The sequence below is a fragment of the Lycium barbarum genome, chromosome 4, assembly GCF_019175385.1.
Source record: "Lycium barbarum isolate Lr01 chromosome 4, ASM1917538v2, whole genome shotgun sequence".
Classification (NCBI taxonomy): Eukaryota; Viridiplantae; Streptophyta; class Magnoliopsida; order Solanales; family Solanaceae; genus Lycium; species Lycium barbarum.
The window spans coordinates 147,146,237-147,217,305 of record NC_083340.1 but is presented as its reverse complement, the minus strand read 5'-3'; the positions used below and the strand labels follow the sequence as shown (position 1 = coordinate 147,217,305).

The window sequence follows — 71,069 nt, the reverse complement described above, 5'->3', positions numbered from 1 at the left end:
TGGGGCTTTAAAAAGTAAACATACAAGAGGTAGTATTAATGTTAAACTTATGAAATGTAAACATGTTAGTCCTGGCTTAGAGTAGAATTTTAGTTATTTTTTGTACAACTTATTGTTGCTGTGTTCGTCCACTTGGACGTTTGTTATTAAAAAATAAAATAAAAATTGTCTTATTTTAATTATGTCCGCCTCTTTTTATATTTAGTAAGTTGACAATTCAAATATCCTATATGTCAAGTTTATAATCACAAGATTCAAAAGATATTTTATTATATTATACACATTTTTAATTTAGAACCACAAAATTTGAAAGTATATCTTTATTTCTTAAACTTCATGTCTAATCAAACGTAGACACTTAAATTGAGACAGAGGGAGTACATGCCAAATGAAGGAAATGTAAGGACAATTAAGACATTGCCAACTTGTGAGGACTTAAAAAGTAAAATACACAAAAGGTAGAATTAATGTTCAACTTCTGAATGTACACATGTTAGTCCCTGCTTAAAGTACAATTTCAGTTGCTTTTTGTACAACTTATTATTGTTGTGTTCGTCCACCTTAGGCGTTTATATATAAGAAGAAGAAAAATATAGAATAGAAAAATAAACATATATTTTTAGTAATGTGGCCAAGTAATATGGGATGAAGGGAATATTTCATTTTTATTAATTCTTAAAGAACATGAAAAGTCAAGTATAGTAATATGGCCAAGTAATATGAGACGAAAGGAGTACTTTATTTATTAATTCTTAAAGAACGTGAAAAGTCAAGTAATGTGGCCAAGTAATATGAGACGAAGGGAATACTTCATTTATTAATTCTTAAATAACGTGAAAAGTCAAAAGTGAATAAGTAAAAGTGCACGGAGGAAATAAATATGTGTCGGAAATTAAAATTGAAGTGCATACATGTATACATGAGAAAATAATAAATATTCAGTAAGAACGTGAAAAGTTAAAAGTGAACAAGTAAAAGTGCATGGAGGAAATAAATTTGTGTAGGAGAATTAAAATTGAACTACATACGTCTATACATAAGAAGAAAATAAATATTCAGCGAGAACGTGAAAAGTCAAAAGTGAACAAGTAAAAGTGCACGGAGGAAATAAATGTGTCGGAGAATTAAAATTGAAGTGCATACGTCTATACATGATTGGGGAATAAATATTAACTACTATGACATATGTCCACGTGGAATAAAAAAATAGTTGGGTAAAGTGTACAAGTTATATAGCTTATGGTCCAAGCATTCATTGCGTGTACAATTTGTAAAGCTAGCATTCATTGCGTGTACAATTTGTAAAGCTAGCATTCATTGCGTGTACGATTTGTAAAGCTTTTGGTACAAGTTGATGATGTTGTGTTGATCCTCCTTAGCCACTTATATATAATAGAAATAAATAAATAAATAAATAAATAAATATATATATATATATATTCAGAAAATTCTCAAATATGTTAAGAAACTATTGAAAGTGATTCATTTATGCCACTCATTTATCCGTCCTCGGGTAAAATTTAAATCTTCTTCTTAAACTATAATTCAATGTGTCTAAGCTATTTCTTTTCTTCTTTTTACTCTACTGATTTTTGGTGAATTTTTTATTTTTCATATGCATTTTTTCTTTTTAATATGTGTTTGAAGGCTTTTCCTAATTTAATCGGTGGAAGTTTAAGCACTAATGGAGTCTAGCATATTAGTTTATGGGGTTCCTTTTGTAATTTCACTTGTTTTCCTTGATTTTAAATTTGATGCTTTTTGTAGGTTTATCGGGAGTGATTCTCTGAGCCGGTCTAGATTTCCAACGCCTCGGGAAACTGGTCGAGATAGATGACAGCACCTTTTTCCCCTCTTCCTTACCGGTAGGGCAATCTTCTCTTATGCCCTTCACTCCCCGCCCGGAAATAGAGAACCAAGCTCCTTTCTGATCCATTCATTTTTGCAAGCAGGGAGGATCCAGAGCGTTGCCCCCTCCTATTCGAGGCCGGATGGCCGCGCCCCTGTATGTATTTGCTAAACTTGGATTACATTATTTTTAAAGATATATACTGAGGGTGCAAACATTTATCTCAGTATTCAATCAAGGTTTGTTAATAAGCTTACTTTTGTCTCGAGGAAGTGGAACCTTACTTTTGTGTCATGTTGACAGTTTTTTTAATTTGCCTCCATTCTCTTCATTTGTTTTAATTTGACTAAATTTTTTTCTCTTGTAATTTTCATAATATTTAATTTTGCTTCTCTGGTAATGTTCAGAACTCTTTATTTTCAACTCACTGAAGTGGCATCACATCTTGGTGCCCATTTAATTGTTTCTATTTTGGCCTTCTACAACTCGAGATGAGAATCCATTTGCTTTCGACCTGACTTTCTAAAATGGGACTCCGAGAAGGTGGAGTTCAGTAACCCAGTTCAGTAACCGAGGAGAGGTTGAGAAGAAGACTGAGAATGGAATGGTTTGAAAGTCGCTTTTCACCGTTCGGCCACTCTTCCTTTCCCGGGCCGAGGCCCCCCCCTCAATGGTTTGTAATTCGTTAAATGGGGGCGACGCCCTGAATCAATCAAAAAGCTTATTTTTTCCCGGTAATACATACCTTGTTTTTAGTTTGCCTCCATTCTCTTCATTTACAAACAAAAAAAAAAAAAGACTAAATTTGTTTCTCTTGTAATATTTATAATCTTTAAATTTGCTTCACTTGTCATATTCATAACTCTTTATTTTCAACTCACTGAAGTGGCATTACATCTTGGTGCCCATTTAATTGTTTCTATTTTGACTTTCTGCAACTCTTATGAGTTGAGGATATTCTGTGGTCCCCTCAATGGTTTGTAATTCATTAAATGGGGGCGATGCCCTTGAATCAATTAAAAAGCTTATTTTTTCCCAGTAATACATACCGTGTTTTTAGTTTGCCTCCATTCTCTTCATTAAAAAAAAATGACTAAATTTGTTTCTCTTGTAATATTTATAATCTTTAAATTTGCTTCACTTGTAATATTCATAACTCTTTAATTTCAACTCACTGAAGTGGCATTACATCTTGGTGTCCATTTAATTGTTTCTATTTTGACTTTCTGCAACTCTTATAAGTTGAGGATATTCTGTGGAGTAATATATGCGTATATCTATGCATTCCAGTAAAATCATTCAACTGTATGTATGATCTAAATTCTTTTGTTGCATATATATTACTTTGTCATTAGCTTTTGGTAATGAAATATTATCTGATTGTAAATTAGCTCATGTATTTTAGGACATCCCGAAGAGCGGAGAATTTCACTAGTTAGAACTAATACAACAACAACATATCTAGTGAAATCCACAAAGTAAGGTCTCGGAAGGATAGAATGTACGCAAACCTTACCCTACCTTGGGAGGTTAAGATGTTTCCGGTAGACCAAGGCACAAGTAAAATATGCAGATTTTACTCTACATATTTTACCAAAATGACTTTTGGATGGAGTTTTCACCTCAAGTGGAAAACAAGTTAAATATGTTAGTCTTTGAGACTCAGTTAAAATACATTCTTAGAAAATGAATGAGTCTTGTGGTTGCGTTTTGGTTTCTGTTTCTTGAAATGTAATTCAATATTTACATTATGAACCCAGACATCTAAAAGCTCAAGTAATTTTTCCAAGCGTCTGTAGTATATTAAACAAGAAATTGTATATAAGCATATGATACAGAGATCTCACTAAAACAAATTGAGGCAATTTCCACAAGTGAAACTCCTGAATAATGTCCGGAGTGTTCCTTATGAAATTTGAAACTCCACGATGGTGACTATTTTTCAAACAACAAGGCCGAAAAGAGGCCATACATACTTCAAAAAGAGTTTGAGGAAGTTTTGGTCCAAAAACTAGGCCGAAAATGGGAACTCCCGGATAATATCGGAATTGTCACTTACAAAATATGAACCTCAAAGACAATGACTATTTTTTTCAAAAACAAGGAGGAAAAGTGGCCATACATCCTTCAAAAAGAGTTTGAGGAAGTTATGGTCTCCAAAATCTAAACAATACTATCAGAAAAGTTACCGTACTGCAAATTTGCACACTTACCAGTTACCATAGACATAGATGTGCCTTACTGCTCTTTAGGCGTTGCATTTCTCCTTTACCTTATACAAATATAAGAGCATAACACAAAAACTAATGGCATGGCCATAGATCAGCATTTAGGAACCTGATTTACTTTGAGAAAAATAAGCAAACACAACCACAAAAGGACACGCATAAATACACATAATATCCTCCTGTATTACCAACTAGTCAACGTCTTAAATCCACGGTTTAAAGAAAAGAAACAAAATACGACAGAGAAACGTTTCAAGTTTTTCTCATAACTATCTCCCTTTTTCTATCTGAATAAAGAAATTATGCCTGATAGATACACATGCTGGACCGAAATCAGTTTTGCCATCCAGCATCTTTCGCCTCTAGTTTCCTCCTTCCCGAATCAATCTGTAGTCATAGGTTGAATGCAGCACCTGAAACGGGCCTTTCTGACAGTAGTCATGATTTCTGTCTCAGCCGCCTCAAGCATTCCGACCACCTGAGAGTAGGATGGCAAAATTAGCCCATGAAAATATGACTCGCCCAACCCGCCCAAGTTTGGACTGGTCATTGACCCGTTCATTTATTAGCTCAGCCTATTTCAGCCTATAAAAAAATTGGACTGATATGTAGCCCAAATCGACGCATGAAAAAATCTTGTCAAAATATTTTAAAGAAAACATTATTTTTATTTTGATATGTTATATATAGCCATAATAAAGTAAAAAAAAAGATTTATTAGGTACTAAAAAATTATTAAAGAACAAACAGAGAAATTAAAACTCAGTAAAAGTTGTTTGGTTTTTGTTTTGGTGGGGGGAGGGGGTGTTTAACCCAACTCATTTCAGCCCAAATAACTTATGGGTGGGTCAATAACCCGTCCATTTAATAACTCAATCCAACACGCCTATTTGACACCCCTACCTGAGAGAAAGTTGGCCTATTATCAGGCTCAGCATCCCAGCAGCGGATCATGATCTCAGATAAGACAGGCAAACACTCAATGGGGATCGTTGGACGGACACCTTTGTTGACAACAGCAAAAGCAGCCTGCACAGCAGTCATGTTCTGGAAAGGAAGCATCCCTGTTATAAGCTCCCATAGAACAATGCCAAAACTGTAAACATCAACTTTCTGGGTGTATGGACGGTGCTGGATCATCTCCCTACAAAAACAAAAACAAAAACAAAAAACGCGCTCAGGCAGTCCACAACAATACACAGATGCTAACAACTTTGAACAATAGCAAAAAAGAATGATAATGTTAAACAGGATAGGATCCGCAGAATGTTGAATAAATAGCATTTCAAAAGGAAACTTGAAATGTAACTTCATTTCTCAGGTTAATTAAAGTCAAAATTTCAGTATATTAGAATTGTACACAGTTTCAGAAACTGCTGCACATACAGAGCTACAAGCTTTACCAGATATTGAGATCCGATCCCCACCTTTCAGGCAAGATCATTCAATATCATTTTCTTTTTGGCAAGATTGTTCATTATCACATCAACTTTGGTCAAAAGCAAGCATATTCTTCCGTCTATATATCCAAGGTAAGCCATTCATCCATACTAGCCTATTACTATCATACAGAGAAGATTTATATTCACTACATCATCCACCATCGCGGGGATGTGGTGCTTCATGACTGCACCAGCTCACCAAAATTATCACCACTCACCAGGCCAACCTCCTAAATCCCGGACATTTCAACAATATTTCAGGCAGACATGAACATTATTCTTTGATTAGTGTCTAAAAGAAATGCCCTATTAGAAATAGATACTTCTCCGTTTGTCACAGTATCTCAAGAACCCTATTAGAAACAGAGACTTCTCCGTTTGTCACAGTATCTCAAGAAAACAAAAGCTTAATCTCCAACTTACTTAGCTCATAAAGAATGTACTTTCATCTCCAACATTGTGTAAGAAACAAAACCAAACGAAAACTGATGACGATACTTCTGTCCAGGACAAAAGAAATCAACAAATGCCAGTTCTATCATTCAGTAAATCTACCGTCAAAACTTGATAAAATAATCAATCTCCACCAGATGGAAAGGGATTTTATTCAACTCTATATCATGTTCTCACTTTCATCCTGAATTGATGATCTAATTCAAGGTTTAAATTCTAGCTGCCATAAATGCCTGAGAAACAAATAACTGAGCTTCCCAGGGCAGTATCCTAAAGACTCCAGGAAAATCATGATTAGCAATTCTTACATAAGACTACAGATACAGGAAAACTCCAACTATCAGGGAAAGAATACAATAAATGAATTGAAATAATTTTCTTTGTTGTCATTAATTTTGTACCTTATATGCCAGATTGTGCCACCCAAGGAGATCTTTCGACAGAAATCAATAAAACACAGATTTTTAACAGTTTAACAATCAGCCATGCAAATGCATGAATTAATACCACAATCAATCTATTCATACACGTGTAACGCATAAAATATATTCTTACGTACCTATGCGTGCTTCTAAAATTAATTTGGTGTTTCGTAATACATATGAACAGAGTTGGCAAATCAAGCCCATGTGGACACCCCCGCCCCCCAAAACAGATTTGATGCATTCATTTTTTCTATCATTTTCAGAGGAGATGAGTTCTAGGAGAAATCTAAAATTTTGCAATGTTTCAAATATACTTAGTATTTTTCTTTTATAACCGTGGTGTCCGGGCCAGCCATGTCAGTTCCTTCAAAAATGCACTACATTTGAAGGATCTGACGCGCACCCGCCGACATTTTTGAAGAGTCCGAGCAACATAGCCTAAGACCTCGTGGTTCTCAACTCACTTTATTGTCCACTAGGTCACACCTTTGGGTGCTTCAAATATACTTATTCTTCAGCAAATAAAGGTAAAATGTGATCCATATTATATGGTATGGACTCGTTTGTGGGTATGTATTTTATCATATGTATGAGAGTATCGGTATAGGTATGTGCGATTTTCTTTTTTGTTAATTTCTGTATTTTGAAGAGTCTGCAGGAAGTACGCTCGGCCATGGCACACCCACTCGACGAGTATGTACATGCAAAGGACCATTATAACATAGCATGTGATAACTCGATCAACTTTTAGTCAACTTGAAGCAATTAAATCGTCCAAAAAAATCAGGTAATGTCTCCCAACTCCCGAGTGGATTGCACAAAATCTAAGGCATTAAAAGCAGGGGCGGATTTATCTGGTAAATCATGGTGCACGTGAAACCATGGTCTCTCTGCAAAACTAGGTGTTTTATATACATATATTCTAGAATTGGTATAATATTAACTAATGACACCCATGCTCCAAGAATGTTGCATGGTGCACTTAGTTGATTGTTGAGTTATTTACCTAGAGGAATAGGGATCAATTCCCACTTAATACATTTTCCCTCCTTTTTTTTTTTTTTTTTTTTTAGTGGTGTACTCATGTTCTAGAAATCCTAGATCGGCCTCTAAATAAAAGTATGACGTCAGAAATACTAAGTCACAATAGGCAGGTTCTCCCCAACTTAACTAGTTGTACTAGTTAATCATTAAGGGTTTTCGTGCTCCTTTTGTTTCTAAAAGATCAACTTCAACTAAAATAAGGAATTCGTCACATCAAGTCTAGCAACACGTGTTGTAAGACTACATACCAAACAAGGCATTCTTATCATTCTTTTTACCGGGCATTGATTTCTTCATGAATCACATCTCTCCGGCATTGATATACAAAGTCGTCGTTTTAAGTAATGTGAAGTAAGGGATCATCGCTCGAAGCCATGCACTTCAGAGAAGTGTGCACTTTAAGCAATGACGCGCAAAGTGATCCTAACGAGTAAGGGTCTACTTTTTTGAATTTCGACTTTGAGGAGTTGAATTATCAATATTATTGTAAATTGGATGCAATAATTAGTTATTTTAATTGCATTGTTATAGTACTAAATCTTTATATGTTTGGCATTATTTACTTTTTGTAGCTTGTGCGCCTCACTCTCGCTTTTTGCTTCAAACTCCGTGGACCTTGTCGCTTTTTGCATTTCTCGCTTTTAAGAACACTACCTTCGATAATTGGACGTTTCGACAAATGACTCGGGCTCATGAGAAGATTACTTGTATATGTGTTTGGTACCTTTTTTTTTTTACTTTCCCATAACTTGTATGCTTCACTTCTAGTTTTTCACTTCAAACTCCATGGACCTTGTCGCTTTTTGCTTTTAAAAAGATTTTCTCCACAAAGAATACTCGGAGGTTTCAGCAAATGATTTAGAGTGATGATAAGATTGAGCCAAATATTCCACTTCTAACTTCTCGTAGAGATTGAGATGGTCATATGGATGGAACAAGTCTATGTAGCAACTCGACGAAGAATCCCCATAACCGTTGTAGAGTCTAGAAACATCACATTGTCGCTTTTGAAAAAGACGTCTCTATGTAAAAAATGATCGGAGGTTTCAACAAATGATTTAGGTTCATGAGAAGATTGAGCCAATTATTCCACTTCTACCTTTCCATAGATATTGAGAGAGTCTTTTAATAGAAAAAGTCTATGTAGAACCTCAGAGGAGAATCCACATTATCGTTGTAGAGGTTTGTTTCCGTAAGGCCCTCGTGGAGTTCCTTCCAAAAACATCTGCAGAAGAATAAACTTCTTTCCAACTTCGAGCTAGTGAAGATACTAAAAGAGGTATGGTTAGATGAATGAACCGCCGGGAGCTCGTATGAGCGTTGGTTTGACTGCCCTAACTATGGCGGAATATTTCCGAGATGTTAATGAGCAAGACGACACGTGAGTTATGGTGTAACCAATTTCTGTTTTTGAACACACAATTGACCTTACCCCAAAAAGTAACCCATTAATTGTTCGCTTAAATATTACGATTATAACAATCGCATAAATAAGTTGGGAGGCTCAAAAGTGTTGACCTCTGATTATATCCAAGAATAAACTTATTTACGTTTTTTTTTTTTTGGATAACCGAGAAATCCTCGAAGATCATGGGCGCTGGTTCGGAACTCGGTCGATAATGGGTTTGTCACTCTACCCTTCTCCACTTAAATACCAAGTATTTGCCTGCAGCAGGACGACGACAATTTTACCAAGTACTTGCAAAATATCCCTCCAACACAAGTATCAAGTAATTTCGCCCTCCCAGACTTAGGCAAATTGGAAGAAATCACCTAGCATTTTTGTGCCTCTTCAGGGACATATCTACATTGAATAAAAGGCGCTATTTCCAGTCTTCCATATCCACTCGTAATCTTTCAAAAGAAGCATTAAGCCAAGCATAATATCATCATTACCGAGTAAGATTCGATATACCTCCCATGCCGAAATTCCAGAACACTTGCAAAGAGGAATACATGTACTTGCTTATAACACATACTAAATTCCCAATCTCCTTTTTACTTTGCATCTTTTCAAATTATGAAGGAGAACAAGCCAATCTTGGAGAAAAGTCTATCACTCTTATTATCAAGAACACTACATTCCCTGTTGCTGCCTTATAAGATACTCGGGCGCGAAACTAAAGCATCCACCCATCTATTCATGGATTGGAGCACAAATCAATGCAAAAGAAGATGAGAGTAATCGATAGGCATCCATGATGCCTGCTTAAGGACCAAAATTTCCCCCATAATGAAGAAATTATCATCTTCATCCCGGAAAATGACTCCAAATAAATGGTAAAGCGCCTCAGTTGATAATAAGGCAGCACCAGCCACACCATTTTCCATGAACTTTAACAGTCCAAAGTGATTAATAAATTCTGCTTAATTCCTTCAAAGCAGACATCCTCCAACAGAGCAATGACTTCCACTTGCACAAACTTAAAATCTATCTGCTGCTTCCAGAGACACCAGTGTATTAACATGTCTTAAGCAATCCTTCTTTAACTGGTTCATTCCAGTGCTTTGAGAAAGTTGGCATGATCCAAGCAAACAGGAATACTGTTCGACTACATAAAACTTAAAACTTTCATTTGGCAACCAATTTCCACTCTAAGCGAGATATATGGCAGTAGACATTAAAGTTTCATCCCCTCTCCTTTTCAAGTTTGTCCAGCAGCAACGAACCTAAGTATGTTACTATGTGGAAGTATGTCATCCCATGAAGAGATAGATATCTAGTGACTCACACCTTCCCATTCTCTTTCTTACCCATACAACATTCCAAAAGAGCCCCACTGCTCTGAAGAAAGAGGTGATGCTAAAGATGACAATGGAAGGTCAACATCACAAAGGAGAGATAATATACTTCCCAAAGAGCTTTCATCTACCTATTCAATAAGAGCAGAATATTGGTTCATATCTCTCAGACATGTCCTGAAAGTGAACCCATTGAGGTAGTTAATGTACCTCTCAACCCTTTTCAGCTAGACTAACTAGAAGCAATTTTAGTTTTTTGATAATGGTAACCCAGCCAGCTTGCGTGCATCTCGATTATTTTACCGGTACTTGCTACCTCCCACCAGCACAAGTATTGGGTAACTACACCCACCAAGGTTCAGGCAGATGGAAAGAAATATTTCTGTCTCTGGTGTGATTTGACCCCTCGTCTCTAAGGTTTGCACCTACTTCATTCACAACTAGGACAGGCAATTGGATGTGACTAACTTGATCAAATTACAAGCCACAGACAAGAAGGAAAAGGAAAAAGGAGGGAAAGAAATTGAAAGAGAAAATTAAGTCGATCAAGTCTTTGACCTTGATTAACAGGCACATAACTAAGTAAAAAAGTTTGACTGGAAGAAACAATTTCTTCCTCTTAGCAACAGCACATATACAGTAGAAAATATAATCACAATCAATGAGGTCCGATCAAAAGGATATACACGTCTTGAACCCATCGACCTCCATGCTTTTAGCTTCAGTTCTAAATTAGGGATCCAGCATGCTACAATATTTCTAAAATATCATGCTGGAACGAAAATATCTATGTTTGCTATGATTTCTCCTTATTCTTTGGTGAATAATGGCTAGTCTCTGACATGCACAAATACAAAAATTAAAACTTTAAACGTAACCTACAAAGCTAAACATATCCCAGAAGATTACGTTAAAAAGCTTACTGATAAAAAGGAGAAGAAAAAAAAAAGAGTATGTCAAAAAGCTATGAGCTCTAGTATAGGGTTTTCAAGAACCCCAAAACTGGAATAAGACACCAGATTTAGCTAGGCTGCTAAAGAGTCTAGATGCTTACGGAGCCATCCAGCGGTAAGTTCCAGTTTCTGGTGTCATTCCTTCAGTCTGCACCTCAATACGAGCAACACCAAAGTCTGCAATTTTGATTGACTTGTCAGCAGCAATCAGTAGATTGTCGGATTTCAGATCACGGTGTATCAGATTCAGGCCATGAACATACTCCATCCCCCTTGCCACATCCAACGCCTGCTTAACTGCTAACTTCAATGGCACAGCTCGGTTGTGTCGTCTCGTTAGGAACTGACGCACTGAACCCCCTCTTGCATATTCAGTCACAATACACCACACCATGGGTTTACGACATGCACCAATAAATCGCACTATATTTGGATGCTTCAAATTTGCCAACATCGTGACCTCCTGCTGAAATTGCTGCTCCATCAAGTGAGCCCTCTCAAGATCATGTTCTGGCCTTTCTAGAAGCTTGATAGCAACATCTTCACCATTATAAGTTCCCTTATAGAGTTTTCCAAAAGCTCCTTGAGCAAAAGCTCGTCCCATGGTAAGCTTCCTCAAATCAATTGTCCACTCATCATAATTCTCAAGCCCAATGGTGGGAAATCGAGGATCAACCAAGGCTTGAGCAAGGGCATCATTGCTCAACCCATTAGAAACTCTCCCCCTGTTTACGCTAGCTGCAACAGAATAGTTGTTGTGGACGCGATTGATGCCCTGGTGGTCTAAAATACGGGTGTTAGAATTATTTGATCCAACACTGCTGTTATCCATTGACATTGCAACAGAACCTCCACCATTACTCATCTGCAAGCTACCATAACTCTCAATTGACATGTTTGACCCTTCACCAAGCTTATGGTAAAAATTTTGTGACAGGTTTTGATTTAGGTCTATAAGACCAACAAATTTTGGAGCCTCCAACATTTTTTCAGATAAAGCAGCTACACCACAAAAGCTTCAATCTGACTTATTTCTTCTGCATGAAGATTTCTAAAATCAAACTGCACCTCCACAGACCTGCAAAGCATGAAAAAGGAAAAGGTTAGTTCACCAAGACCCAATTCTTCTCAGTAGGCTCACAGGCAGTGGCGGAGCTAGTAAGAGCCAAGGGGGTTCGCCCCTTCGGCAAAAAATTACACCGGATATACAAGGTGAAAATTATTTTTTATGTATATATGGTAGACGTTGAACCCCTTTGGCTTCTTCGTTTGTCTGCTTCTTTATATTTTTTAACCCCCTTTGTTAAAATCCTGGCTCCGCCACTGCTCACAAGGACAAACACTTGTAAAACAGATAACCTTGTTTCCTCTCTGTATCAATCGACGTAGTATGATGAGAAGCATACAAGGAGAAAAATGTAAATTTGAAAAACTCCAATTTCAACTTTCATTCCTACATTTTTCTTCCAATTTCAACTTTCACCCCTACATTTTTCTTCCAATTATCTTCAACTCAAACTTCCTCAATCGAAAAAGTTCCAAACTTTAAACATAAACCATGAAGATAAACTTCTACCAACCTCCAAAATTACATAAAACATTTATTAAAAAAAAAAAAAAAAACTTGTCAAAAATAGAACTAATAAAATTCCAATTTCAACTTTCACCCTTACATTTTTCTTCCCGAAGCAGTGAAAAAAAATTCAAATTTTAACCATAAACCAGCAAGATTAACTCCAAAATTACAGTAACAAATAAAAAAGAAACTAAACCTGTCAAAATAAAACTCAATTGAAAACAAAAAAAAAAAATAAGAAAATAAATGATCAGAGGGCAAAATCAAGGATAAAAACGTAAATTTACCGCTACATCTTTATGTCCAAACACCCCTTAAATTTATTTAAAAAAAAAATTGTCAAAAATAGAACTAAGGAAAACCTCAATTGAAAACAAAATAAACACAAAACCAGGAAGATTAACTTTCAGCCAACTCCAAAATTACATTAACAAAAAACATTAATATAAATTAAAGAAGCTAAACTTGTCAAAATCAAAATAAGAACTAATCAATTTCAACTTTCACCCTTACATTTTTCTTAAAATAAACTTTCAGTGAACACAAAAAGAAGCTAAAAATTGTCAAAAATAGAACTAAGGAAAACCTCAATTTTGAAAACAGCAAAAACTCAAAAAAAAAAAAAAAAAAAAAAAAATAATAATAATAATATATCAGTAAATGAATGATCCAAGGGCAAAAATAACGAGAAAAACGTAAATTTACTTATTTGAGTGTTTAGCAAAAATAAAAAACAGCTTAAATTAAGTTAAAAAGTGTTTAAAATAAGCCAAAATCACAAAGTTGCTCAACCCCACTTTTTTTTTTTTGGCTTAAAAACCATTTTGGTTTGACCAACAACTTTACCCATTTTATCCCTTATAATTTCTATTAATTCCAATACTACCCTTACTTCTAAAAAACTCTTTAACACCTTTATCCAAACACGTAACTGCTTATTTATAAAATAACTTTCGGCACTTAAAAAATACTTTAAGCACTTTTGCTTAAAAGTCACTTTTTTTCAGTTAATCCAAACGGGCTCTTATTTTTTTGGCTTAAAAGCCATTTTGGTTTGACCAACAACATTACCCTTTTATCCCTCATATTTTCTGTTAATTTCAATACTACCCTTACTTCTAAAAACCCTTTAAACCCTTTTATCCAAATACGTAACTGCTTATTTATAAAAAAAACTTTCAGCACTTAAAAATCACTTTTTTTCAGCTACTCCAAACGGGATAGAACTAAGAAAAACCTTAATTAGAACATAAAAAACTTTAAAAAAATTAAGAAAAATTAATTATCAGAGGGCAAAATCAAGGAGAAAAACGTAAATTTACCTCTACATTTCTACTCCAAAATCACAGAGGAAAAAAAAAAAAGCTAAACTTGTCAAAAATAGAACTGAAAAAACTCCAATTGCAATTTTCACCCCTACATTTTTCTTCAAATTACAAAAATTTCAATTCCAAATCACAAAAATTACTAAAATTAATTATCAGAGGGCAAAATCAAGGAGAAAAACGTAAATTTACCTCTACATTTCTACTCCAAAATCACAGAGGAAAAAAAAAAAAAGCTAAACTTTTCAAAAATAGAACCAAAAAACTCCAATTGCAACTTTTTTTTTTGATTAGCGCTGGGTGTCCGAGTCTCTTTGAGCCCCGACTAATCCCGGGGGTGCACAGGCCCTCGGCAAGGAGTTTCCCGCAAGTGCACCACGGGTAATTCAGGGTTTCCCCAGTCCGATGGCCCTTAGAAATTGTTTGCACCCAGCCGGTTTCGAACTTGAGACCTATTGCAACTTTCACCCCTACATTTTTCTTCCAATTACAAAAATTTCAATTCCAAATCACAAAAATTACTAAAATTAATGATCAGAGGGCAAAATCAAGGAGAAAAACGTAAATTTACCGCTACATTTCTACTTTCATCGAATTCCAAAATTCCACAACAACAAAAAAAAAAATACACAAAAGCTAAACTTGTTTATAATAGAACTACTAATAAGAACCTGAATTGAATAAAAATTAAGGAAATGAATGATCAAAGAAGGTTAAAACAAAATGAAGGGATAAAAAGGTAAATTTACCAGGATCGATAGAAGCTCTCTTGACTTTACGATTATGATTTGCAAACACCGTAACTGCTAATTACCAATTAGAGAGATAAATATTTATACTTGGAGAGAAAAAAAACACACACACACACAGTTATGAATGAATTGTCTTAGCTATAGAGAGAGATAGTAGTAGTTTGTTTAGTCTTCTGTCTCTTTTTGTTTTTTTGTAATAAGGGAAGACCTATGGTGTAGTTACTCATATGTTAAAAGTTGATGTGAGCATAAGTTCATATGGGTCCCACTTTAATCAGGACCGTTTTCATATTTTAATAGGAGTTTGGCCATGAAAATTAAAAAAAAAAATCACTTTTTTTTTTTTTTTGAATTTTAGAGTTAGAGTTGTTTTTCACAATCAAAACAAGTACATGAAAAATAAAAAGTTGTATTTGAAATTTTCATGGCCAAACATTAATTTTTGAAAAAATGAAAAAAAATCCTGAACAAAATGAATAATTATTATGGCTAAACGGGTCCTTAGTATGTAAGTACTTGGGATGTCACGTCAAGTTAGCCAATTGAAAAAAAAAAATTGGAGATAAAAGAGGAAAATAAAAAGATGAAATTGGAAAAGTGCATTTAATATGGCGTGGAATTCTTCATTTTCTGAATTTTGAGTAAAAAAAATTGTTTTCTTCAAGGGAAGACCTGTTGTGTAGTCACTCGTACGTCAAGAATTATGTGAGCAGAAGTTTATGATGGGCCTACTTTAATCGAGTCTGTCCAATATTTGTTGTTTGGACTTCTTTTATGTATGGACAAAAAATCGCCTTTTTTGTGAGGACCCACAGAACTTCGGAACTGTGAACCCCCTGGACCTCGGTCCCATGACTGACTGCTAGTGGCCTCGGCCCTGCTGACTGGTCATGACATACTCAGGTATTGTATGGGCAGGTGCCAACAGACAATTCGATATACGCTGCAGCGGCTGGTATCGAACCCGTGACCTCCCCCTTTTGTTCTCCCAAAGGAGACGACTCTCACCAATTGAGCTATTTTGAGTAAGATTTTTTTTGTTTTGCATCAAGGAATGACCTATGATATAGTCACTCACATGGTGAGAATTCGATGAGTAGGTGTTTATGGTGGACCTATTTTAATCAGGACCATTGAATATTTGTTGTTTGGACTTCATTTACGTATGTGCTTGTTTGGGATGTAATGTCAAGTTGAGCCAATAGAAAAAGAGAAAATTAAAAAATAAAATTAGAAAAGTACATTTAATATGGTGTGGAATTCTTCATTTCTGAATTTTGAGTATAGTTAACTCTCTCGTTACCGAGCTAAAATTCATATGGAATGGAAAAATTATATTTCCTCCGTTTCATAATAAGTGACATTTTTCTAGTTGTTGCCTTTTCAAAAAAATTAGGTGTTAGTTTTATTTTAGGTACATCTCATTAAGAAAACTACTTACTCTTAAAAAGTAAACAATAAAAATAAAAAGTATTTTTACTAACTGTGTAGTTCTATTGAGATGTGAAAGAATCTTAAATGGTAATCTTGATAAAAGATAGTTCTAAGGTGTTCTCCTATGATTGATTATAAATCTTATTATTTATTAGCTTAGATAACATGAAACAGAATAAATGTGTTTGAGATCTTTCTTTAACTAAGTCCAGTTAATCAACCTTCTAGGCCATAAGTTGTCATACAATGCAAGTCAACATCATTTTAAGCATGAAAAGTTAATGATATTCATTAGCTTTATTAACATTACATTCAAATATGCACCAGAATTGCAAAACTCGAAAAAAAAAGGGTTTTCTAAATATTAGAAATATTTGTATTAAAAACATGTTGATTTATTGAGAGACTTTTTATCAAAAATCAATGACTTACGACCGGTAAAGTAGGGAGTGGAAGAGGGAAATTCACACTAAAAGTGTGATTTTGGGGTGTGAATGTATTTATTTGTAGATAAAGCTAGATGTAATGATTTTTTTCACTTTGGATTTAAGGAATATACTAACAAATATAAAGAAAGAACTAGAAAAGATGGTGGTTAGATGAATCAAACTTTTTTTTGTTTATGAACAAACACATGCTACTCGCTTTTTAGTTTTGTGACACATAATTTCCGCAAAATTTATAATACAAACATGACATTTTCTATTAATTGTGTTATATGTGTATTAACATGACTTAGATCAATATGTATCACTCTCCCCGTCCCAAAATATGTATTGGTTCAGCTCTTTTCACGCTCATTAGGAAAAATAAATACAAGATATCATTTACTAAGTTACACGTATTTATTAGACGTTGTTTGTGAATTAAGCGCAATTAAGAAGAAGTAAGTTCTTTAATATAAGAATATAATTGAAAACAATTACTAATTATTGTTTTGAATTCTTGATGCGATAATCTGTAGGAGGTAGTAGTACATATTGATCAAGTCATGTTAATATAAGCATGACATCATTAATTAATAGATAATCTCGTGTTTGTATTATAAATTTTGTTGAGATTATGTGTCACAAAAATAAAAAGAGATTAACATGTGTTTGTTGGAAAACAAAAAATGTTTGATTCATCTAACCATTATCTTGTCTAGTTCTCTGTTTGTATTTATTAGTATATCCCATAAATTTAAAGTGGAAAAAATCATTAAATCTAGCTTTATCTACAACTAAATACATTCACACATAAAATTCACATTTTTTTATTGTGAATTTTCCTTTTCCGTTCCCCACATGAGTTGCTGATACTTTAATATCATTAATAACTTTGTATACTAAAATGACATATTTTGGAATGAAGGAAATAGAATTGCAGAAGTTATATAATAGATTTAGTAACAAGGTTAAAAACGCTTGTCCAATATTATATATTTGAAAACTTTCACATTAAAAAGTATCTTAATTTGATTTTTTTTTTTAAAATAACATGCGCAATGACTTCTCAATCAAAAATTAATAAATTGTGACAGGCAAAGTAGGAATAGAAGAGGAAAAATTCATACTAAAAATATGATTTTGGGATGTGGATGTATTTATTTGTAGATAAACTTAGATTTAATGATTTTTCTTACCTTGGATTTAAGGAAAATACTAATAAATAAAAGAACGAATCAAACAAGGTAGTGGTTGAACGAGTCAAACATCTTTTATTTGTGAATAAACACATGTTACTTGTTTTGATTTTGTGACATATAATCTCAACAAGATTTACATTACAAACATGACATCATAAAATTAATGAACTTAAATGAGGAAACTAACGACATACAATCAAAATCTCTATAACAATCATCCATAACATTTCACTCTAAGAAACAAGTTTCTTTGAAATTGATTTTCTTATATAGAAGTTATATTATATTATATGTTTTTTGTATTCGTTAATTATAACAACCATTATTTAAAGAATGTTGTGATAAAAAAATATTGTTATAGAGAGGTTTGAGATCTTTATGAATAATGTAGGCATTTTTCACTATTATTTTTTCACAAATCTAAAAAACCAATATTAATTGTGGAATATATTATTTCACACTATGAGAAATGAAAGGAAAATGACATAATTAATTTACTTTATGTTGTAAATTGAATTAATGGAAGAGGAAATATCACACTAAAAATGTGATTTTGGGGTGTGAATGTATTTATTTGTAGATAAAGCTAGATTTAATGATTTCTTCCACTTTAGATTTAAGAAATATACTAATAACTACAAAGAAAGAACGAGACAAGATGGCGGTTAGATAAATCAAACTTTTTTTTTTTGGTTTACGAACAAGCACTCATTACTTGTCTTTTAATTTTGTGACACATGAGCTTAATATAAACATGACCTTTTATTAATTATGTCATATTTGTATTAACGTGACTTGATCAATTTGTACTAGAATTAGTAGTAAGGGTTTAAAACACTCGTCCAATATGGCATATGTGAAAATATTCATATTAAAAAAACATCTTAATTTGACGTAAGAGTTAATGTGGGGCCTATTTTAATCAAAATTGTTAACTGTCTACGTATATTTATCTGGGAAGTCACGTCAACTGAAGCTAATTGGAAGGGGGGAAAAGAGGAAAATAAAGAGATGAAATTGGAAAAGTGCATTTAATATGGCAGTCAATTTTTTTTTTTAAAATAAACATTATGTATTTAAAAATTGATAAAACGTTACAATTATCACTTTTTATAATTAAAGACACATTAGAAAAAAAAATTGTGATAAAAACACATACAAATGAATGAATGAATGTTTTAGCAATATAGAGCTCTCTCTATAGTTTTTAATCTTCGTCTTTCGTCTTTTTTTTTTCTTTTTCTTTTTTTTTTTTGTATTAAGGAAGACCTATGAGTTTAGTCACTTACACGTTAAAGTTCATGTGAGTAGCAATTTATGTGGGCCCACTTTAATCAAGACCGTTAGATATTTTATCCTACTTCGGATGTCACGTCAAGTTAGCCAATTGAAAAAAAAAATGGAGAAAAAAGAGGAAAATAAAAAGATGAAATTGGAAAAGTGCATTTAATATGGCGTGGAATTCTTCATTTTCTGAATTTTGAGTAAAAAAAATTGTTTTCATCAAGGGAAGACCTGTTGTGTAGTCACTCATATGTCAAGAATTATGTGAGCAGGAGTTTATAGTGGGCCTACTTTAATCAGGTCTATCGAATATTTGTTGTTTGGACTTTCTTTACGTATGTACTTGTTTGGGATGTCACCTTAAGTTGAGCCAATAGACAAAGAAAAAAGGAAAAAATAATTATAATAAAAGGGGGGGGGGGGAGGGGGGGGGGGGGGAGGGGGGTGAAGAGGAAAATAAAAAGATGAAATTGAAAAAATGCATTTAATATGGCGTGAATTTCTTTATTTTCTGAATTTTGAGTAAGAATTGTTTTTGTTTTACATCAAGGGATGACCTATGATATAGTCACTCACGTGTTGATAATTCTGTGAGTAGGAGTTAATGATGGACCTATTTTAATCAGGACCGTTGAATATTTGTTGTTTGGACTTCATTTACGTATGTACTTATTTGGGATGTCACGTCAAGTTGAGCCAATAGAAAAACAGAAAATTAAAAAATAAAATTAGAGAAGTACATTTAATATGGCGTGAAATTCTTCATTTCTGAATTTTGAGTATAGTTAACTCTCTTGTTACTGAACTAAAATTCATATGGAAAGGAAAAATAATATTTCCTCTGTTTTATAATAAGTGACATTTTTTCAGTTGTTGCCTTTTCAAAAAATTTAAGTGGTAGTTTTATTTTAGGTACATCTCATTAAGAAAATTACTTACTCTTAAAAAGTAAAAAATATTTTTACTAACTCAATCTTAAAAATGAATGTTTTAGCTATAGAGGAGCTCTCTCTATTGCTTTTAATCTTTGATATTAATAACGACCTATCGTGTAGTCACTCACACGTTAAATTCTATATGAGCAGGAGTTTTTGTGGGGCCTACTATAATCACGACCGTTTTGATATTTTATCTTTCAACAAGAATATAGGTAAGTACGTATTTGGGATGTCACGTCAAGTTGAGCCAATAGAAAAAAGAAAAAAAAGGAGGGGGAGAGTGATATGAGGGGGCGAGGAAAATGAAAAGATGAATTGGAAAAGTGCATTTAATATGGCGTGAATTTCTTCATTTTCTGAAATTTGAGTAATAATTGTTTCTTTTGGCATCAAGTGAAGACTTACCATGTAGTCACTCACGTTATAAGTGTTTTGTGAATAAGTGTTTATTTGGGATGTCACGTCAAGTGAAGCCAATTGAAAAAAATAAAAAAATAAATACTAATAAGAAAAGAGGAAAATAAAAAGATAAAGTTTGTTTTAATTTATTATTTAATTAGCGTAAATTGGTTTGTTTTGGTATATAAACACCGAACATGAATATTTCATCGTATCAATATTATCTAAGGACTTTAGAGATAGAACGAGCCAACATCCATTGATGTAAGATAACTATGTAGTTCTATTGAGATGTGAAAGAATCTTAAATGGTAATCTTGATAAAAGATAGTTGTAAGGTGTTCTCCTATGATTGATTATAAATCTTATTATTTATAAGCGTAGATAACATGAAACAGAATAAATGTGTCTGAGATCTTTCTTTATCTAAGTCCAGTTAATCAAAACCATCTTGGCAATAAGTTGTCATACAATACAAGTCAACATCATTTTAAGCGTGAAAAGTTAATGATATTCATTAGCTTTTATTAACATTACAATCAAATATGCACCAGAATTGCAAAATTCAAATTCAATTCAAAAAAAAAAAAAAACACTTTTCTAGTATTATATATTAGAAATATTTGTATTAAAAACATGTTGATTTATTGAGAGACTTTCTATCAAAAATCAATGACCGATGACCGGTAAAGTAGGGAATGGAAGAGGAAAATTCACACTAAAAGTGTGATTTTGGGGTGTGAATGTATTTATTTGTAGATAAAGCTAGATCTAACTATCTTTTCCACTTTGGATTTAAGGAATGTACTAACAAATACAAAGAAAGAACTAGACAAGATGGTGGTTAGATGAATCAAACATTTTTTGTTTACGAACAAACACATGTTACTCGCTTTTTAGTTTTGTGACACATAATTTCAGCAAAATTTATTATACATACATGAAATTTTCTATTAATTGTGTTATATGTGTATTAACATGACTTAGATCAATATGTACTACTCTCTCTGTCCCAAAATATGCAGCTCTTTTCACGCTCATTAAGAAAAATAAATACAAGGTATCATTTACTAAGTTATTTGTATGTATTAGATGTTGCTTGTGAATTAAGCGCAATTAAGAAGAAGTGAGTTTTTTGATATAAGGGTATAACTGATAATGTGACAGTTAGTCTGGGAAGGAGGTAGTAATACATTGATCAAGCCATTTAATAAAAGCATGACATCATTAATTAATAGATAATGTCGTGTTTGTATTATAAATCTTTTTGAGATTATGTGTCACAAAAATAAAAAGTGATTAACATGTGTTTGTTTGTAAGCAATAAATGTTTGATTCATCTAACCATCATCTTGTCTAGTTCTTTCTTTGTATTTATTAGTATATTCCATAAATTCAAAGTGGAAAAAATTATTAAATCTAGCTTTATCTACAACTAAATACATTCACACATCAAATTCACATTTTTTAGTGTGAATTTTCCTCTTCCGTTCCCCACATAAGTCGCTGATATTTTAATATCATTAACTTTTTATAACGACACATATTTTGGAATGGAGGAAATAGAATTGCAGAAGTTAAATAATAGATTTAGTAATAAGGGTTTCCCTTGTCCAATATTATATATTTGAAAACGTTCACATTAAAAAGTATCTTAATTTGATTTAAAAAATTACAACATGCGCAATGACTTCTCAATCAAAAATCAATAAATTGTGACAGGCAAAGTAGGAATAGAAGAGGAAAAATTCGTACTAAAAATATGATTTTGGGATGTGGATATATTTATTTGTAGATAAAGTTAGATTTAATGATTTTTCTCACCTTGGATTTAAGGAAAATACTAATAAATAAAAGAAAGAATCAAACAAGGCGGTGGTTGAATGAGTCAAACATCTTTTATTTGTGAATAAACACATGTTACTTGTTTTGATGTTGTGACATATAATCTCAACAAGATTTATATTACAAACACGACATCATAAAATTAATGAATTTAAATGAGGAAATTAACGACATACAGTCAAACATCTCTATAACAGTAATCCATAACATTTCACTCTAAGAATAGAGTTTCTTTGAAATTGATTTTTTTATATAGTAATTATATTATGTTATATGTTTTTTGTATTCGTTATAACAACCATTAGTTAAAGAATGTTGTGATAAAAAATAATATTGTTATAGAGGGGTTTGAGATTTATATGATTAATGTAGGCATTTCACTATTGTTTTTTCACGAATCTGAAAAATCAATATTAAAAGTGGAATATATTATTTCACACTACGAGAAATGAAAGGAAAATGTGATAATTAATTTACTTTAAGCTGTAAATTGAATTAATGGAAGAGGAAAATTCACACTAAAAATGTGATTTTTGGGTGTGAATGTATTCATTTGTAGATAAAGCTAGATTTAATGATGAATTTACTAACAAATAAAAAGAAAGAACTAGACAAGATGGTGGTTAAATGAATCAATTTTTTTTTTTTGTTTACGAACAAGCACACATTACTTGCTTTTTAATTTTGTGACACGTGAGCTTAATATAAACATGACCTTTTTATTAATTATGTCATATTTGTATTAACGTGACTTGATCAATTTGTACTAGAATTAGTAGTAAGGGTTTAAAACAGTTGTTCAATATGGCATATTTGAAAATGTTCATATTAAATAATATCTTAATTTGATTAGAAATAACATGGGCAATGACTTCTCAATCAAAACTCAATAATGTGTGAGGCAAAGAAGGGAATATAAGAGGAAAAATTCATACTAAAAATATGATTTTGAGATGTGGATGTATTTATTTGTAGATAAAATTAGATTTAATAATTTTTTCCTTCTTGGATTTAAAGGAAATACTAATAAATAGAAGAAAGAACCGGTCAAGATGGTGGTTGGACAAGTCAAACATTTTCTATTTATAATAAATACATGTTACTCGATTTTGATTTTGTGAAATATATATAATCTCAACAAGATTTATATTACAAACATGACATCATAAAATTAATGAACTTAATTGAGGGAATTAGTGATACACTATCAGACCTCTCTATACATTTCACTCTAACAATTAAATTTCCTTTGAAACAGTAGTTCGTCATAGCAACCATTTGTTAAAAAATATTCGGATAAACAATGATGTTATAGAGGTTTAAGATTTATATTATTAATGTATATATTTTCACTATCACTTTTTTACAATTTTGAAAGTGATTATACCTTTTTAAGATTTATATGATCATACCTTACGCCGTAAATTGAATTTTAAAAAAAATGAATTTGTCAGAGGATTGGGAAAGGCCAAATCTTTATCTCATTTTTCCTTCACGCGATGATAATTTGTCCTTTTCTTTTTTTGCATCAATGGAATACGTAAGGTATAGTCACTCACATGCTAAATGTCATGTGAGCATGGATTTCTGTGTGTTTCACTTAAAGTCAATATTGGATCTTTGACTGCTGTTACGTATGTGCTTATTTAGGATGTCAATAGTCAAGTCATCTCAAGTAAGCTCGTTAACCGGATCAAACCGGACTGGACCGGACCGGCCACCGGTTCCGGTTTACCGGTTACAAAACCAAAATCGGAACCGGTCCGGTTCAAACAGTCCAAAACCCCCTTTTTTGTTTTGTTTTTCGTATAGTATATATATATATTATAGTATTTATTAGTATATTGTAGGTATATTTACATATGTTATATAAGTTTATAAGTAAAGTTTAAATATTTACTGACTAACCGGCTAACAGCAAGTCAGCAATACAGCATATACGTGTATATACTTGAAAAATAACTAAAATATATTAAGAATATACTTATAATATATAGTATATGTTTAAGTATACATATACTATACTTAAACATAGTTATATGTATAATATATTTTATGTATACTATATATCCTTAATATATATTATATGTATACTATAATATATATTCTTAATATATTTTAGTTATTTTTCAAGTATATAACTTTCTAGTTTTTAATTTAAGTAGATGTATATTATAAGTATATTCTTAGTATATTTTAGGTATATTCCTAACTTAATAAAAGTAAATATGAACACAAGTAAATAGAAGAAAGCTCAATGAGCCATATATTTTATTCATTCTTGGATAACATTTATTTGCAAGTTGTAGTTTTTTTTTTTTAACTTGCAAATAATACATGAGTTGTAAAGAAATAGTAGAATAATAAAATCACCAATTCTGAATCATTTCGTTAATTTCCCCCATATCGTATTCGGCCATGGAAATATCTTCAAAGTCTTCCATTTGGTCCGGTCCACTTGCTATCAAATCTTCAATTTCTTCCTCTCCGCCTTCCTCCACTTCTGAGTTTTGGTTGCGTCGCTCCGATCTAATCCAATCGCGAATGCACACTAGTACTTGCAAGCTAAAGCCGGATAATGAATGTCTATGGTCTCCAATTTGCTGTCTTCCTTGGCTACATGCGCTCTCCGAAGTCACGGTTGATACTTGAACCGTAAGGATATCTCGAGCCATTCTTGAGAGTATCAGATGACTTGCCTTGTACTTCTTCCACCATGCTAAGACGTCCAATTCATCCAGTTCCTTGATATCCACATTTGGCTGCATCAAATAAAAGTTATATTCATCAAAGTTTGCATTACAAGAAGAAGTTGGTTGTGAATGTAAAACTTTTAAATGCGATAAACCCGACAAGCCCTTTTTGCTACTTTGAGAAGTAGTAAGGCGTGGAGCAACGAGTGTAGCACGTTCTTCCAAATTAGAATAATGAGTAAAAACTTTTCTAAACTCGTCATCAATAGCGAGTTCGGCTTCAGCTAAAGATGGTTGAACTCCCGGTTCAATTTCTAAAAATGTATAAATTTGACCAACCAATGCTTTAGTATAAGACACTTTTAAACAAGGATTTAAAAGAGAACCCAAAATAAATAAAGTTGGGATGGAAAAAAAATATTTCTTAAATTTGATTATCATTTCAAAAATAGCCGCTTGATAACCGGGTTTATATTTATACTCTTGTAAAACTCTAGCTATTTCCTCTAAGTAGGCTAAAATTTCGGTTACCGTGGGATAGAATTGTCTAGAAAAAGCAAGAGTTGCATTATAAAAAAATTCTAAGAGTTCAACACATTCTTTAACATCTTCCCAATGCGAAAAATTTAACCAATCATCACTATTAGTATTATATTTGTTGTGAACTTGTTGTATGTGAATCCTATACTCATATGCTTGTTGTAGCATAATATAAGTGTAGTTCCACCTAGTCTCAATTTCTACTTGAATTTTCCTAGGTCTAAGGTTATTTTCCACACAAGCATTCTTAAAATCTCTAAGTCTTGCCCTATTAGCATTACAAAAAAGAAACGTAACCGCATCTCTAACTTTTTGAATAGAATCGTCAAAACACACAAGACCATCTTTAACAATTAAATTTAAAATGTAACAACTACATCTTACATGAAAAATATTTCTTATCGGAGGGTTTATTTCTCTTTTTAAAAGACCAATTGCCTTCGTATTATTAGAAGCATTATCTAAAGCAATACAAAGTGTTTTTCTATAAATATTAAAAAATCTCATTATAGTAGACATTGAATCTGCTAAAATTTTTCTATCGTGACGACCTTTTCCTTCATCATATAAAAAAGTTATAATTCTTTTTTGCATAACCCAATTGTCATCAACCCAATGACATGTAATAGCAAAAAAATCTAACTTGTTAAGACTAAGACCCAAATCAGCGGCAAGAGAAACATTACAATTTAAAGAATTAAATACATGGCGCAAATAAAATCTATATTTTTTATACAAATCTATAACATCCGCTCTACAAGTACTTCTAGGAATACCCTCAAATAACGGATTATAACAACGTTGAATGTAAGTAACAAACCCCAAACCTGAGGGAAAGAAAAATGGTAAACAATCATAAGCTACCATTTTAGCTATTTCTACACGCTCTTTTTTCTTGTCATACTTAAAATTTCTACCAGTTCGTGGGTCTATCGTCATTTGAATACCCCCACATTTGAACCCGTTTGCTCTCCCCAAACATCCATATGTTTGCTTCTCATATGACCATTTAGTGTACCCGTTCCACCATCCTTACTAGTTCCTTGCTTAAAACTAAATACTTGTTCACATAGGGTACATGTAGCTGATTGGTTTTCTCTATTCTTAGTCATAAATTTCCAAATTTTGGCGGTTGGCTTACGAGTTCTAAGCGGTTTGTCTTGTGTATGTGATTGTGCAGGACATGTATCTCCTATGCGATTTTCGGGGGGTTGTGTTTCATCATCATCATCATTATCAATTTCATTAAAAGTGTCGGTAAAATGTTGTTGCATTACCTCATGACCTAAAAGTGGATTATTTCCACCAACATCAATACCTAAATTAGGTGTTTCTTCCACAAATGTTTCCTTATTAAGCCCACCCCTAACAATACCACTACTACTACCGGCACCACGTCTAAATCTCTTTGTCATTATTAAACAGAATAAATTTAAATCACAAGAAAATAAATTGCAACAAATTAAATTGTGTAAATTAAATTGCGAAAAATAAAGATAGAGTTGGAACGAAGGTACCAAATTGCCGGATTAATTTCCAACAAAGTGAAGGCGGCTAGAATTGCAAATCCACCAAATCTACTTCGGATTGTTGCAAAATCACCAACTCCATCAATAATATTATAATTGCAAATTAATAATTGAAACTAGAATAAGACTATAATATTTATTTGAGAGAAATTTAAAGTGGCTAATTATTGCAAAGTAACTATAATTGAGAGATTGAGATTTGAGAGAAAGAGAAGAGTGAATTGGTGTGGATTAAAATGAAAATGAAGAAGGGTTTATATATGGTTGGGGAATGGGTTAAAGTGTTAAAAAAAAGTTTGGGGGGTTGGGGGGGGGGGGGGGGGGGGGCAAAAAATGAATTTATGGCCGTTTGGCAACGACCATTTTTGCAAATGGACCGTTGCCAACGGTCCAATAACGGTCAGCATAAGCCCAGCAACAGCTATATTAAATAATTTTTTTTTAATTTCACCGGTTTAACCGATTTAATCGTTTCGGTTCCGGTTTTATCGGTTTAACCGGTTTCGATTTCAAAAAAATCGAAACCGAACCGGTAAGAAATAAACGGTTAACCGGTTCGGATTTCGGTTTTACCGGTCCGGTTACCGGTTAAACCGGACCGGTTGACACGTTTAATCTCAAGTTGGCCATTTTAGATAAAAAGAAAAAGAAAATATTATACAATAAAAGAGAGAGAGAAAAAAAAAGGAATTGGAAACGTGCACTTTACTATGGAGACGAATTTTTGATTTCTGAATAACTTAAGTATAATTCATTAATTAATATTCATTTAATTGGGCACGATATTTAAGAAAGAGTGAAGACTTTTGAAACTTGTGGTTCAAAATAAGTCTTAAATATTTGTGTGGCAGTAAATCACTTCATAAAGTGAATTTGTTTCCAAATTAGGAAAAAAGTCATTCATTTTGGCACGGACTAAAAAGAAAATAAATTCACATAAATTGAAATAGAGGGAATATATGTTAATATTCCAATGTATAGTGAGGTGGTTTATTATTAAGCGGATATCGACATTTAAAATATCTTATTTTACGCATTATTTATATGTGTGTTTGGAAAAAATTTCAATGAAACGACATCATACATTATTTATGTGTATATAGCAAAATTTTCCAATCAAATGATATCGCGTTGACTAATGCGTGTGTCCATGATCTAAGGACTTAAAATTCAGGAACGAGAGCAAGTCCGATAACAACTACTATAGAATAATTATGTGACTTTACTCTAATTTTATTTAAATATTCCCTAAGAGACAATCATGGTGTTTTATTGACATGTGAAAAGATCTTAAGAAGTAGTCATGGTAGAAAGAAAAAGGATAAATAGTTTTATATCGTTCTTCTGTGTATCTCTTTTAACAACTAAACATTGGTTTAACGACTTGAAACTTAATTATAGCTTTTTATATGCAATAGCTTTATAATCATTAGACCCAAATATACATAAGAATTGCAAGATTATAATTTAGCAAGGAGGATCAAGAATGTTTATCAGGTGTTAAATGTTAAGAACATGTGTACTTGAAAAGTATTTAACTATACTATATATAATAAATAAGGATGATACACGTGGCAAACTCTCTATCAGAAACTTATGGTTTGTGATTTGTGACTGATATGGATGGGAAAATAGGACAAGAATAATTCATATTAAAATTATTATTTGAGATGTCTTAAAAATTTAAGGTTATTAGTAGAGTAGTCGAAGGATTTTATGAACCCTTTGGAATACTTTACACAAACTATATTGTACAAACATAATTAACATTAGAGGTAGAAATTGTTGTAAATTAAACTAACTTCGCAATGGCTTATGGGCTAGAAGGGGTGAATGAGACTAATCCAATTGGAATTATTGGGCCAAATAAAATGTTGAAGAGTTTTATTTGGAATCTAAGCCTAATTAGCGTTGGGTTAAAAGGACTAGAAGTTGAAAAGAACGAGTATATGTGTATTATTGAGTGGGAAAAGGACATATATGGCCGGTCGGCCATAAATAATCCCACCCTCTAACCCATTTTTTCCCAAACCCAAATTATACTCACTAAACTAATCCAATCCATTAGCCAAAACTTAAATAAGATAATTTTCAAATAAAAACCCAAACACAAAAATGTTTGAGGCGATTTTTATATATAATATGTGTCATTTATGTATAAAATATGTATTACTACCTATCTGTAGTGTATAAAAACTGTATAAAATATGAATCACTAAGGTATGTATCATTTTTGTATACAATATGTATCATTTTTTGTATAAAAAGTGTATATATAATTCCAGCACGTGTATATAAACTGTATCAATCTTGTATAGAAAGTGTACCATACATATAAAAAATGTATAATAGAAACCGTATCATTGTGGTATATAATATGTATGAATATGTAAAAAAAAAATATCATATCATTATTGCATAATATGTGTATAATAAATGTATAATTAACGTATAATTTATGTAAAATAAATGTATGATTAATTCCAGCATATGTATATAAAATGTATAATTCTTGTATATAAAGTGTATATATAATCCAACATATGTATATATGTTGTAGCAGCCTGGGCTGTTGGGCCGGCCAGCCTTGACATTATTTTGGGCCGATCGGCCATTTTTTGGGATTATTTTGGGCCGAGCGGACTCCTGGAGGTATTAGGCCCAAATATTGGCCAAATGTGGCATTACTTTGGGCCATTGAACACATAATGTCCTTTTTCCTTGTTGAGTAAAGAGTCTGTTTCTCCTCATCTCCCTTCTCGAGTGTTTGTATCTTCTCATCCCCATTCTTATCTATACCCTTAATTACTTATTATTCAACATTTTCCATGATAATTCAGTAGTTTGAGTGTTGCAATTACTATTCCCAAAGCTATAATCGTGTTCAAGTTCTTATTAATACAGTGAGGAGTTTGGGTTTGTTACAGAAACTGTCGTCATGATAAAATCCGTGAGCCATAACGATTATGACTTATACATGCACTAAGACATTGGAGTATTTTAATGTAGTTTCTATGAACACAGTGAAGCTATGGATATTGGTTTATCGGAAAATTTTATTTGGGCAATCAAAATAATGAAGTCAAAATAGATATGACAACTTCAAATCATAGTACGTGGACCACTTTTCTTTTCTTTTGTTTTTTTTCTAAAGTTGCACAATTCCTTAATTGGAACTATTCAAGAAAAAACAATAAAGGTTGTGGTTTCATCCTTATCAGATGTTTGTATGGAGTTGTCTTTGTTAGGGATCGTTTTATTCCCTAATATGAGACTTTCCGATGCCAACCCGAATCAAACCGAGCCCCAATGTGAATTTCGGATACCGAAAATAAAAAAGAAAGAACTATTCAAGAAAGTAAATGTAAGAAAAGAAAGAAACATTCAAAAAAGTAAAACGTAATTTCAAAGGTCTTGAAAAACATTCAATATAACCACCAAACGATGTGGTGCAGCGGATGAGACTACTCCTCCCTTAATCAGAGGTCTCGGATTCGAGCCCTGGGTATAAAAAAAATCTTTGGTAGGGAGCCCTTCCCCCCGAATAGGCCTACACGGTGTGAATATGGATTAGTCAGGTTCCAATGCGGGTACTAGACACTGGATCGAAAACAACAAAAAAACATTCAATATATAATCTTGCCAATAACCTATATTTAAAATAAAATCATTAACAAACATGCGAATATCAAGTTAATAATATATCTACTTTACTAATCTTAACCTGTTTAAATTAAGATATACACTTTTTGTGATATTTAGGTAGAGAGAGATTCCATTCCTAAAACATACAGTAAATTATGTTGGCAGACATATAACAACAAATTCCGCTGTAGCACTGGCAATTCCCATCTTGATTATAGGCATCCAGGTTCGAACCCTGGCAGCGGAAAACGTTTTGGAAATTTTGATTGTCTTTTCGGAAACATCAATCCCGCTTATAAGAAAAAAAAAAAAAAAGGTACATAATACTCCATAAGGATATTTTTAATGGTGTGGCATTTTTTTAAAGAAAAAATATAAACTTGGCCCGAAATGAACAATATCGATCACATGTCACAACTGATACGGTGAATGGATGTATTTCTATGTCTTTGATTGGAGTCTCGAGTTCGAATTTTGAAAACAAAAATATTTCAAGTAGGAAATGCTTTTGCCTATAATAGCACTACACGACACTAATCTGGTGTGATACTTTTGCCTTTTTGAGAAAAAATATATTGAATATGGCTCGAGGCGAACAATATCATATACCACTGATGGATGTGGTAGATGGGTGCAATGTCTCTGTGATTAACTTTCGAATGTTTTGCCTTTTAATAGGCACTAGACTGTGCTAATCTGGTGTGATATTTTGCTTGTTTGAGAAAAAATACATTGAATTTGGCTAAAAAAGAATAATATCACGCACCACCAAAGGATGTGGTGATGACGGAGATTTCTCCTTCTTTAACCAAAGACATGAAATGAATTTTTTTTTCCCCGGTAATTATGTATTACTTCCTCCCTTTCTAGATAAATGGTGTTTTAGCTAAGTTGTTCATTTTGTTTCAAAATAAGTAGTAATTTAGAATTTCAAGAAGAAATTGATCTTATTTTTTAAAAATTATCCTAATTTACATAATCAAGAATCATTAAGTAGACTTTTTTCTAGATATTTAATTAAGGGTAATTTAATACAAAATACTCCTAATTTTTTAGGAGTAAGCAATTTCTTAAGAAGTGTGAATAAGCTAAAAAAACCATATTAGACGGGGGAGTAGATGATTACGAATGAACAAAGACTCATTGACTTAGTGAGTTGTACAGAATCGCAATATATAGTGGCCCAAATTACAAAACCACCAAAGAGGTTTAAATTTTTTGAACAAGAAGCTAATATTGTGGACCACTCATCACTATCAATTCACACTTTTGATGTTAGATTACCCATTTATAGTTTTCTAACAATCAAAGCACTGGTACACAAAATATAAATTCAGGTTAAAAAAGAAGGAGATGCCATTGTGATGGAAAAATGAAATGCTTCCACGCGTTGACAAAAGCATCAATATTATTAAATGGTGTACAAGGAAAAGACATCTCAATAGCCTATGTAATTTCTATAAAGTATATAGACTGCAGGTTGAAAAAGGAAATAAAAATCTGTTAAATAATTATTATCTAAATAATAAACAAAGACAAGAACGTGATCAGGACTCGAGAGAAAGAAATTATAAGTCCAAGTTGGAACTTGCATACTAACTAGAGAACATGGTTGGCTAATCTATTTATTAATCGATTTAAATTATATGTTCTGATAATGAACATTTTCTGTATTGTCACTTCAATTTAACTGGTTATAAAACATTACTATATTCTTCAAGTTATCACTATTGAGTTTAACAGAGCGGATGAAAATATTTTAAATTTATGATTCTGGATTTTAAAACATGACAATAATTGAGTTCATAATAGATTATTTATTCCTATTAAGTAAGTTGCTTAACATAGATCCGTGTTCTAGAACAAAACTACTAAATTCAACCGTCTGTAAAATTCGTAACTTCAATGGTAGATCAGCCTTTAATTATTTGTTATTGTCGATCGACTTAATGTAATGATTAAAAAAATGCACATAACTTAATAAACTCTTTATTTTTTCATATTCAAAGAAAGGAATATCAAATCAAATATTGGATAAGACGGCTACCTTACATTGAAAACCATGGTTTTGATAGTTGTATACATCTTCCCCAAAAAAAAAAAAAAACCTTCTTGGAATATAAGCTTCATTAATAAAGGTTGAAATTTGATAAATGTTTATTCACACCCAATAGTTACACCAAACTAAACAAATTAACCTTAGAGATTATAGTTAAAAGTGAAAATACATATACAACTATAGTTTTGGTATATATGTATATTCAAAAGACACTTGTCTTGCATTGCATTAATTACTTTGGTGTGAAAACCGAATGTAGATAAACTTTTATGCTGAGACTGATATATAGCTGACCGGTAAAAACTTACCCGCCTCACAAGGTGTCCTGCACTTAATCAATAAATGCATGACATACGTTTAAACATACATAATTATCACTTAACCATGATTAATCAATCAATCTGATTTAAACACACAGTGCGATTAAAATTTCTTCTGATCGACTAAGCTCTGTGAGGGTAGAGTCTAACAGGAAGTCCCTTAGCAGGAACAGGCATTGGATCAACAACAATTTTCTCATCAGCAATAACTTTTTCCCACTTGAACCTTTTCACTAAATGGTGCATGAAAACAAGTATTTCAAGTCTTGCATATTCTTTTCCAGGGCACATCCTTGGTCCTCCTCCAAATGGCACAAATGTATAAGGGGTGGGACCAGAACCCTCAAATCTTGAAGGATCAAACTTTGCTGGCTCTGGAAAAAATTCAGGATTTTTGTGTGTTGAGCTGGCACTCCAATATAGCTGCATAAAATGAGAGAATTTACTTTCAATTAGTAACTTCGAGAATATACAGTTAAATCTCTTTACAACATCGTCGTTTGTCCAAATACTTTTTAGCTGCTATAGCGAAATATTGTTATAGAGAACATATAATATAATTATGAAAATCAGTTCCAAGAAAACTAATTGATTGTTATAGTGAAATGTTATATAAGATGATTGTTACAGAGAAATCTGACTATACTAAGAATTTAGATTAATCTATATTACATTAAAGCAGTTGATCTGTGTCATACCCCATTTTAACCGGGTTAAATTAGAGTACAACATATTGGTGATTCCTATTTATTTTGTTTTAAGGAGTCGCCACCTAATTAATTTAACGGTGAATTAGGACACCTAGATGTTAACTAAGGTAAAGTTAAAACTAAACCTCTGTTAATAATCTACTTAATCAGTGTGATTCTAGGTAAGGGTTCTATATTATCCTAAAGGGAAAGGGTTAGACATCCTTTAGAATCCGTTAACTACGGTTATCCGGCCAAACTTAGGTTAATTAATTAATGCTAAATAAGATGCTTGAAATTTTAAGAAAAGGGGCTAAGAAATGTTGCTAAGGTTTGTAAGAAAAATATAAGAATGTTGCTCAAGATAGGATTTAGAGAAATTATAATAATTTGCATAAAAGAAGATTTTAAATGCCATTTAAAATAAAACTTATAAAAGTTGCTAAGGCTTTAAATAAAAATGCTATTTAGAATGAGATTTGTATAAAATATAATAATTTGTATAAAAGGAAATTTCAAATGCCATTTAAAATGAACTTATAATTGTTGCAAAGACTTTAAATAATAATGCTATTTAAAATAAGATTTGCATAAAATATATAAATAGAAGAAAACGCGGTTTTGTGCAGTGTTTTAATAAATACTTGAAACAAACTAAACGATGAGGTACTAATTGACTTTGCATTTTTAGAAGTATAAACAAAATCATGTTTTATTAACTACATTCGGCTAAAAGTATGCATAATTTGGATAGCCTTAAAAGATGTCTACAAAATATTCTTTAGTTCTTTTCCTTAAACTAACTACTCATTCCTAAACTAAACCTACTAATTCATCAGGATTTATCTAAACTAAAAAAAAAAAAAAAGTTAGTTGCATAATACAAATTAATGTGCACAAAAATAAAAGGAAAGGGCCAATGAGATCAAATGGGCCAGCCCATTTTAGGACTGCTGGACCTATTTGCTGTTGGGCTTAGCCCAACAAATTTCTTTATATATTGCTGCGGATTGGGCTGCTGCTGTTATTGTCTATTGGGCCTTGGCCCAGAACTTATATTTTGCTATGTTTGCCGTGGACAGGGCTGGAACAGGAGAAACGAGTCCTGTTGGGCTTTTAGCCCAACACCAAATGTAGAAGAAAATGAGTCCCTCGGACTCGTATGTGATAGTCATGCAAAGAAACGAAAGAAAAGGATTAGTACATAATCAACGAATGAGGTTAAACATGTAAAAATTAAACTCAAAACAAATCAGTAGATTTGTGTATATTCAGGTATATCTTATGTGTACCTTCCCTTTATACTGTAACTAATTCCTAATTTTCTATTAGCGATTATGCTCAGATGTGGATTAATAATAAAAAAAATACCCAGCCAAATAAGGGTATATAGCCATATATTAATGTTAATGCTCAGATTCTAACACTTTTACATGGCTGCAGGTTCTATTTAGATAAATGGGATAATCTCATAAATTCAAAGGTAATGCCAATATGGATAGAACAAGTATTTTCCAGCAACAGAACAGATCCTGAAATGGCAAGTTCTTAAGAAACAGTAACAGGCTAGCCAGGAAATGGGGTATGCAAGACAGGGTATCCATGTCAAATGCAAATATACAGAACCAAAGCCTTTTGTGCATACATCATCATAGGTAAGACATTGTAATTTATGGAGAAAGCAGTTGCAGCTCAGGCACATATATATGACTTAAACAAAATAAATTGCAGGTCTCGGCACAGAAAGATGATATAGGATGACTCACACAATGACAATTGGAGAGGAATTGTATAGGACTTATACACAGAGTAAGGAGGCTACTATCACAACTAAATATAACGATCCCAATCTCAGCTTAACCGACACGTAAAAAGGGCAGTAGCAGGTAGTATTACAACTAATAGACACAGTAGAGGATAACAAGCAGATGTTGACACCCAATTTTGTCCCTCTTTTATTTTATTTACTCAGGCTTCTAAATTTACTGACGAACTAAATACTTTATTTTCACTACTATTATTTTCGCTACTTTTTTTTACGAGCATTACTTTATCATAAATTCTAAACGGTTAGTCATCGTCTCGTTTTCGGGTTCGGATTCGTCAAATTAATTACAAGACAACACTTGGTAAAATCCTTACATTCTATACGCTAATTACTATTTATCTTCACAGAATAGATATTGTACTAGTCACTAAATTAGAAGCCCGAAGATAATTAAAATAGCGGAGGAAGGACCAACAATTTTCAGCCAATTAATGACCCGAAATACCAATACAATATTATTCCCTATCCAAATAAATAACCTACATTTTAATACCCAACCCACATTTATATCAGCCCATATTTAAATTAATAGGCCGGCCCAAAACGGACCAGCCCAAGAATTATCAGACCCGACCCATTCTTAATTTCCTAAACCTAAACCCTCACGCCTGCCTCCTCTTTCTTTTTCCCATCTCCGTCGCCCCTCATCTCTTTCTCCCTTTTCTTTCTTCATCTTCGCCGCCGCCCCTCACCCTTTTCCGCCTCCTCCTCTCGCTCCCCCTTCGTCTCCTTCTCACTCTCTTTCTCCGCCTCTTTCCTCCCTTTCCCTTCTCAACCCTTTCGCCGCCGCCTTCTTTCCCTCTCTTCTTCTTCCACGCTCCTCACACCTTCACTCTCCTCCCACGTTCCCCTGTCCCCCACTTCGACTCTGCCATCCCACACTCCTCTCTGACACCTCCACACTCCTCTGCTCACCCACGCCTCTGTCGCTTCTGTCCTCTTGTTCCCCACGCCGATTGTCTCTCCCCCACGCTCCTCTCTTCACTTTAACACACACAAAACCCTATAAATAAGACGGGTCTTGAGACATTTTGAGCAGGAGATTGTTTAGAAGAGAGAGGATTTGATTAGCAAGAAACCCGAATCAACGATTTTTTTTATTTTTTGTGGAACCACAAAAAATTCCCTACAAAACTCAAGTTTAATCATCAAATATAGAGAGATTCCAAGAAAGCAGCCAACGATTACTCTATCTGTTGGTTGAAAACTTTAGTTTCTTTAATCGATTTCGAGTTCGTCGCGTTCGAGTGTAGATTCGAGACATCGACACCCATTTCACTGCGACCACAAGAGGTAAATTTCCTATCTGTTTATTGTTCTATTGGATTTCTAGTTATGCATTGCTAAGTTCAGTATCAGTTTAAGCTTAATGTGTTTAGTTATATTTATCAAGTTGATTTGATTTGGTTTGAACTGAGTAATTAGTTAAAGTGGTAATTTGGTTAGTCGACGATGTTTGCTAAGTTATTTGCTGGCTATGTTAGTTAAATGATGTTTATGTGTTGATATTCTGATTTATGGTAATCAAGGGTTGTGTTCATTGGGTCTGAATATTGTTGTTATACTGCCAGCTTTAAACCTCTTGTGTATGACTTGATCTCGGTTGTTTACCTCATATGACTTTGTATGTTGACACCATGAGTAACACATGAACTGATGTGTATCCCCTGAAGCATTGCTTATATTTGTCTAAGGCATAATTTTGGTAATCTGTCTAGGTATCTTGACCCCTTTGGGTTTAGTTCTGGGTTTCTCAAATATGTGTGTGGTCTGATACATATTCATACTTAGAACAATTGGTGATTACTTTTCTCTATGTTTGTCCATGTCTACATAGTGGTTAGTTACATCTGCTGTTTGGTTGCCCATGGATGTGTTGTGAATGTTCTATCAACATATCAATCACAGTTTACAATACAAGCATGTTTTAGATTAGTGTTAAGATCACATATGTTCTAAAAGGCTGTGAGATGAAAGTAGCTTGGATCAACATGATGTCCCATAAGAGACCTATTGTATGGCTACTAGATTGATGAAGTTCAACTGATTACATGAATGTGTTAAAGCCAAATTTCAGAACTGTGTGCATGGAATTTGGTGTGTCTGCTTCAAGCTATCCTTGTTTTACAAATCATTAAATACATGTTCGGTTTAATATATTTTCAAAATCAATTGATATCTCTCGAATGTTGGCTCCTTCTATGAACTTAGAAGTTTAAAATCTGTTGAGTGATTCCTTAGAACAAAATAAAATATGTTGTTTTAGGTTCATCAAATATAAATTGAATATCAGTTAAATCCTTGATTAGCCAAGTTCTTTCGTTCGTCATTTAGAATCCCAAATCTTCATCCTTTACTGTTTTCTGTCGCTGTTGGTTTCTGTAAATATTTAAACTGAACTACTGATTTGAGGATTATCGTAGGCTATGAAAACTGGCAGTTGCTTACCACATGAATAGGAAACATCATGTATATATTAGGATATATGTATGAGAGTATATCAGGTGTATGCATGAATCACTTATCTTGGAAGCTGAAACTGCTCTGTTTTTTACTCGTTGCTTTGATTGTTTGGATACGATTTTGGATCTATGCTTGTTTCCCTCTAATTGCCTGTTGGTATGGAGCCTTCTGCCCATTTTGTTTATTCCTGTATGTCTCCAGTTCCCCAGTTCTCCAGTGAGCTCTGTTTGGGATGCTGTTATTTACGCGATGTTTCCTTTGTTCTTCCTTTCCATCTGAGTGCTGCCATTATATAATTTGAACACATAAAACTTATTGTATGCATGTGATCCCTATTGTTATTCCTTCTTCCTGTATGCATGTGATCTTTGTTGTTATTCTCGGACCATGGATTCTCACCAACTCGAAATACCGTTTTAAGACTGCAACATAACCTTTTAAACTTGTCTTCATCCAGTTTGACATGAAAAAAACTGCCTGGGATTTGTCTAACACTGAGTAAAGAGATTTTTGTCCTTTAATGAACATTCCCTACCTTGTTTTCTTTGGTTAATCTGAAGTCTTGGGGTCTGTGATGCATTCAGTGATCGTTTAGAAGTGTTTAGGTCGTTCTTATGTGTTGATCAGAGTCACTCTTAATCTATTAAGATAGTCCATAATTCATTTGGGAATAAGTGCATTCCATCTATGATAGTAGCAGTGGTGTCTCGCATGTTTATAATTTCTGATATCAATCTCTGTGCGTCCTCATATGACAGCAGTCAGCGGTCCTACTTAAAGTTTTCATTGCTGTTATAACTCAATTCTGTGGAAAGTTCAATGGACTTATTCAATCAAGTGGTAACTGCCTGAAAGTCTATTTTGAATTGGAAAACTCTCCATTATATTGACAAAAATGATTTAAACAACGAGTAAGATTTTAGCACAAATGAAATAGTTTCATTCTCATGCTGTTTTGAAGAGCTGGTGGAAGATTTAGTGTAGAACCTTTCCTGATAAGCATCATCCCTTCCAGTTTGCTAATTGGTTTCTATGTTTGTCTAAAAAATGGCTAGCACACTTCTGGTTTGTTTGATATTAATAACTGCATGCTACGACATTTTTATTATGTCTTGTAAAATTTTTATTTGCCTACAAATTCCGGATGCGCTCTGCTTGGTTGGGAGATGAGTTTAACTGAAGAGTTAAATATTTGGCTTTAGAATTTTATTCATCTTAAAGACGTAGTCTTGAAGCTTAGGAGAGCTGATTCTCGGCTGATTCAGGGTTGTATATAATCTGTATCCATAGTTTTGTGGTAGTTGACGTGCTATGTTGCTGAATGTAGATTAGCCTCCCCTTAATCGATATAGGTTAGGTGATTACCAATTTATGCCAATAGGATTTTAGGGAAAATTATGCTCTATAAAGGGTGAAGAATAATTAATCCACGTGTAATGAGTTAATAGACATATGCAGCAGTATATTTATGGGCAATTTGCGCATATTGCATAATAGCACTGTTTTCGTGTAGGTATTTAAATTTTGTACCTTCATTTGACATTTGTGGGGAAATAGCCTTTCTAAGATTAACGAAAATACTGACTGAAATATGATACACTGAATTTAGATTGGAGTAGTATTGATTATAGTTGGGCTCATTTATTAATTCCTTTTCTCTCTCTGTCTTTGCATGTGAAATCCCTGCACGAGTCCGACGAACACCTCTCCAGCATTTGATGTTGGGCTAAAAGCCCAACAAAATCCTCCTCTCGAGTCAGCCCACCCGCGTCAAAAAATAAAATTCTGGGCCGAGACCCAAATGGCAGAATATATGGCAGCATATATACAGAAAAGAAAGAAACGAATTTTGGGCCAAAGCCCAATAGCGTGAGCAGATTACAGCAGTCTAAACTGGGCTGAGCCCATTTACATCATACTTATTCCTCTATTTTTTTTTTTTTTTTTGTGTGCATTTGATATGTATTATATGACTAACATTTTTGTTTGTTAATTTAGATAAGCCTTAGTGATGTTGAGGGTTTTAGTTTAGTAATGGGTAGTTAAATCCACAAAATTACATTCCCTCGTATTTTCTAAACTATTTATAGTATCTATAACGTCTATTCAAGTAATTGATTTTCAAATAATATGACTATATATTTTTGAGTTAAATGAATCATCTTCCATTCTTACTATCTCATGAATTTCAAAACGTCGTTAAATAGGAATCCAATTATATTTTATAAACATCTTCAAGATTTATTCAATTATACATATTTTTAGTCGAAATTGGTTAAATAAAGAGTGAAAAAAAATAGAAAGAAACTTATGGACTTTTCATCATATTTAAGAACATAAGTCTAGGCATTTCTACACCACCATATTCATATAACATCATTTTTATCTAAAGATCACATTTGATAAATTATCCTTTAAAAGGCTATTAGTCATACGTAAACTATCTTATTTTCTACAAATCTTATTTTTGAATAATATTATTATTTTTTCATTTAAGGTCTTAGCAATATCTTTAAATCTCATTTAACCTTTAGAACCTTCCTTTTACGCAAACTATTATGTTTTCTACAAGTATTATTTTAAACAACACTATTACACTTTCGTTTAAAAATCTTAACAACATTTATAAATCGTATTTCAAAAAATAGCATTAAAAGTACTCTTTTATACAAATTATTATTTTTCTATAAGTTCTATTTTAAATAACATTCTTATATATCTATCTATAACTTTAGTCATACTTACAAAACTACTTTCTTTTCATACAATACTGTATTTACACTTAGCCTAATTAATTATAAGTCCGGTCGGTCAACCATTGTTAATGGGTCTTAAAGAGTGCCTAATACCTTCTCTTTAGACTAATTGAACCCTTACCTAGAATCTTAAGTTTCGCAGACCTTAAACAGAGTTAACTTTAAATATAACTTTAAATAAACTTCAGGTGTCCTAATTCACCATAAATAATTAGGTGGCGACTCCTTAAAAACAACAAAAAACAGGAATCTCCAATACGTCATACTTCTACTTCTATTTTAACCTCCGGGTTAAAAAGGGGTGTGACAGCTTGGCGACTCTGCTGGGGATCGAACTTAGGTTCTAACCATAACGGACTTAGTTTAAATAGGCTTTGTGTGCTTATTTCAAATTACTTTATCATTTGTTAACTGTTTTTACATGCTATTAATTGTTTGCTTGATATAAACTGTTTATGTGTTACTGTTTTGATAAACTGTCATTCCGTTCATATTTCTTCCACTCCTGGAAAACTCACACATATTCACACACTCAAAACGGCTTCGCGGTTCGCGCCCGTTCACTATTAAATTACCTTTTAGTTGGATCGATCTTGTGGATTTAGTCGATCAGCGGTGCAGTCGACGGCCACGGACTTTCCACTCCCAAGTTGTCCGCTTGGGGGAACCTTGTGTCATAGGAAGCCAACTCTTAGTCAGCCTAAGATAGAGCTAAATCAACACCCTTTATTAAGAGCATACATTTAATGACCTAGGAGGTTTAATACCCTTGGTGTATTAAATTCATTAGATGACTTTACCCAAAACGTCCAAGCGGGTTCACGACCCCAAGTGACACCAATCATACTTTATATGCATGTTTGAAGGATAACTGTGCCTAAATATTGACTATTTGCTCTAATTAATTAAACTTTAGAAAGGAGGGGGTGACTAACATTTCTATGACAGGTATGCATCAGAATATAACAAATGACGAAGATCAAGGGTATCACAAATGGAGCTAGAAGTTAGACATAGAAATTTTATTTACTTTATTTAGATTAGGAAACACTTTATGTTGTCTTCATTTGACATGTAATAAATATTACATTATCTTGTACTTTATTTTGGGAAATAGAATTTGTTTAATTAATCAAAGCAACGGGATGACATATTATGGCACACTTTACCCTTCAAACAAACGTTAGGCCTACCTCTGGCACAAAGAGGTCAAATGCATATTAGGAAGCGTTATTATTTTTTGATATAATCGTTTACATCTGTTTGACAACTTGTTTGACTCTATTTGATGAATTATTTGCTACATGTCTTACTAGACTTTACGTGATCATGACTTTACCTAGATATGTTCGTGAGACTAACATCGTTTACACTTTATGTTTCTTTTCATTTAATCACAAGAGAGAGAGTTGATTCGTGTCGACACTCAATGGCCGACCATCCTTACATCACTAGGTCAAAGACATCATCGTTACCACAACGCAGCTGGATTGTTCAAGGAAAGGCAAATATTACGTCCGATCCAGCCGCATCTATTTCAACTGGTCCGGAAAACATCATGGTTTCTAATGATCCCCCTGAGACTTCTGAACGTAGCACTACTATCCAACGGGATGAACATATCGCCCGCCTAACTCAAGAAATTGAGGATCTACGTAGAGAATTGAATCGGGTTAGGAACATGACCAACTCATCTGTTACACTCCAAAGTCCACCTCCTGAACCTAGGGACGTCGCACCAAACCCGCCTCGTTTTCCATCACTTGAATCTCCAGTCCTTGAACATTTTCCTCCGCAAAACACTGTACCTACCAACAACAACTTACCTCTAACCTACACTACCTATGCCGCTCCTGATCCACCACTCGTCAACCCACCAAATCAATCACTAGGTAATACTCCTCACATTCCTTTACCCACCAACGCTAATCCACCACCTATAATTACTCCTCTAAACCCATCAAACCAAGTCATTACATACTTTGACCATCCACAACAGCCTTTCTACCCTTACTACCATGTTGAACCCTACCAAGCTCCGCTATTCCCCTACCTTGTCTACAATACTCAAGCAAATCACCGCCAACCTCTAGCACCTCACTATCAAAACCCACTTGTCCAAGCTCCCACTTACCAAAATCGACCACATACCACACGTAAAGTCCGTCCAAACCCTGTTCTAAAAAACACCCGCAATTACACTCGATTCGCTGAACCTTTGGCTCAACTATTTGAAAGACTGAAAGCGGCAGGCGTGGTACAACCTATTGAAGGAAAAATTCTCAATCCTATTCCCAAATGGTTTGATAGTTCCAAGCATTGTGCATATCATTCTGGAGTTCCTGGGCATGCCACTGAGGATTGCTATGGCCTCAAAAACAAAATCGAAACCTTGATTAAGGAAGGAGCGATCCAGCTCACTAGAGCTCGACCCGATATGGATCCCCATCCCTTTGCCTACTTACGAAAACGTCAACGTGAATATGATAATTATCGAAAAGTTAAGAATCGGAAGGAGGCCATTGTGCCAATTGGAAAGGATGGAGAGAAGCATGTCATCAACGTTCGTTGCGCCTGTGGGGATGATCCGAAAACGAGTGCCAGTGAAGATTACTGCAACAACTACTGAGACACCAACCATCCAGGGTGCAGAACCAGGAGAGACTCTGAAGAACTGGACTTGTACTCCGTCCCTGATTCGCCAGGAGTCTTGGTAGACTGAACATGTAGTGAACTTTTATTTTTTAAAGGCTTGAATCATGCTCAAAACTTTTGTTTGCTTTACTTTATCTTTTTGAAGCTTAATCGTGAAAACTATGAATGCATTTCTAATTTTCCTTAATCATCTATTATTGTTATTTTCTACTATAATTATCAAATCTGCCAACTCTACGATTGTGACATGAAATGAACGAATAGACAAATCCCGAGAGAGTAACAAAGAAACTAGAGGACAAAACAAGAATCCACTAAAAATTGAGATAACCGATAGGTAATAACATAAGCCTGAAAGCTAGCAACACAAGAAAAGATCAAAGGGCAACATTAGGTAAGACAACCTAGTTTACAACCTTTCCTTTAACAACCGTACGAACTACGTTCTGACCTGATTCTCATGGTGAGATACGTAGGCAGCCTATATAGGGTTCGGTCGCTTTATAACAAAAAAAAAAAAAAAAAAAAAATCCAAAATGTCTTATGCGTACGAACTACGCTGACCTGATTCCTTTGGTGGGATACGTAGGCAGCCCACAAAGGGTTCGGTTGCTTTACAACAAAAAAAAAAAAAAAAAAAAAACCAAAAACCAAAAAATATCTTATCCGTATAAACTACGCTGACCTGATTCCCATGGGGGATACGTAGGCAGCCCACATAAGGTTCGGTTACGCTATAACAGAAAAATCAAAGAAAACCACACAGGGCCTGATTCCCTCGGCGGGATTCGTACACTATCAACATATAGATCCGTCACACCTAGATAAAATCCAACAAATCTTTTACCATTTATATAACAGAACTACGCTGACCTGATTCCCTCGGTGGGATACGTAGGCAATCCACATCGGGTTCGGTCCCTTTATTAGAAAACTTCAGACCATTTTATGTTTCACGAACTACGTTCTGACCTGATTCCTTGGCGGATACGTAGGCAACCTATATAAGGTTCGGTCACACCGCAACATAAATTTAGTACGCCCTTCAGAATCAAAACTGGGGCATATTTTGAAAGGATATAGACAAAAGAACAGTTGTGCATCGACAAGATTAAGGCTACTAGACCGGAGATATTATAGATCGATTACTTTGGAAGTGTCACAATCTGAAGTTGGCAGAAATATTTTACAACTTACATACATATATTTACACATATATCTTTCATTACATACATATATATCTTTCCTTAGATACATACATTTACATATATATATATTTCACAACTTATATACATATAGTCACATTTCCTTATACATACACCTACATACCTACCTTTCAAATCAAATACTTTCTTGCAATTGTTTCACTACTGTTCACCTACCGAGGTTTGAACGGAGATCACAAGATCCAAACAAACAAGACGAATGGAGCGCCAACCACGTCAAGCTTCGAGTCAACACGAATCAACTTCCCCCTCCCAAACTAAGAATTTTTCTTTGAGTGCAGGAACTTAAGACGCGAGATCAACAGTCAAGTCTATCAATCATGGCAGAAAAGCATCATCTGGCTCAATATGGCCTCGCCTAAAAAGCCAAACGGCTTTATTTCTAACTCTATCTTTAATTTTTATTTTTATCACAATAACTTTATATACCTGTCTTGTAGGTTGACGAAGTTGAAGGCGAATCAAATCAGGATCCTACGTCATTAGTTCAGCCTGTCACGATGCCATCAACATCATAAGCCAAACGGTCATTCTACCGCTTTGCTCCATACTTTACCAATCATTTTGTCATATACTTTACTAGCTTTAACCATTTTACTCTGAACTTTGCAGGAATTATTGTCAAGTCCCCGAAGACAACCGGAGACACATCATCAAGTCCCCGAAGACAACCGGAGACACATCATCAAGTCCCCGAAGACAACCGGAGGCACAGCATCAAGTCCCCGAAGACAACCGGAGACACATCATCAAATCTCTGAAGACAACCGGAGATATATCATCAAGTCCCCGAAGACAACCGGAGACGCATCATCAAAACTCCGAAGACAACCGGAGACGCATCATCAAAACTCTGAAGACAACCGGAGACGCATCATCAAATCTCTGAAGACAACCGGAGACAGATCATCAAGTCCCGAAGACAACCGGGCATCACTTGGCTATACTGCCTCATATGCATAAGCTAGACGGCTACACATCATCAACTCTAACGATTTTACCTTGAACTTTACAGGAATATCATCAAGTCCCCGAAGACAACCGGAGACACAGCATCAAGTCCCCGAAGACAACCGGAGACACAGCATCAAGTCCCCGAAGACAACCGGAGACACAGCATCAAGTCCCCGAAGACAACCGGAGACACAACATCAAGTCCCCGAAGACAACCGGAGACACAGCATCAAGTCCCCGAAGACAACCGGAGACACATCATCAAGTCCCCGAAGACAACCGGAGACACAACATCAAGTCCCCGAAGACAACCGGAGATATCGCATGGCTACACGGCCTCACCTGCATAAGCCAAACGGCTATACACTTACTTTACTCCTTACTTCATTTCTTTATTTCATCATCTACTTTACCTACTTTAACGAGTTTACCTTAAATTTTGCAGATCATCGAGTCCCGGAAGACAGCCGGAGGCTCTATCACTATCATCTTCAACCGCGACTAGAGACCTTATCACATCCTCAGCATACGCATCACGCATTAATTCAAGTCCCTGAAGACAACCAGAGACAACATGGGCCACACGGCTTCATTTTTATTTCCACACTCATATTTACTATCATTTTACATTCTTTATAATTTCAACTTTGTTACTAATTTTGACATGAATTTCAGTTTTGGCAGAAAATACAACCTGCAGGGACGCAATACAACGTGGAACTTTATCTTACGCAGTGAACTGGGGCAAATTTGCTGAAGAGGAATACCAAACTCACAAGCAAAGGTCACGGATCTACTCTCGAACTCAATTCCGCCTATGTCCACAAAAACGTGATACCGTCTCCATAACTCAACTCTGGAGCATTTTTTGGAGAATTTACATCGTGCCTAGTAGAGTCCTACTCAAAGGTGTGTTGCGCGCCACATTTATAATTAGGAGGCTATAGGCATATGTTCCATTCTTGAACGCTTTCGTCCCCTGTCTACAACCCTTGCGAAGTTATAAATCCATAAATAACATTCTCTCAGCAGGTTCAACCATAATTCTTTCCATACCATATTCTTTTCCATCAATTTTCCTAATCTGCACTTTCTTATAAATTCATATTTGTTGGTCAGAACAAAATTGGCTACTACGTCAACTTCTTCGCCCGAAGACTCTTACATCATCTCCGGTCGAAGAGGGGCATCTGTTGACACCCAATTTTGTCCCTCTTTTATTTTATTTACTCAGGCTTCTAAATTTACTGACGAACTAAATACTTTATTTTCACTGCTATTATTTTCGCTACTTTTTTTTACGAGCATTACTTTATCATAAATTCTAAACGGTTAGTCATCGTCTCGTTTTCGGGTTCGGATTCGTCAAATTAATTACAAGACAACACTTGGTAAAATCCTTACATTCTATACGCTAATTACTATTTATCTTCACAGAATAGATATTGTACTAGTCACTAAATTAGAAGCCCGAAGATAATTAAAATAGCGGAGGAAGGACCAACAATTTTCAGCCAATTAATGACCCGAAATACCAATACAATATTATTCCCTATCCAAATAAATAACCTACATTTTAATACCCAACCCACATTTATATCAGCCCATATTTAAATTAATAGGCCGGCCCAAAACGGACCAGCCCAAGAATTATCAGACCCGACCCATTCTTAATTTCCTAAACCTAAACCCTCACGCCTGCCTCCTCTTTCTTTTTCCCATCTCCGTCGCCCCTCATCTCTTTCTCCCTTTTCTTTCTTCATCTTCGCCGCCGCCCCTCACCCTTTTCCGCCTCCTCCTCTCGCTCCCCCTTCGTCTCCTTCTCACTCTCTTTCTCCGCCTCTTTCCTCCCTTTCCCTTCTCAACCCTTTCGCCGCCGCCTTCTTTCCCTCTCTTCTTCTTCCACGCTCCTCACACCTTCACTCTCCTCCCACGTTCCCCTGTCCCCCACTTCGACTCTGCCATCCCACACTCCTCTCTGACACCTCCACACTCCTCTGCTCACCCACGCCTCTGTCGCTTCTGTCCTCTTGTTCCCCACGCCGATTGTCTCTCCCCCACGCTCCTCTCTTCACTTTAACACACACAAAACCCTATAAATAAGACGGGTCTTGAGACATTTTGAGCAGGAGATTGTTTAGAAGAGAGAGGATTTGATTAGCAAGAAACCCGAATCAACAATTTTTTTTATTTTTTGTGGAACCACAAAAAATTCCCTACAAAACTCAAGTTTAATCATCAAATATAGAGAGATTCCAAGAAAGCAACCAACGATTACTCTATCTGTTGGTTGAAAACTTTAGTTTCTTTAATCGATTTCGAGTTCGTCGCGTTCGAGTGTAGATTCGAGACATCGACACCCATTTCACTGCGACCACAAGAGGTAAATTTCCTATCTGTTTATTGTTCTATTGGATTTCTAGTTATGCATTGCTAAGTTCAGTATCAGTTTAAGCTTAATGTGTTTAGTTATATTTATCAAGTTGATTTGATTTGGTTTGAACTGAGTAATTAGTTAAAGTGGTAATTTGGTTAGTCGACGATGTTTGCTAAGTTATTTGCTGGCTATGTTAGTTAAATGATGTTTATGTGTTGATATTCTGATTTATGGTAATCAAGGGTTGTGTTCATTGGGTCTGAATATTGTTGTTATACTGCCAGCTTTAAACCTCTTGTGTATGACTTGATCTCGGTTGTTTACCTCATATGACTTTGTATGTTGACACCATGAGTAACACATGAACTGATGTGTATCCCCTGAAGCATTGCTTATATTTGTCTAAGGCATAATTTTGGTAATCTGTCTAGGTATCTTGACCCCTTTGGGTTTAGTTCTGGGTTTCTCAAATATGTGTGTGGTCTGATACATATTCATACTTAGAACAATTGGTGATTACTTTTCTCTATGTTTGTCCATGTCTACATAGTGGTTAGTTACATCTGCTGTTTGGTTGCCCATGGATGTGTTGTGAATGTTCTATCAACATATCAATCACAGTTTACAATACAAGCATGTTTTAGATTAGTGTTAAGATCACATATGTTCTAAAAGGCTGTGAGATGAAAGTAGCTTGGATCAACATGATGTCCCATAAGAGACCTATTGTATGGCTACTAGATTGATGAAGTTCAACTGATTACATGAATGTGTTAAAGCCAAATTTCAGAACTGTGTGCATGGAATTTGGTGTGTCTGCTTCAAGCTATCCTTGTTTTACAAATCATTAAATACATGTTCGGTTTAATATATTTTCAAAATCAATTGATATCTCTCGAATGTTGGCTCCTTCTATGAACTTAGAAGTTTAAAATCTGTTGAGTGATTCCTTAGAACAAAATAAAATATGTTGTTTTAGGTTCATCAAATATAAATTGAATATCAGTTAAATCCTTGATTAGCCAAGTTCTTTCGTTCGTCATTTAGAATCCCAAATCTTCATCCTTTACTGTTTTCTGTCGCTGTTGGTTTCTGTAAATATTTAAACTGAACTACTGATTTGAGGATTATCGTAGGCTATGAAAACTGGCAGTTGCTTACCACATGAATAGGAAACATCATGTATATATTAGGATATATGTATGAGAGTATATCAGGTGTATGCATGAATCACTTATCTTGGAAGCTGAAACTGCTCTGTTTTTTACTCGTTGCTTTGATTGTTTGGATACGATTTTGGATCTATGCTTGTTTCCCTCTAATTGCCTGTTGGTATGGAGCCTTCTGCCCATTTTGTTTATTCCTGTATGTCTCCAGTTCCCCAGTTCTCCAGTGAGCTCTGTTTGGGATGCTGTTATTTACGCGATGTTTCCTTTGTTCTTCCTTTCCATCTGAGTGCTGCCATTATATAATTTGAACACATAAAACTTATTGTATGCATGTGATCCCTATTGTTATTCCTTCTTCCTGTATGCATGTGATCTTTGTTGTTATTCTCGGACCATGGATTCTCACCAACTCGAAATACCGTTTTAAGACTGCAACATAACCTTTTAAACTTGTCTTCATCCAGTTTGACATGAAAAAAACTGCCTGGGATTTGTCTAACACTGAGTAAAGAGATTTTTGTCCTTTAATGAACATTCCCTACCTTGTTTTCTTTGGTTAATCTGAAGTCTTGGGGTCTGTGATGCATTCAGTGATCGTTTAGAAGTGTTTAGGTCGTTCTTATGTGTTGATCAGAGTCACTCTTAATCTATTAAGATAGTCCATAATTCATTTGGGAATAAGTGCATTCCATCTATGATAGTAGCAGTGGTGTCTCGCATGTTTATAATTTCTGATATCAATCTCTGTGCGTCCTCATATGACAGCAGTCAGCGGTCCTACTTAAAGTTTTCATTGCTGTTATAACTCAATTCTGTGGAAAGTTCAATGGACTTATTCAATCAAGTGGTAACTGCCTGAAAGTCTATTTTGAATTGGAAAACTCTCCATTATATTGACAAAAATGATTTAAACAACGAGTAAGATTTTAGCACAAATGAAATAGTTTCATTCTCATGCTGTTTTGAAGAGCTGGTGGAAGATTTAGTGTAGAACCTTTCCTGATAAGCATCATCCCTTCCAGTTTGCTAATTGGTTTCTATGTTTGTCTAAAAAATGGCTAGCACACTTCTGGTTTGTTTGATATTAATAACTGCATGCTACGACATTTTTATTATGTCTTGTAAAATTTTTATTTGCCTACAAATTCCGGATGCGCTCTGCTTGGTTGGGAGATGAGTTTAACTGAAGAGTTAAATATTTGGCTTTAGAATTTTATTCATCTTAAAGACGTAGTCTTGAAGCTTAGGAGAGCTGATTCTCGGCTGATTCAGGGTTGTATATAATCTGTATCCATAGTTTTGTGGTAGTTGACGTGCTATGTTGCTGAATGTAGATTAGCCTCCCCTTAATCGATATAGGTTAGGTGATTACCAATTTATGCCAATAGGATTTTAGGGAAAATTATGCTCTATAAAGGGTGAAGAATAATTAATCCACGTGTAATGAGTTAATAGACATATGCAGCAGTATATTTATGGGCAATTTGCGCATATTGCATAATAGCACTGTTTTCGTGTAGGTATTTAAATTTTGTACCTTCATTTGACATTTGTGGGGAAATAGCCTTTCTAAGATTAACGAAAATACTGACTGAAATATGATACACTGAATTTAGATTGGAGTAGTATTGATTATAGTTGGGCTCATTTATTAATTCCTTTTCTCTCTCTGTCTTTGCATGTGAAATCCCTGCACGAGTCCGACGAACACCTCTCCAGCATTTGATGTTGGGCTAAAAGCCCAACAAAATCCTCCTCTCGAGTCAGCCCACCCGCGTCAAAAAATAAAATTCTGGGCCGAGACCCAAATGGCAGAATATATGGCAGCATATATACAGAAAAGAAAGAAACGAATTTTGGGCCAAAGCCCAATAGCGTGAGCAGATTACAGCAGTCTAAACTGGGCTGAGCCCATTTACATCATACTTATTCCTCTATTTTTTTTTTTTTTTTGTGTGCATTTGATATGTATTATATGACTAACATTTTTGTTTGTTAATTTAGATAAGCCTTAGTGATGTTGAGGGTTTTAGTTTAGTAATGGGTAGTTAAATCCACAAAATTACATTCCCTCGTATTTTCTAAACTATTTATAGTATCTATAACGTCTATTCAAGTAATTGATTTTCAAATAATATGACTATATATTTTTGAGTTAAATGAATCATCTTCCATTCTTACTATCTCATGAATTTCAAAACGTCGTTAAATAGGAATCCAATTATATTTTATAAACATCTTCAAGATTTATTCAATTATACATATTTTTAGTCGAAATTGGTTAAATAAAGAGTGAAAAAAAATAGAAAGAAACTTATGGACTTTTCATCATATTTAAGAACATAAGTCTAGGCATTTCTACACCACCATATTCATATAACATCATTTTTATCTAAAGATCACATTTGATAAATTATCCTTTAAAAGGCTATTAGTCATACGTAAACTATCTTATTTTCTACAAATCTTATTTTTGAATAATATTATTATTTTTTCATTTAAGGTCTTAGCAATATCTTTAAATCTCATTTAACCTTTAGAACCTTCCTTTTACGCAAACTATTATGTTTTCTACAAGTATTATTTTAAACAACACTATTACACTTTCGTTTAAAAATCTTAACAACATTTATAAATCGTATTTCAAAAAATAGCATTAAAAGTACTCTTTTATACAAATTATTATTTTTCTATAAGTTCTATTTTAAATAACATTCTTATATATCTATCTATAACTTTAGTCATACTTACAAAACTACTTTCTTTTCATACAATACTGTATTTACACTTAGCCTAATTAATTATAAGTCCGGTCGGTCAACCATTGTTAATGGGTCTTAAAGAGTGCCTAATACCTTCTCTTTAGACTAATTGAACCCTTACCTAGAATCTTAAGTTTCGCAGACCTTAAACAGAGTTAACTTTAAATATAACTTTAAATAAACTTCAGGTGTCCTAATTCACCATAAATAATTAGGTGGCGACTCCTTAAAAACAACAAAAAACAGGAATCTCCAATACGTCATACTTCTACTTCTATTTTAACCTCCGGGTTAAAAAGGGGTGTGACAGCAGACATTAGACGTGGCATTTAGTCATGCATATTTAGCATTCTCATTCTAGCATATTAACCAGAAACAGCAGCCCCATTATTCATACAGGTTCAAACCAATATTACAAATTAAACACTCATAGAGGCAAGCAGATATGCAATGTTACAAATGACAAGCAGGGCACTTTGAACATGGACACAGGCAAACCAAACATCAAACCCTCTAGAACATGTAAAGAAAAACCCTTTCTTATTTTTGCATGACTATTTAAAGACTGAGCAAAGCATGGTTGTTCAATGGAATATGACAATATCACAATTTCTTCAAGTTTACACAAATAATACATAGAGATATACACTCAACTGATCCACATAATGCTCTTAAATGACATTAATGAATAAAGATAGGTTTATTCATAGCAGAGAACGATCATTTCAACATGCTACTATCATTTTAGTGAGTCTCAACATCTATTCCAACTCATTATCAACACTGCTATTTTAAGACTCTTCATTCAATTCCAAAACCATTTTAAAACCTTTAAAAGAGATGATAGCAAAATACTTGGGGAATCACATTTGTTTAAAGCATTTTTTGTTACTCGTTCTCAGGCCAATTCAAAGAGAAGCAAACTAATAAAGGGAAAGAAAGCCAAACAATGCTCCAGTCAAGGAGTAAATCAGTTCAGTGATCGATTAGTTTGACAAGAACAATTACGAAGTAGAAACTCAGATTAAACTAGAAAATACAACAAGACTAAAACAAATTTAAGCTAGCCTAAACTTTATCAAGAACACTGGCCATGAACCAACTAGGTAGTATGCAAATAAGCTTACCCAAATAAAATTAAGCCAAAGATAAACAGACCTAAACACTGGGAGCATTAACATAAGCTAACTAGAAAAATTGGGATAGGAAAACAACACAGATACACATGTCTAAAATAGGATTGAAACATGGATAAGTATGTCTAAACTAGTGACTAATGGACAATAGTTAAACAACTACCAACGCATATAAACATAATCTAGACTAACCATTAATTCAATATCCAAGCAGCCAACATGACTTAAGCTATCAAATGCCAGACAACCACTCACTAGTCCCATACAGATCAGGTAAACCTTAGTATAGTATGATGATTCCTTAGCCACATTTCTTTAAATACAACAATCACATGCTTAGACATGGACCATGCTTGAAATGAGTTGTTCACCCTTTAGTCAACACAAACATATAAGAGATGCATTCGCTTCAGTTTAGTTTAAGCTTTGTACACACATATCAGAGCTTTCAAAAAAAAATGAAATGATAGGAAGAAATTGATCTGAAGCTACAATGATCATCTATTCACACATGAACACACAAATGGATTAAAATATTACCCGAACATACATGCTTCAAACCTTAAGCTTACTTACAATACGATAAATAAGTAGTTCCATCCTTCATTACTGTTCAAAATCATGTGACTAAGATTCAACCTTTTAAACATTCTTGAGTAACTCAATTATATTAAAAGCCAACAAATCTGGGATACTTACAAATTATTCATATTATTTTGTGTAAAGTAGGTGATTTAAACTTAATTTAATACTACAAATTTCATGAATATTCCTTTTAGATGACAATAATGAATGAAACAAACTTAAATCGAACAAAGAGTGGCCATTGAGGCATTCAGAGGCATTTTCTCATACTTAGGAGCTATCCTGACAGATGCAAGACAGTTTGGGCAAAACACATACGAATAAATGTAAATTTCACAGACCCGCACTGATTAGTTAGTTTTCAAACTAACCACCCTATAGGCATGCTAATGACCTGATAAACTCACTCAACCCATATCTAACAGCCACTAACTAGATTTAAGCCCGTAAAACAAGTCAACAAATGAACAAATCTAACGTATATGATTTTAAACTAAATAGATGATTAATTGATGCTATGATACATTAACTAAGGCTAAGCTCAACTAAACCAAACAACCAACAACATCTATATTAAAACACAAATACTAAAAAATAAATAAAGGAAGAGGGTTCACCGACCTTCTTCGGGTGCAGCGAAGTGGAGCGAAGGTTTCGGTATCTACTCGAACACTATCGAATCCGAACTTGCGATGCTCGGATTCGCAACAACACCAAGGCAAATGAAGAATTGATTTAGTATTTTTACTTGATAACAAACAAGATTAAAACTGCCAATAGAACTCGTATTTTAGGGATTTTTGCGACTGAAAGCTTTGATTCTTAGGGGGGTTTCTGCGATTCCAAAGCCTTTTCAAAAACTTCTCCTCAAACGATTCAACCCGTCCCTATTTATAGGGTTTTGCTTTGTGTTGAAGAAAGAGCGAAGGAGGAGCGGGAGAGAGAGAAGAGCGGGGGACAAAGGGAAGTGGGGGACAACGGGGAACAGGGAGAGAACGGCGGTGGTGGGGATGAGAGGAGAAGAGAGAGACGAAGGGGAGAAGGGAGAGAAAGAACAGGGAAGGGGTGCGGCGCTGTGGTGAAGGGGGGAATGAAACCCTAGTGGTTTCATTTCTCTTTTGAACGAGACGGGTCGGGTCAAATTTGTGGGCTGGGTCGATTTTTCTTTTGGGTTGGGTATTAAAACGAATGGGCTGGTAATTATTTTAAGTGATAATGGGCTAATCCGAAAATAATGTGGTGAATTGGGCTCGTATTTGGACTAATAATTTGGCTGATGAAAGAACCAATTTGGGTTTCTAATTTCAAATAAAAGATCCATTGAATATATACTAAGTGTGCTAAAAATATAAAATATGTAATTATTAGTGCTTAGGTAATAAAATTATATGACGTTGTAATAGCCGTGCAATAATGTTTTGAAAACAAATAAACGCTATCATTTAATTGTGCGAAGATAAATGCGATGCGTGTGCGTAAGGTGGTAAAAAAGGCTGAAACGCAAATTATGATAATACTGGTAATAATAATAATAACAATAATAATAATAATATTAATAATAATAATAATAATAATAATAACCATAATAATAATAATAGTAATAATAATAATAATGGTAGTAGTAACGGTAGTAAAAGATAATGACAGGATAATGAAATGTCGGTATTAATTATAGTAAAATATAAATAATTATTTTTTAAAAGTTGCCAAAATATTGGAAGCGTAAAATAAGTATTTCGGAGAAAAGGTGGGACAAAATTGGGTGTCAACAATCTGTACTTATTATAACAACAAAGTCACTAACTTTTGTCCACTATAATAGTAAAGTCGTACAATTGTCCTTTGTCACTCTAAAGTAACTGAACTTCATCCACTATAATAGTAAAATCACTAGACTTTACCTATTATCATGACAAAATTTGACTTTTCAATTATAGAACGAGTAAACTTTTGTGAGTTTATTACAATAGTGGGTAAAATTAAGTTACTTTAATGCTAGAGAAAGATAATTTAGTGACTTTACTGTTAAGGTGAATAAGGTTCAGTTACTATAATGTGACAAAAAATAGTTTTTTAACTTCACTGCTGTACTGAAAAAAATTCAATTACTGCGACAAAAGTTAACTTTTATGACTTTATTGTTATAATGCCTAAGTTTCAATGACCCCATGTGAAGTTAACCAGTCATCTAGAAGGTAACCAAAGGTAATTATTCTTAAAAAAGTGAAATTAGTACTGTATGTAAGCTCGAAAAAAAAAGGCAGGTTAGCTATTACGAAATCTTAGAATACACTAATAGTATAAAAATTTAATATCATCTGTACTGGATATAAGTCAAGTCAATTTGATAAACAAAATATGCAAGACAATCAGAATATGTAGGAGATTCTTGCACAAAATTAACTAACTACCTTCCATCCTTTGGGAATGTAGAAGCCATTGAACATGAAATCAACAAGTGCTTCTCTAAAAGCACCTTGGACGGGTGAGGCAAGTCTCCAAACTTCACATGCAACATTCCATGAATACTTCATCTTTTTATATCATTCCAATTCAGTAGCTCACCAGGTGCTTTTGACTTTGCAATTCCCATTTGTTCTGTTAATCAGAGTAATCATTTGTAAGTTAATGATAATTAATAAAATCCAACTTATATTATAACCAGAAGTTGACAAAGATTTTAAAAACATATGTATATTCTGTTAATTTGAAAGTTTTTTTTTTTTCTTTCTTTCACTCCAAAGATCCAATCAAAGTTTTGCCGTCCAATTAACCCCAATTTCTTTTCATTGCCGTTCACAAAATGTCACATTTGCTAAAACATGAGAAAAGCTTAGGAGAAGAAAACAATGATAAAGACAAAAAAAGGGTTGATTATCCCACATTACGATAATGATATTTTAACAACTTTTAGACATTCACATTGTAAATTACCTATTATGACTCCTAAAATATAATCAAAATAACAAGTCAATAATTAGTGAAATAAGTACCTTGAAAAATAAGGCGGACAACCAGCTACAACAAGTTATACAAGTTACTGTGACAGTCTAAAAGTTTTTTACGTTATCAGTGTATATAAACTTTGTTGTTACACTATCAGATTGTCACTCAGATGATAACTACATGTAACCATCCATAAAAAATGAGATTAATAACATGAAAAATACGACAAACATTGCTAACACAACATGTTAAAATATTCTACTATACTATATTATTTGTATAAAAGTTAAAGGGTTAACTACACTAAACACCCTTGTACTATGACTCGATTACAAATATGACTCGGTTACAAATAGACCTCCTATATTTTGACTTAATAAACTCTTTATTTGTTCATATTCAAATAGACTGCAGGTTGAAAAAGCAAAATAAAAATCTGTTAAATAATTATTATCTAAATAATAAACAAAGACAAGAACGTGATCAGGACTCGAGAGAAAGATATTATAGGTCCAAGTTGGAACTTGCATACTAACTAGAGAACATGGTTGGCTAATCTATTTATTAATCGATTTAAATTATATGTTCTAATAATGAACATTTTCTGTATTGTCACTTCAATTTAACTGGTTATAAAACATTACTATATTCTTCAAGTTATCACTATTGAGTTTAACAGAGCGGATGAAAATATTTTAAATTTATGATTCTGGATTTTAAAACATGACAATAATTGAGTTCATAATAGATTATTTATTCCTATTAAGTAAATTGCTTAACATAGATCCGTGTTCTAGAACAAAACTACTAAATTCTACCGTCTGTAAAATTCGTAACTTCAATGATAGATCAGCTCTTACTTAATTATCTGCTATGTCGATCAACTTAATCTAATGATAAAAAATAAAAAAATCTATAAGTAGTAAATGCACATAACTTAATAAACTCTTTATTTGTTCATATTCAAAGAAAAGAATATCAAATCAAATCAAATATTGAATAAGACGGCTACCTTACATTGAAAAGTGAAAACTATGGTTCTGATGTGTTGTATACATCTTCCAAAAAAAAAATTGAAATATAAACTTCATTAAATAAAGGTTGAAATTAGATAAATACTTATTCGCACTCAATATTTACACCAAACTAAATAAATTAACCTTAGCGATTATAATTTAAAGTAAAAATACATATACAACCATAGTTTTATTATAAATGTATATTCAAAATACACCTATCTTGCATTGCATTAATTACTTTGGTGTGAACACCGAATGTATATAAATTTTTAAATTGAGACTGATATATAGCTGACCGAGTGACCGGTAAAAACTTATCCGCCTCACAAGGTGTCCTGCACTTAATCAATAAATGCATGACATGCATTTAAACATACATAACTATCACTTAACCATAATTAATCAATCAATCTGATGTAAACACACATTGCGATTAAAATTTCTTCTGATCGACTAAGCTCTGTGAGGGTAGAGTCTAACAGGAAGTCCCTTAGCAGGAACAGGCATTGGATCAACAACAATTTTCTCATCAGCAATAACTTTTTCCCACTTGAACCTTTTCACTAAATGGTGCATGAAAACAAGTATTTCAAGCCTTGCATATTCTTTTCCAGGGCACATCCTTGGTCCTCCTCCAAATGGCACAAATGTATAAGGGGCTGGACCAGAACCCTCAAATCTTGATGGATCAAACTTTTCTGGCTCTGGGAAAAATTCAAGATTTTTGTGTGTTGAGCTGGCACTCCAGTATAGCTGCATAAGATGAGAGAATTTATTTTCAATTTATCTTTGAGAATATATGGTTAGGCCTCTCTATAACTGCGTCGTTTGTTCAGATATTTTTCGATTGTTATAAATAGTGAAATGTTGTTATGAAAAACATATAGTATAACATGAAAATATATTCTAAGGAAAACTAATTGACTGTTATAGTGCAATGTTAAATAGGATGGTTGTTATAGAGAAATCTAATTATAATAAGAGTTTAGATTAGTTTTATATCACATTAAAGTAGTTGATCTATACTTATTATAACAACAAAATCACTAAACTTTTGTCCTTTGTCACTCTAAAGTAACTGAACTTCATCCACTATAACAGAAAAATTACTAGACTTTACCTATTATCATGACAAAACTTGATTTTTCAATTATAGAGCGAGTAAACTTTGTGACTTTATTACAATAGTGGGTAAAATTAAGTTACTTTAATGAGAGAAAGAGATAATTTAGTGACTACTGTTACAATAAATAAAGTTCAGTTACTATAACGTGACAAAAAATAGTTTTTTAACTTCACTGCCGTAGTGAAAAAAATTTAATTACTTTAATGCGACAAAAGTTAACTTTTATGACTTTATTGTTATAATGCCTAAGTTTCAATGACCATACGTGAAGTTAACCTGTCACCTAGAAGGTAACCAAAGGTGACTATTCTTAAAAAAGTGAAATTACTACTGTATGTAAGCTCGAAAAGAAGAAGAAGAAGGCAGGTTAGCTATTACAAAATCTTAGAATACACTAAGGGCCTGTTTGAAAAGCCACTGGGTAATTGAAATTGGGTGTAATTACACAGTTTGACTTGTTTGTTTGATCAAATAATTACACAGTTAGGTGGGAATTGAGTGTGATTGAGAGGGTATAATTACACTCGCCACTTCTCAAGGGGGGGGGGGGGGGGGGGGGGGGGCTGAGAATTGGGTATTATTACATGCTGTAATTACAGGGTTACATTTTAGTTTCTTTCTTTTTTGTTTTATTTTAATTTCATTTCTGTTTTAATTTATTTTTTGTTTCTATTGATTTAATTTATTTTTTATTTTTTTAATTATTTTTATTTTTTGAAATATTTTTTTATACTATTTATGTTTCATTTCCTTTCTTCTCATTCGCAACATTAACTTCTTGTAGTTACATGTAATTGCTCGTATTTTTTAATTATTTTATTTATTTAGGATAACCGTGTTATTATTCTAATTTTTGAAACTACACCTCTTAATATTAGAAAGAATGAGTCATCAACAAACTTGGCATAGACTGAGCGATGTTATTAAAGTAGAATTTCGTTGTGAATGGGGTTATAGACTTATATTTTCCCTTTCTTTTGAATTATATTTACTTAAGTTATGTTGAGACTTACTTATTTAATGTTGGAATTTGACATAAGAGTATTATGTTAAACTTTTTCTTTTGGATTTTGAATTTAGGTTATATTTTAGATTTTAATTTATTTATTTTAGTACTATTGACTTGTTATTTCACATTGCATGCTGTTTTTTTCACTTACAATTGATAGATTTTTTTTTCTGTAAAACATTTGAATATTGTTATAGCATTATATTTATAAATATTATTTTTTGCCAAACATCCAATCCATGATGTCCCACAAACAAAGTCTGCTTTTAAGTATTGTAATTAATTTAAATTAAAATATTATTAATTTGAAAAATAGTTATCAATTATTTTTTACAATATTAGTTACAAATATATCATTATTAATTAATATATTTTCAAGAAACAATGTGTTATTAAATAACTAATTTAATATCATTTATAAAGACACATATTTTTAAATATTGATTTTAATTTTTTACAATTAAATTTTATTTTTAAATTAAACTAATTGTGTAATTACATTGTGCAACTAAACACCACGCGTGTAATTACACTGTAATTACATTATGACAAACAAATAGGTCGTTGTAATTATAATACTGTGTAATTACTAGGCTGTGTAATTACGACCCTAGTAATTACACCTATTCCAATTACCAGGTATCTTTCCAAACAGACCCTAATAGTATAAAAATTCTTAGTATCATCAGTACTGCATATCAGTCAAATCAATTTGATAAACAAAATATGCAAGACAATCAGAATATGTAGGAGATTCTTATACAAAATTAATTAATTACCTTCCATCCTTTGGGAATGTAGAAGCCATTGAACATGAAATCAACAAGTGCTTCTCTAAAAGCACCTTGGAGGGGTGAAGCAAGTCTCAAAACTTCACATGCAACATTCCATGAATACTTCATCTTTTGAATATCATTCCAATTCAGTAGCTCACCAGGTGCTTTTGACTTTGCAATTTCCATTTGTTCTGTTAATCACAGTAATCATTTGTAAATGATAATTAATAATATCCAATTTATAACCACATCCAATTAACAAAGTTTTTTTTTTTTTTTAGAAAATGCATACTCTGTTAATTTGAAAGTTTTTTTGTTTTTTCTTGCACTTCAAAGATCCAATCAAAGTTTTGCCGTCCAATTAACACTCAATTTCTTTTCATTGCCGTTCATAAAATGTCCATTTGCTAAAAACATGAGAAAAGCTTAGGAGAAAAAAAGGGTTGATTGTCCCCCATTACGATAATGATATTTTAACAACTTTTATACATTCACATTGTAAATTACACTATCACGACTCCTAAAAAAATAATTGAAATAGCAAGTCAATAATTAGTGAAATAAGTAACTTGAAAATAAGACGGACGACCAGCTACAGGAAGTTATACACGTTACTTCACTATAAGAAAGTACAGAAATGACAACAGCTCTTTTGGCAAGAAAAATAATATAGTTGGCAAAATTCAATATTTGGCGATAACTTAGTTTTTGTAAAGAAATAGATCATGGGTCTAATTCAACCCCAAAAGCTAGCTTATGAGGGGAGGATTGTCCAAGTCCATATAAAGAGACCTCCCAGTTCATTAACGATCGATGAGGGACTTTTTTCACTCTTCAACACCCCATCTCACGCCCAGGACTAGACATATGGTGCGTGAGCAATTTAATTTGGGGGCCCACATCGGGTGAGATGGGTCCTACTCTGATACCATGTAAAGAAATGGATCATGGGCCTAACTCAACCCCAAAAGCTAGCTTATGAGGGGAGGATTGTTCAAGTCCATATAAAGAGACCACCCATTTCATTAACCACCGATGAGGGGTTTTTTTCATTCTTCAATAGTTTTATTGTTGGCATATATGATGAATCTTTTAAAAATGAACTTTTGTTTTTGTTGTCAAACAATTTAATTTTATTGCTACAGTATTGACTATTGTTGCAAAAAGTACTATTGGAAACAACAAAAAAGTTGTTGCATGTCGTGGCAATAACAGCCGATGGGAAAAAGTTATGCAATAACAAAAAAAAATGTTGTTGCCAAAAGTACTTTTTGCAACAATAGTCTATCTATGGCAACAAAACAAAAAAATTGTTGACAAATGTCTTCTTTCTTATAGTGCTTTGGCGGTCTAAAAGTTCTTTACGTTGTCAGTGTATATAAGCTTTGTTGTTACACTATCAGATCGTCACCCATATGATAACTACAGATAACCATCCATAAAAAATGAGATTAATAACATGAAAAATACGACAAATATTGCTAATACAACATGTTAAAATACACTATAGTATATCAGTTGTATATAAGTAAAAGGGTTACCTACACTAAACACCCTTGTACTATGACTCAATTTCAAATAAACCTCCTATATTTTGAAATTAAAAACTTACGCCCTTTGTACTATGAAAAACCTATGCTAGAACAAGGCATAGAGGACAAAAAAACAAATAAAGTGATGATAAAATCAATAACTTACCTTTGTAAACTCCTTCATAGATCTCAGGAATTTCAGCAAGATACTTAACAATGAATGTACAAGCAGAGCTAGCAGTGTCATGACCACCAATCAACAAACCTAAAATCTTATCAGCAATATCAAATTCATTCATAAATTTTCCATTTTCATCACTTGTCAATAACATATGTGACAATATATCTTGTGTTGGTGATGCTTTTCCCTCAGCCAAATCAACTTTCCTCTGCTTAATTATCACTAAAAGCTCCTTTCTAATAAAATTTGAGGCCTTAATCGCACGATTAAATGGCGTTCCGGGCAAATCTATGGGGATAGAAATTAATCCAGAAGCTAATACATTGAAAGGATCAGCAAATTTTGCAACATGCTTAGGATCTTCAACACTTATAAATAATTTACAAGCTAGCCAAAATGTATAACGTTTTGCTAACGGGAAAACTTCAATTTGGCTTTTATTTTCCCAATTTGTAGCAAAATGGCATTGAGCTATATGATCCATTATTCCAACATAATGTTTTAATGCATCTGGCTTGAAAAAATTAGGAAGCAATTTTCTCATCTTAATTGCTTCTTCTTTTGATGAAGTTTGAGTTGAAGATGGGAATATTTTGTTGACTGAATTAGGCCACCATGATTGTACAAGTTTATTTTCATTAGAAAATAAGAATTTGTTACATGTTGGACCACAAAAAACCGCTGCTTTTTCACCTAAGAGATGAGTTTTAAAGACGCTAGAAGAATACTTAGACATTCTATCGAATATAAATTTTTCAGGATGACCTTTCCAACCTGTTGAGAGAAACTCGAGGCTCTCTCCGATGACCGGCCATCCGGTTTTGCCTGGAGGTAGGGTTCCGGTCGAGCTACGGCCGGAGTTTTTCTTGTAGAAAATGAAATGAAGAGAGAGTGACACAAAGAGGATAAAAATGCAAAGGAGAGAGATGTAGAAGACCTCCATGTTTAAGTTTGTGCTCTAATGACTTGTTTGAGGAAATGAGAAAAATCTACATATATATAGATGTTGTAAATTTGGAGAATTTGATAGAGATTGACTTTTGGTAATATGGATAAATATTTATATTGTAGCAAAGCATTGGAGTGTAATGGAGAACTAGTAGGAATAGAAAAAGAAAATATGGAAGGTTAATTATGCGGGCGTAGACAAAAACAAAAAGCAAATCCACATAAAGGCGATGGAATCTATATGAAGTTTAATATTTATTTTGTGTTATTCTTTTTCTTCCTTATGAAAGAGACATTTTATAAAGTTTGAAGATCCGATTTAGACTGAACAATTAAGAAATATTATTGGGACTTGAATTATATATACGGACTGTATAAAAGACTATATACTAGTTAATAATGTAGTTTTATATGTTGTAATAGGTCATTTACTATGGTTTGCAAGTTATTAATCCGTGTTTTCAGTAAAATTTATTTGTAATTGACTTTTAAGTAATCTGACAATGTAAAACTCATGATACTAATATTAGGTGTCGTTTGGTCTTATATGAAATGCAGAGATTATAACGCAAAAATTATAAGGTAAACTACACATATATACATGCTAAGGAGAAATATTTACGAAACGTAACGATAGTTTTCCTTATTTACAAAACATAACGATATATTACGAAACATTACGGATTTTCATATATTTTTCGTTTTTTTTATTTTTTTTCCAGAATATATATATATTTTTTATAAAAAAAAAATTATTTTATTTTTTAAAAAATAATTTTTATATATATATTTTTTTATTATTTTTTTTTGCTCAAAGGCTTAAAAAATTACCTCAAATTTTTGTGTATGAAAGTTGTATGAAAAATGTATGAAATGTGTATGTGTGAGCGAAATTTTTAATATAATTTTCATATACAAAATTTTGAGCGAAAACTTTAAGCCTTGAATAATGTATGAAAATTGTTACAATGTTGTTGTAGTTGTATTAATTTTCCAGAAACCTAATATGAACTTTATATACAAAAAATGTGAATGAAATTCTAAGTCTTGAAGGAGATATACAAATTTCATACCATTCTCATGCATAAAATTTTGAGCGTAATGTTTAAGCCTTGATCAAGAGATACACATTTCATACGTTCTTCATACATAAAATTTGAGCGAACTTTTTAAGCCTTGAGCAAGATATACACATTTCATACACAAAAATTTGAGCGATTATTTTAAGTCTTGAATGTTGTATCAAAGTTGTATACAATGTTGTTGTAGTTGTATTAATTTTACAGAAATCTAACATGAACTTTATACACGAAAATGTGATCGAAATTTTAAGACACGAGCAAGATACAAATTTCGTATTGTTTTCATACACACAATTTTGAGCGAATTTTTTAAGCCTTGAACGAGATATACACATTTCATACATTTTTCATACCGTTTTCATACACTAAATTTTGAGCAAACTTTTTAAGTCTTGAGCGAGATATACACATTTCATACAACTTTCATACATAAGTTTTTGAGCGAAAAAATATTAATTTTTAAAAAAAAATTTAAAAACAAAAAAAAAAATTAAAAAAATATAAAGCATGTTTTGTATAGGATTTGTAATGTTATGTTTTGTAAGTATAAAACTATCGTCACGTTTCGTAAATTTTTCTTCTTAAGATGTATATATATGTAGTTGACCCTTATAATATTAAAGTATCAATTTAGGTATTCAAGCCCAAAATTGACATGTACTCGGAAATTGTGTGGTTTTCCCTTCAAATGGGATGGTCTTTAAGTTTTATTAGGGGCCAAGCCAACTCATCCGGTGCGAGTAGTTGAAGACTCGCTTTTCTCTTAGGATCATGTATTTTTTTATCTAATCTCAGCATATTCTTTCTCAGCAAAAGCTGCATCAACATTGATTTTTTGTTAAGAAATACCCAAATCAAAGGTCGGAAAATCTAAATTTTGAACACTATGTGTTATACCTCTAGTTACTCTCCTATTAGGTGTGGTTTGATCAGCCATTAGAATATTGATAGTGATTAACACCTGAAAATTAAACTTTGATTTAAGTTAAAATTATAAGAACAGTAACATTAAAAAATGAAAAATATACAATATATATAAAAATACTTACACAAATACACAACCATCCGAGAATTTAGGGTACAAAATCGTGGTTGAATCGTGGATGAAATGTGATTGAAGGTTGAAAGTAATGGAAAAAAATTGAAGAGAAAAAAATGGCTAAAATTTTGAGTAATTAAAGAGAGAGAGAATCCTAATTAATGCGTGAGTATATAATTGTACCGTTAAAAGGGGGAATAGGGATTGGGCAACGTGATTTTAGGTGTATTTGTGTATGTTTTAGCTTTTTTTTACCATGGTAGCTATAATTGGTAATATTGAAAAGTTTTAAGTTATTATTAATAATAAAAACAAATGGTAGTTATGTTCATTAAATATGGTTAAAAAAAGCTATGACAAGTAATTTTTACAAATATTTTCAAAGGAAAATGTTTTTCTGAAAAATGTGTTCTTGAAAAATAAGTAAATTTCTACTAATTTTCTCGTGTTCGGTTGGATAGTGAAAAATAAGTAAATTTCTTATTTTTTTCGAAAAAGAGTCATAAATGCCCCAAACCTATTGAAAAGAGCTATAAATACCCTCCTTCCACCTTTGAGTCTAAAAATACCTTTCTATCCACATTTTAGGTTTAAAAACACCCTTGAAATTTATTTTTGGCTCAAATATACCCCTCACACTAACAAGCCAAATTTAACTCTTTTAAAAAGTCACATGACATTTTGTAATTGGTCACACATTTTAATTTCAGAATAAGTAAAACTATCCAATTTTTAAGAACCAAACTCATTGACCCGTTTTAAAGTAAATGACATAGAACCTGCTTGGATGGGCTTATTTTAAGCAACTTATAAACTGTAAGCTGCTTTAGATAAGCTAAGTTAAACGAGCTTAATTATTTTTTGAGCTTATTTTAAACACAAAATGACTTTAAACTGGTCATCCAAACACTAAAAAAAGCTAAAAACAACTTATAAGTCAATCCAAACGGGCTCATAATCTTCTCTTGCTATATCTTCTAGACGTTTGTAAAGATCAACAACAAAGCTGCCCTCGAAGTTTTCCCCATTAAAATTCAAGAATGCATCGTATTTCCATCAAATAGCAGGCTGAATTTGGGAAGCCATGGGGAAATGTTGGTTCAAATAATCAGCGAAAAGTGGACACCTTTCTTTCCACTTTTCCTCATAAACCCACCATCAATTTTTTTGCTAAATCTCCATTATTCAACACCCAATTTCTCAAATTTATCACCTTTTCCTATAGTCAATGATATCAACATGAAAACTTTCCATTTTGATGTGGTAAAACTTTCCAAGATTTGATTTTTGATAATCAAGATTTGAATTTTATTCCATTTGAGCTTGTGGGTATTGAGTGAAAAAGATGTTAGGTCGATTATTGAGTACTAGGAGAGCTTGGCAAGTGAAAAGAATTGTGAGGAATGGAAAGATTGTCTCATTTACTTTAAAACGGGTCAATGGGTTTGGGCGTTAAAAATGGGCGGATTTTACTTATTCTAAAATTAAAATGTGTGACCAATGTGGCTTTTTAAAAGAGTTAAATTTGACTTGTTAGTTTGAGGGGTATATTTGAGCAAAAAATAAATTTTAAGGGTACTTTTAGACCTAAAAGGTGGATGGAAGGGTATTTTTAGATCAAAAAGTAGAGGGATGGTATTTATGAGCCTTTTCCGTACTTTTTTTTTCTCATGTTAGGTTAGTTGGTAGAATTTTTTTCCTGAAAAATACCATCCATGCCCCCACCAACCCCACCCTAACCCCACCACCCCATACCACACCAACCCTAAACTTTAATTCTCTGTTTGGATGGTTGTTTCTCGTGGTTCATTAATGTACAATATGGTATGATATAGTATGGTGTTGTGTTGTATTGTCTTGTATTGTACTGTATTAATGAACATAATGTTTGGATAGACTGTATCGTTTGTTATGGTTTAATAACATTTGTATTGTTTGGTTTGACTGGTACTGTATAATAACTTGTAAGTTTACTAAAATATACTTAACTGTTAATTAGAAATTAATTTACATATATTAATAATAAAGAATAAAATAGGAACTTTAAAAAATAAGTAGGTATTGGGTGGGGGTGGCGGAGGGTTTCATAGTTATATAACCATGAGATGAACCACGAGTTTATAATACGAAACCACATAATTTTAAAAATATTGAAAACAAACATGATTTCGTAAAAAATCATACATTAATGAATCACGCTAAATTCATCCAAACAGGGGTAAAGGGCTCAACCAATTAAAATGTTGATTTGAAACAGGCACTCCTTCCGTATTGTTTTTCTTTTCGAAGCAAATGAGACAAAATGAGAAAAAAAAAAAAAAAAAAACTTGCACGCAACAAGCAAATATTAAATGAAAAAAAAAAAACTTGCACGCAACAAGCAAATATTATATGAAAAAAAAAAACTTGCATGCAACAAGCAAATATTATATGGAAGAAATATAAAGATGAAGAAAGATTGTTAAAGGACAAACTTTAATTTGGAAACTTTAACTATTTTGTATACTTCATCTCTTCTTATTTACGTGGCACGTTCTTTTTAGTCTTTTCTAAAAAAAAAATCACACTTTTACGTCTAAAAATAATATAGAACTAAAATTTATATTTTACCCTAAATGAGATGATTTATAGGTACAGAATATCTAAGGCTTGTTTAGACAAAAATCTTTATTTTTTTAATTCAATTTCATGCCTAGTCAAATAGTATCACATAAATTAGTACTTGCAATCTATGTATTTATCATGGATGTTCCCATCAGAACGTCGTCACTAATCTAGGATTATTCATGGAAGTCATCGCTCGGAAACAGTTCTCAACAAGCACATTTTACTACAAAGGCCTTCGTCAGACGATTTTTCTACGAAAAATTGTTGGAAGTAGTTTCTGACGAGAACATATTTTATGGAGTCAGAAATTTCATAAAATATACGTGTTTCTAGTGTGTGTGTATATATACTGCAGGGAGAACAATTGTGATGGAAGGGATGAATAAAAGTAAGTAGTATATTTTGTTTCACGCTACAATTATTGAACTAAAGAGTATACTATAGTTTCTACTATATATCAGTGTTTTAAAAGACAGTTTCAGGACTCGTCTTGAGACTCCTCTCGAGGCGGGGCACTGGCAAAACGCCTCGGGGCTCATGTGCGGAGCTTATTTTCTGTGAGGCTTACGCCTTAAGCGTCCGACCGTACGCCCTAAAAACGTTTAACGCTCACGCTCGGGGTTCGCCTAACAGTTCTTACACAAATTATATGTTAAATTTTTTAATTAAAATCGTTGACCCTCATAATTCTTTAACAAATGAATTATATTTAATAGTTTTTCATCTATAGAAATAAGAAGATAGGGAGTAACTCAAATACAAGTCGTATATTGCATATTTACTATTTGAGAACATCATGAGGGTGGCTATCGCTTAATATTTTTTGAAAAAATACATAGTCGAATTGTACATTTCACTTGTAATTGGTCTTTTGTTATATGTATCAAAATAATCATATTTTATTATTTCGCTATTTGAAAGTAATTTTATTTTTATTCATGAAGGAGTTACGTTTTAATTATAATACTGATAAAGTTTATTGATTATTTCCTTATAGGGAGATAAACTGAATAGTATGATAATAATAATGTTTTAAGAAAGTGTGATTTTTTCATTGTTTGAAAGTTAAGATGTTAGATAGAGTTGATTTGCATTTCATAATAGCGTTTCTTTCATTGTATTGTTTATACTTGTAAAATTATGTTATATACAATTATAAGTTGTAAATGGCGTATAATGGATTGCTTTGATTAGTTTTTTTGTGAGAATCAAACACAAGAGAGTGTGTGTGTATTTCATTTATTTACAGTTTTCTTTTATTTTTTATGTAATTTTACCTATTAAAAATATTTATTGTTATTATATTATTTTATTTAGTAATAAAATTAAATACCCATGGGCCTTAGGCCCCATGCCTCGGGGCTTACGTCTCGCCAAGGCATATATAAAAGCCCCGCCTTATGCCCCCGCTTTTAAAAACACCGCTACATATAACGGCTAAGGAGTACAAACACCACATTAACAAATTGTACAAACTCCTTGCACAAATAAGTGCCACATAAGTTGAGACTGTGAGCATATTAAACATGTCCATTCTCCCTTTCATTTCTTTGTTAAGGTTTCCAATTTACCGTTCTAATAATGTTCATGTGTATGTAAATGAAAGATTGATTAGGAAAATCAAAGAAAGTGAAGCTATGATCCATCTAATTACATTCCTTTCGACTAACTTTTGGGTTAAACTAGAGTTTGAAGTAGGGGTGTCAAATTTAGCCCAAAAAGTGATTGCCCGTCCAACGCTCAAAGTTTTATGGGTTGGGCTCAAGATAATTCACATTGGGCTGATTTTAGCCCAACCCAACATAACCCATTTTAAAGTGATCTCCAACTTAGTTCAATATTAGTCCAATTTTAGCCCGTTTTTAAGATTTACTTAAATTTGGGTTTATTGCTTGAGTTTACTTTAGTTTTTTTAATTAATAGTTTTATTATTTTTTATGTATACACTTTTCTTGTATCATGTATCTTATAAGTTTGTAGTGTGTTTGATGCGAAGGGAAATATTTTTCACGAAAAAAGTTTTGTTGAACATATTTACCACGGAAAAAGTTTCCCTCAAAAATATTTTCGAAAAATCAGCAAAAATATTTCGCATCATAATTTATCACAAGTTATGTCCGGCATAACTTTTGCCACTTAGAAAACTTATGTTTTCACTAGGCATAAATTCAATTTTGAAGGATAAAAATTAAAGACCAGTCCATTTGAAGATTCAACCGTGCAATTTCTTCATTTTGTTTTGATCACGTGTTACTTGGAAAAGAGTTGGAGCTGGTCCGTTTGTTTGATATGAAGGGAAATATTTTTCACGAAAAAAGTTTTGTTGAACATATTTACCACGGAAAAAGTTTCCCACGGAAAAATATTTTCGAAAAATCAGCAAAAATATTTTTCATGAAAAATGTATTTTTAAAAAAAGAAAATATTTTCCACGAAAATGTTTTTCTAAAACATAGACCCATAAAAAAAAAACTGGGTCAAGTTGGGCGGGTCATGACCCAGCCCATTTTTAACCCATTTCAGCCTAAGTAATTTTTTGGTTAATGTTAGCCCAACCCATTTATCACCTCAGCCCATTTTGATTGGGCTAATTTCAGCCCAACCCACCCATTTGACACCCCTAGTTTGAAGAATCAATAATTCGTTAAGATCCAATTAATCAATAATTCATTAAGATCCAATTAGAGTTTGGTAAGAATATAATGATACCAGTTCTAGCTCAGTTGGTTAGAGCGTTGGTCTTATGAGCCGAAGGTCGCGGGTTCGAGCCCTGCCGGGACCCAACTATTAGTTTCCTTCCCTGTTCTTTTAAAACAGAACCATACTCATAAGTTCCAAGCAATCATGAAATATAGGTCTAGTTTTATGTTTCTCTACTGGGTATTAATAATATGTGGAATTATATCTTATTCATACTCTTCCTGTTCCAGTTAATGAATTATTATTTTTTGATTCGTCCGTTGTATCTTATTCATACTTTTGGGCTTCATATATATTTATATGTACAATTTTCACAAATAGCTACCTTTTAGCTGCTTCTAACAAGCTATAACTATAAGTCCATTATTTACAATTCGTAGCTGGTTTTTCCTATATTTAGAT

The 71,069-nt window shown here is 33.1% G+C and overlaps 3 protein-coding genes and 1 non-coding gene across 6 annotated transcripts; 1 reads left to right on the top strand and 3 right to left on the bottom strand.

Moving 5' to 3' along the window:
- Positions 1 to 4,240: 4,240 nt before the first annotated feature.
- Positions 4,241 to 14,944, bottom strand: LOC132636948 (serine/threonine-protein kinase STY13-like). Its single transcript, XM_060354051.1, has 4 exons — positions 14,787 to 14,944; positions 11,238 to 12,214; positions 4,981 to 5,221; positions 4,241 to 4,555 (listed from the first exon to the last, which is right to left on the bottom strand). Exons 2-4 carry the CDS (start codon positions 12,119 to 12,121, stop codon positions 4,460 to 4,462), a joined length of 1,221 nt encoding a protein of 406 aa, XP_060210034.1. The 5' UTR covers positions 12,122 to 12,214; positions 14,787 to 14,944; the 3' UTR covers positions 4,241 to 4,459.
- Positions 14,945 to 32,554: 17,610 nt separating this feature from the next.
- On the bottom strand, positions 32,555 to 56,237 carry LOC132636947 (beta-amyrin 28-monooxygenase). Its single transcript, XM_060354050.1, has 2 exons — positions 56,114 to 56,237; positions 32,555 to 33,525 (listed from the first exon to the last, which is right to left on the bottom strand). Exons 1-2 carry the CDS (start codon positions 56,234 to 56,236, stop codon positions 33,226 to 33,228), a joined length of 423 nt encoding a protein of 140 aa, XP_060210033.1. The 5' UTR covers position 56,237; the 3' UTR covers positions 32,555 to 33,225.
- Positions 56,233 to 63,421, bottom strand: LOC132636946 (beta-amyrin 28-monooxygenase-like). 3 transcript variants are annotated; one of them, XM_060354047.1, is made up of 3 exons: positions 62,277 to 63,393; positions 60,582 to 60,769; positions 57,926 to 58,420 (listed from the first exon to the last, which is right to left on the bottom strand). In XM_060354047.1, exons 1-3 carry the CDS (start codon positions 63,232 to 63,234, stop codon positions 58,121 to 58,123), a joined length of 1,446 nt encoding a protein of 481 aa, XP_060210030.1. In that variant the 5' UTR covers positions 63,235 to 63,393; the 3' UTR covers positions 57,926 to 58,120. The 3 variants fall into 3 exon arrangements, with proteins under 3 accessions (XP_060210031.1, XP_060210030.1, XP_060210032.1); XM_060354049.1 differs by having other exon boundaries at positions 63,066 to 63,341; XM_060354048.1 differs by lacking the exons at positions 57,926 to 58,420; positions 60,582 to 60,769 and adding an exon at positions 56,233 to 56,300 and having other exon boundaries at positions 62,277 to 63,421.
- A 7,257-nt stretch (positions 63,422 to 70,678) lies between these two features.
- Positions 70,679 to 70,749, top strand: TRNAI-UAU (transfer RNA isoleucine (anticodon UAU)). Its single transcript has one exon. It is a non-coding gene; the product is annotated as a tRNA-Ile (tRNA).
- The last annotated feature ends 320 nt before the right edge of the window (positions 70,750 to 71,069 follow it).

Coding starts and splice junctions, on each gene's coding strand:
- LOC132636948 (XM_060354051.1), bottom strand. CDS start 12,121: ATGTTGGAGGCTCCAAAATTTGTTGGTCTTATAGACCTAAATCAAAAC. Junction 5,222..11,237: donor ACTTACCGCTGGATGGCTCC/GTAAGCATCTAG, acceptor TTGTTTTTGTAG/GGAGATGATCCAGCACCGTC. Junction 4,556..4,980: donor ATAGGCCAACTTTCTCTCAG/GTAGGGGTGTCA, acceptor TCCTACTCTCAG/GTGGTCGGAATGCTTGAGGC.
- LOC132636946 (XM_060354047.1), bottom strand. CDS start 63,234: ATGGAGGTCTTCTACATCTCTCTCCTTTGCATTTTTATCCTCTTTGTG. Junction 60,770..62,276: donor CTATGAAGGAGTTTACAAAG/GTAAGTTATTGA, acceptor TGTGATTAACAG/AACAAATGGAAATTGCAAAG. Junction 58,421..60,581: donor ACATTCCCAAAGGATGGAAG/GTAATTAATTAA, acceptor CATCTTATGCAG/CTATACTGGAGTGCCAGCTC.
- LOC132636947 (XM_060354050.1), bottom strand. CDS start 56,236: ATGAAGTATTCATGGAATGTTGCATGTGAAGTTTGGAGACTTGCCTCA. Junction 33,526..56,113: donor ACATTCCCAAAGGATGGAAG/GTAGTTAGTTAA, acceptor CATTTTATGCAG/CTATATTGGAGTGCCAGCTC.